The sequence below is a fragment of the Megalops cyprinoides genome, chromosome 22, assembly GCF_013368585.1.
Source record: "Megalops cyprinoides isolate fMegCyp1 chromosome 22, fMegCyp1.pri, whole genome shotgun sequence".
In the NCBI taxonomy this organism is placed as follows: Eukaryota; Metazoa; Chordata; class Actinopteri; order Elopiformes; family Megalopidae; genus Megalops; species Megalops cyprinoides.
In genome coordinates, this window is record NC_050604.1 from 9529916 (window position 1) to 9601772 (window position 71857).

At 44.0% G+C, this 71857-nt stretch overlaps 2 protein-coding genes across 7 annotated transcripts; one reads left to right on the forward strand and one right to left on the reverse strand.

The window, feature by feature from the left end:
* The first annotated feature begins 13750 nt into the window (after positions 1 to 13750).
* Positions 13751 to 51327, forward strand: LOC118769575 (peroxisome proliferator-activated receptor gamma coactivator 1-alpha-like). Its single transcript, XM_036516730.1, has 13 exons — positions 13751 to 13924; positions 17734 to 17913; positions 31491 to 31685; positions 32463 to 32585; positions 33676 to 33970; positions 35683 to 35728; positions 35884 to 35957; positions 39753 to 40716; positions 43202 to 43306; positions 44681 to 44801; positions 46608 to 46729; positions 47165 to 47316; positions 50469 to 51327. The coding sequence occupies exons 1-13, from the start codon at positions 13877 to 13879 to the stop codon at positions 50570 to 50572; spliced, it is 2529 nt and encodes an 842-aa protein (XP_036372623.1). The 5' UTR covers positions 13751 to 13876; the 3' UTR covers positions 50573 to 51327.
* A 4714-nt stretch (positions 51328 to 56041) lies between these two features.
* Positions 56042 to 69092, reverse strand: LOC118769574 (NACHT, LRR and PYD domains-containing protein 3-like). Of its 6 annotated transcripts, XM_036516725.1 has the most exons (14): positions 68771 to 69092; positions 67451 to 67560; positions 66073 to 66340; positions 65812 to 65982; positions 65148 to 65202; positions 64397 to 64961; positions 63679 to 63922; positions 61392 to 63366; positions 60198 to 60374; positions 58952 to 59125; positions 58595 to 58768; positions 57857 to 58030; positions 57491 to 57537; positions 56042 to 57180 (listed from the first exon to the last, which is right to left on the reverse strand). In XM_036516725.1, exons 2-14 carry the CDS (start codon positions 67475 to 67477, stop codon positions 56654 to 56656), a joined length of 4578 nt encoding a protein of 1525 aa, XP_036372618.1. In that variant the 5' UTR covers positions 67478 to 67560; positions 68771 to 69092; the 3' UTR covers positions 56042 to 56653. The 6 variants fall into 6 exon arrangements, with proteins under 6 accessions (XP_036372618.1, XP_036372617.1, XP_036372616.1 ...); XM_036516724.1 differs by having other exon boundaries at positions 63682 to 63922; positions 65812 to 66340; XM_036516723.1 differs by having other exon boundaries at positions 65812 to 66340.
* Positions 69093 to 71857: the final 2765 nt, after the last annotated feature.

Genomic DNA, 71857 nt, shown 5'->3' on the forward strand with positions numbered 1-71857 from the left:
GAAATACACAGACAATTACACACAGGATCTCACACGCAAGCAAATGCATACACACACACACACACACATACACACACACACACATTTAAGCAGGCACATACCTGTAGAAACATATGGACACACACACACATTCACACAGGCACACACTCACAGCTGCTTCAGGAGGTGCTGTACCTGTTGCATGTTAACCAAACCTGGACTCCCCCACAGACACACATCCACACACAAGATGAAGAAACTGAATAATCTGTATATACACTGCCACAGGGTGTACATCTATTCTGTATTTGCATATAGAATACACAGAGGATCATAATAACAGATTTTTCTCATGAGACTCATAGTCGCCCCCCACCCCCCACCCCCCCACATTTGCAGAACAAACAATATGGTTATGATTGCACAAGCTTTAGTCAAAGTTTGGCAGCAATCAGTTTCAAGCTACTGAAAAGTATCACGCTTGTCATGTGGCTGTCCCTAGTTCAGGTAGCATATATAAAGCTAGAGCTCTTGTAGGATTTGAAGAAAACGATATATGCGGCGTGGATGCGGCTAATTTTCCACATAGTTTGCAATTGATGGACAAATTAGTTCTGGAGACAACTGGAGTGACGGCGGTGAAAGATGAGCAGGGAGATGAGAAGGGGAGCTCCGGTATTCCTCGTGCTTTCATCTTATTTCTCTCCAGGCCATGGTAGCATTTATTTCACTTTTATGTTTTCATACCTCTTTTGAACGTGCTAGATGTTCACACGTGCTTGCTGTCAGTCAGTAAGCCAATGTGAAAGCCTAAAACAGATGTCTAGTCCTCTCTTGCATTTCAGAAACATTGAATCATTCAAAATTAAGGTACCAATATCTTAATTCATTCAATGATTAAAAAAAGCTAAAGCAATGATGTCTAATTTATAGTGCTATAGAAATGCAGACAATCATTTCATCGTACACGTTTATGTGTGCACAGCTGCATATTGGTATAAAGCAGCGTTTCGCCAAACCTCTGCTGCATGTTTTAGATCTCTCCCTGCTCCAACACAGATGATTCAAATGATCAACTCGTTATGAACTCCTGAAGCTGCTTACTAACAAACTGATCATTTAAATCAGCTGTGTTGGAGCAGGGAGAGAAAACATGCAGGACAAGGGGTCCTCCCGGAGAGGGATAGTCTGAATAGACTGAAGATATTGCTGGGGGGTTGAATTGACAATGGAATTCAAAGGAGAACATGATGGTTGATTGAATCTAGTAAGATGTACAACGCAAAGCCCCAGCGATGCTTCGCAGAATACAGGCACGTTTGGATTACGTAAGGATACGCCGGGCATCGGATGCTTTACAATAATAAAACTACGTTGCGGTCTGTGAAAACCTGACAGATTTCGGAGACTGCTTTGGCTACTGGCTAAAAACGAATTGAAGTCAAGAACTTTGACTTAACTGACAGTTAGAAACCCCGTCGGTGTGTTCTCTTTAAAGTTCTTCGTTAAAAAAACCTGAACTACACATAGGGTTTTCATTGTTTCTGAGACTGCGCTCTCGTCGACTAAATAAACAGACTGTAAAAAAGCTGCGCAAATTCCTATAGCACTATCCCCACTGTGCACTGGTGCCCGACGAGGATCCTACAGTTAAACAAACGCTGTACTCAGTGGTCACATATTTGCTCTCTGAGGGTTGCACTTTAATATTTATCTGCTTGCAGTATAAATGGGGGGCGGCAGTGTAGCATAGTGGTTAAGGAGCAGGGCTCGTAACTGAAAGGTTGCCGGTTCAATCCCCGCTGGGACACTGCTGCTGTACCCTTGGGCAAGGTACTTAATCCACAGTTGCCTCAGTAAATATCCGGCTGTATAAATGGATAACATTGTAAAGAACTATAACCTATGTAAGTCGCTTTGGATAAAAGCGTCTGCCAAATGAATAAATGTAAATGTAAACAGCTAAAAGTGTACAGTGTAGCTAGCAGTTCTGTTTTTGCGTCGTCGTTGAAGAGCTTGTGCACAGCTATTTTATTGCTTGTCTATGACAGGTGTAGTGACTATACATCAGTGATGAAAGTGTAAACATCCAAACAACGTGAGAGCAGCGGTGATAAAAAAAAAGCATGCTGGTGTATAAAGACACCATTAACAGGGCATGTAGCTGTCAAAAATATGAAGTTATGTGAGTAAAATTTTCACCAATTGGAGAGTTTTTTTCCCCCCTCATCTGCTATAAATTAATACTGTAGTGCAATATTAATGTAACTACAGTTTTGCAGATTGACCTTTGGGGCATATACAATGCTGGCGTTAGGGTTAGGGGTAGAGTTCGGGTTTGGGTTAAGGCAAAGTATTCACCTTTATAACTGTGTGTATGAGTTTAATAGTTACATTGCAGTTGCATTGGTTTCTACAGTAGCTATTTCCTCTAAAATGTCATATAAAAGAGTCATTTTGAGAAAAAGTGTTGTAGCAATGAACCCACATGGGCAAGTTATGTATATATACTTTCAGAACCAATATCTGTATGAAGCAGGTGTGATATTTAGACATAACCATTTCTCCATAAACAGTAAAACCTGCCACTGTTTAAGAGGACACCTGCATTGCATTTATCCTAATACAGAGCCCTCAGTTGTAGCCATGGAAGACCACATTCCAACTATTTTAGATTCAGGAACATTTCAGTTCAGAATTTCCCTTTAATGCCCCTTCCTTTAGCTCATCACCTGAGCACGCTCATATTTATAAACTATTTAAAATTTGATAATGATCTTCCCAGTCAGTAGGCAGTAATGGAAATGAACTTAATTCACATATTACTAATTAACTGCCGCACCCTTACCAGGAGAAATAAAAATGCCATTAAGTAACACCCCCCCCCCCCCCACCCCACCCCCCCAAACAACCTAACTGTCAGCACTGGGTTTTTGTCTGCTGTGTGCCATGCTATAACAATTAAGTTTCGGCGAATGTATTGTGAGCAAGTCTATGACCAGTGTGACCCTAAAAAAAGGAACGGGATCTTGAAAACCTGTTCCATTACGAACATATTCAATGCAATTTTACCACATTCTTTGTGTGACGAACACTCCCACCTTTTCAGTGTAATGGAACCTGTACTCTCTAGTTCAGCGGCTTTTCTTCCTCTGGTTCTTTGTATTTTCCTCTCTTCTGCTTGGCCTCCCCACAGCAGGGCCCGACCTGCCCTGGCACCCCAGGATCTGACCGTCGTACCATCTCGTCCAACCCCCTCTCGTCTTGCTCCTTGTCTCTGCTCCGTCTCCTTTTCCCTCTCAGTGAACAAAGCCACTCTGGGGTCAGGCTCTTCTTTCGCACGGACCATTGTAATTTCGCTCCCTGTGGAACCCCAGCAGGACAGAGCTTTACCAATCGGGTAAAAGCCGACGGGTTGCTCAGGGCCCCTGTGTCCTGCATGCTAGATGACTTGCAATCATGGCGACAGATATTTTTGATTACCCTATGCAAAGAATGCTACGTATACACTGATGGACGAGGTGGGAGCTGCTGGCTCAGTGCACGCTCTTGTTTTCAGCATTATGACTGAAAAATCTACATAGCAACGTCTCTGTTCGAAGGCAAGCCAGATGTCATCTGCTCAAACGCTTTTCCGTTAAACAGACACGCTTAAACACAGAGCTCAGACGCAGACACTGACATTAATCTTCCATAAACAAGTTTGTTTTTACTGAAGATGTGGCTGCCAGATACCTGTTGTATGCAAAGAACGCACCATGAAAGGAAATTTGTGGGAGCGCACCACGATAAGCCCGGCGCTCAGACAAAATCACTTCAAGAAAAGCTGAGTCTGTAGAATGGTGCAACAGCGTGAAATAGATATTCCAGAAGATATGAAATCTTCTAAAAATAACTGAAATTCAAAGGGAAAAGTCCCATAAGTTATGCTATACAAATCACAAGAGAACAAGAAAACTTTAGCTAATTTGCCAACAGCACCGTTCAAATTCGTTCACTGAAGGAATAGTTCTTCATAGGTTTGCACAACAAAATAAGCTTTATTTGACTTTAGAAGAGTATAGAATATTGTATTACCTCCAGAGAGCAGTAGTAAGTACAAATAACACATGCCAATGCCTTTAATCGAACTCTGACATATTAATAGGTAAGCCTACAAATGGCCAGAGGAGATCATTTTCATTCCTTTGGATTCTTATATAGATTTCTGGAGTGGTGCTGTACTACTGTAGTGCTGTTTTACTCCATGAATAAATAGAAATAGAACAGTAAAAAGTCAAGAGTTTAGTAAGTATTGTGGATGACTAGCTTCATATCCCCTCTCCATCTTTACGGGCAGATTGATGTCAATAGCCATGGTCCTAGCCAATCAGCAGCAGTAGTGATGGAGGAAGGAGACTTCATGTTCCCCACAATGGGGGTACCAAGGTACCAATGATGTGTGAAACTATGTGCAGTCAGTCATTGATCTCATATGAGCCAATCAAAGCTGATCAAAACTTGCTATAATACAACAGTTAGTTAAAATCATTGAGTTGTTGGGAGTACCTCGTAGAGCCACCTATTTTGGGGTTCATGAAGCCAAAATGAATACTATATAGTGTCATGCAAGGGCCCTGAGTGGCCACGTGCATAGATATCTTGTGATCCATCATCATTGTTACATATTGCTGTGGAGAGGTTGCTTTACAGGCAGCCCTTAGTTCCTCATACCGTAACCCATTAAGTGGATGAGAGTGCACGTATTCGGCTCAGATTAGTTCCTTCAGCTACGCTCAGAGGGACTTCAGCAGTGCAGTGGGGGTGGATGGGCCCCTGATGGCTATTCTGCTGCGAGAGAAACAGGTGAGAGGTGAGGTCATAGTCAACATGACACCTGGCTTAGTGGCTAAGGAGCTTGGCTCATAACCAGAAGGTTGCAGATTTCAGTCCCAGGACATTGTGCAATACCTCGAGCAAGGTGTTTAACCTGAACTGCTGCAGCAAACATCCACCTGCATCAATGAATTATATAGAAAAACGCCAGGCACAGAAATCACCTTGGATAAAGGCATCTGCTAAGTAAATAATGATAGCGAGAGTAGGAGAGCTGTGACTGAGGAGAGATTTCCCCACATCCTGAGCCAAACCACGGGTTAGAGTCTTGAAACGGCGCACGACAGGCATTCCATATCTAATGCAGAACCCAGAGGAAGCTGCCAAATGATCATGCAAATTACAATGTGTTGTAAAGCCACAGGGTACGGACAGACACGGTGTAGGTGTACAGTGAGAATAAATGCGGGCACCACACATCCTATTTTGAATTTTGATCTTTTTTTTTTTTTTGGCCTTCGTGCAGACTCAGTAAAGACTCAATTATTTGGTTGCTATAGTACGTTACAGGATGAAATGTCACAGTGGCAGATCCCCCAACTGACAGCTCCATCAAATTAAAGACCACTGTAGGCAGGAGTTAGATTGCTTTGCTGCAGATGTCTCTTGAAACGTAATATTCACTATGGACTGCAAACCCACAGAGAGATACATGTATCTCCTGTAAGTGAATACGTAATGTGAGCGAGCTGAGCTCATGCTGGAAGTTGAAGGGAGCATAAAATCAGAAACCAAAACCGAAAACCTGAGCCTGTAACCTGCATGGTCTGCTTGAGAACTGTGTACACCTACGTTATTCTTAAATTATACGTTCTGCGTATGTATCACTGATGGCCATGTGGATCTGTCTTCCTGTTCGAATTCATGTAATGGATTTCAGCCCGGGCATTGGGATGGTAATGCACTTGGCGTCCTTTAGACAGGGCCAGCTAGGTGTAGCAGTGCTTGACTTGGCTCAGCAAGGCCATGTCAGTGAGAACGGGCTGCGGGGGGCTGAGTCAGGGCCGTGGAGGGCTGACCTGGGAACTGCTGTTGGCACGGGACCCGATTACCTGACAGTGAGAGATGGGGGCTGTGAGGTGGTCTCTGATCGCCTGTTGAGAGCTGACAGAAGTGGGGGGTTCCCCCTCCCTCTCTCTCTTTTTTCTTCCTCTCCATCTCTCTCATAGACATCTCTCTGTCTCTGTTTCTCCTTTTCTCTGTCACTCTCTTTGTCTCTCCCCATCTCTGTCTCTCATACTCCCTCTCTTTCCCTCTTTCTGTCTTTCACCCCAAACCAGCCTGTGTTTCCCTGGCAGTAGGACCCCTTTGTGAATAATGAGAGCGGACTGCAATGTCTCTTCCCAGTTGTTTCGGCTCTTTTTCTGGCCGGCCCCAGCAGTTTACTCTTGTTTTAGGGTAATGACAAGAAATGCTTCCCACAAGGGGCTGGAAATAAAAAATGTGATGATTCAATGAGATTTTTATGATGGCGTAAGGCTTTCCATTGTAGTAGCAAGCTGTGCAGACCAAAGAGGAAACTGGAATAGGCTCTTTTTCCATTTTACAATGTTACTGTTTCCTAGAACTGTTTGATATTACAGCGCTACAATTTTTCATTGGAGCAAAACCCGTGATTCACCGAGAATGTTGCACCTGTACGAAGGTCTACATTGCTTGTTTCTTTTGGTTTGGAGCAAATCACGCTTGGCACAGTGGCTGACCTAATTCCTCTCCAGGCAGAGACTGCTGAGGCTAGGTACGTGGCATGCTCGGTTAGAGTTACTGTCGCTTTCATTAAAAGCCTCTGAATTAAATCCTTTCTGCTACACTTTATTTATTTTGCCTCCCAGGCTTTTCGGTTGCCGCCGTTTGCAGTTTGGCATTTCCCTGCACTCAGTTGTTCAGCAGTGATTTCCTGCTTCTTTCTCTCCATAAATAACACCACCACAATTGCTATGGGACAGTTGCAATTCCAAACAGCCTGATCAGTCATGTTTTATGTTGGACTGCTAAGAAAGCGTATCGGAGTTTACAAATGACGGACCCGGTGCGCAATAGGACAAAGGCCCCCATTCAGTCCAGCTTATGTGAACTTTGTTCTTAACTTTGAGGAATTGATCTTAACACGTGCCACATTTATTTGATTCTTGTGCAATATTATGAGTTCATCCGTCACAAATTAACAAATAAATGTGTCTAAATGACAAATAAAACAGTTGCTTCATTTGTTTCTAAGAAATAAGGAAAGAGGATGATACTGGGAGAATGAACAATGTCCAAGTACTGTATATTTTCAAGTCTTACCATTCTCTGAAATCATCTCCTTTATCGCTGTTAAGAAGCCACATTCTCTGGTAGTCATTATGTAACTGACAATGTACAAATCAGATTGCAGGCTGATCAGACATACAGTGAGAGACTGAAGTTCAGTAATAGAATGCCTCAGCCCAGATCTGGGACTCAAAAAGTTTGGTTCCAATTAAGCTCAATGGGTCAATTTCAATGGCAATAACATGAATAACATGACTGTGAGATTAGGAACATCCGTTCCAGTGGTCTAGGGATCTACACCTGAGGTGTGACACAGCTGCAGCAGTGTAGCATAGAGGTAAGGAGCATGGCTTATAACTGAAAGATTGCTGGTTCAATTCCCCATAAGGGCACGGCTGTTGTACCCTTGGCAAGGTACTTAACCCACAATTGCCTCAGTAAGTATAGAGCTATATAAATGGATAAAATTGTTAAGCTGCTGTGGATAAGAGTTTCTGCCAAATGGCAATAATATAATGTATTCAGCTATTTAAGGTGACAACATGGTAGCTCCTTTATTCAACTGGATGGCTCTCCTTAGGACATCTGGGCCAATGTGATTGCTCTAACTCTCCAGATACTGCACACCCTCCAGTACCAGATTACCCACCATTCAGAGGAAGTGCTCAGAATTTCATTCTCCCTGTCTGGGCCAAACCACAAGCACACTGCGAGAGAAGTTCAGTCACTTTGCTTTTCACCTCAAAGTGCTCCTCTCCGTATCACATGTGAAATGGAGTCTGCCTTGATGTGCTTTAATCTGATGGCAACACACACACACACACACACACACAAACAGCTTTCAGGGCACAGCCGAGATGGGACACTCAACTTGTTTTGCAGCACAACTATGATATCCTTATCTGCTAGGAGCCTGGCATATACTGCAGAGCTGTCTCTCCTTCTTTCTCTCCCTCTATCTCTCCCTTTCTCCCAGAGCCACAGGGCTGAGTGTGGGACAGATGTTCTTTTCATTTTCAAGCGTCAGTCCTCACACACCCTTAACCCCAAATATGCCATTGGCAGGGACTGTGCGTACAGGGTTTCTTCACAAGGAAAATCTTTATCGTCCGGAACCTGGAATGGCACCAATAGAAAAAAAAAACACCAGCATAAATCACTTTGCACATGTGAGAAGGATGTGAAAGTGTGTCATATTGAGGTGTCATAACAATAAGACATTATTAACACTAACATTATTAAAAAGGCAAAATTGCTTTGCTATACCTCTAATTAACATTAATTGATTCATTTACAGTGTGTGTTATGAAATAGACCCTACTCACCTCTTGTACATGAATACTCATTGACTGTCAGTTAACATTTGCACAAGGATCAGTCGACCAGTTTCACAGTGCCTGGCTTGACATAATTTGTATTTATGATGCTAATAATGTCTTAAATAATTTATTCATGAATGGCTGGTATGGACTTTAAAGCACATGATTCCAAAAATGTAACCAAATAGCTATTACTTGGCACAACTAAAAACATCATGTAGATGTAGATTTGTAAGGTAGACAAACATCAACTTAATGCTGGGGATAACAATTGTTGCACTGTATACTTGATGACTGGCAAACAAAAACAAATCCACATGTATTATTGTTAAGTGTATGTATTAGCCATCTAGTGTGATTTTGACTTTGTACTCTGTCCTGTTAAAGCGCTCATTATGGTGTGATAGGTGACAGGGTACAATCCAATAACTCCACATGCAATTTCGAAAGGCCCCCTCTGTTTGTATTCTTAAATTACTCCCTGAACACAGATTGCTCCTGCAAGTCGTTGGCGGACTTCTAATTACCATGCTGAGGCATAAGTTGCGTCTTGGTGCGGTCTCTGTTCAAAATGCATCCGTTATCTCATTTTTATGGAAATGGCTCTCAGTCCAGTTTGATGGTGACGCAGCTGAATCAGAAGCCTGTGGAATCTGAGCGCGAATCTCCAAATGTCCATCTCGCTTAGTGTGTGAGAGGGTGGCATTGCTGAATTTCCAGCGTGCCACAGAATGAGCTCTTCCTTTCAAACCTGTCCTGTCTGCCCTATAATTAATTTAGTTTAAAATAAATTTGAAATAGTTTTTTCAAGCTCCATTCATAAGTTTCAAGTTTCATCCATAAGTTTCAAATTCATTTTGAGATCCATCCATGATTCCTTTACTTACTCCCATTTAAAGACAGCCATATGAACATGCAGGATGACAGAGGGGCAGACGGACAGGGGACGATCATGTGACATCGGCGTCAACTACTGATGGGGGAGACGCAGTAATAAATGACACAAATTCGTTTAAATGAAGGAATCTAAGTGACTGGCTGAGCATGGCCCGGGTGCTTGTACCAACATTTTCAGGCAGATAAATTCTAGCCATTCCCAGATTAGCCTGCGGGGAGAGAGAGCGTTGTGAGTGGTCCTGTTTGTCTCCGAAATGTCACGGTATCCTCTGACTCAGCAGCTTGTTCGCATGCTGCAAGACCCACCGACGTTTTAATAGGGCGAGCGCGGAGAGGCTGATAGGACAGCGGCTCTCCTTCCTAATTCTTTCATCCAGATCCTTTGTGCGTCATTTGATGTGAGGATAACTTCAAAGGGTAAAGCCAGGCCAGCCGTGCAGGCGAGCTCCGGAGCAGATGTGATCGGATCGTGATGTGCGTCTCTCGAGGTTCGGTGTAAATCTGCCTTCAGAAGGCAACAGCTCATATAAAGGTTAAAGCCTCCACGGGCTGATTGTGCATCCGTCAGCACACACGATCTCCAGAGCAGACGGATAAAACAGCTATATACAGCAAGAAAAAAAAAATGTTAGCTGCTGTTAGCTCCAAATTTAGTCTCTGTTATCCGTTGGATAGGGCATTATGATGAAACCTGTAGTATGAGTCATACGTTTGTGCCATAGATGATGCCTCAGGATAGCTAATTCCAGCATAGCAGTCCCACTCCCAGAGCAGCCCACCTCACCAATCCTGGCTCTGCAGCTGTATTAGGTGTCTTCCTGCTTTGTGAAAATAACACTCGAGGCAATCATGTACCACCTAGGGGTGCTTTTCCTCCCGGATTGCCAGAGGGGTCTGTCCAAAATAGGGATTTATTCCAGCACAAGGCAATTTACCAAATCATTTTTCGCATTATTAATTCTTTCAATTCAACATTATGTTTGACTGGTGTGTCCCTTTACCTAACAATGTAATGGCATGATCTGAAACTAGTTTAGCTGCCATAGCTGACGCATAGCGTGTGATAAAAAATTACAATAGATATCTGAACAGCCTGATGGCAGACTCCCAACACATGGAAGCCAATGGTCGGTGGCACAGTTTAAATGACATTTTTGCTGTTTTAGTGACAGTTGATGTAAAGAAACATCTTTCGCAAAAAATGACATTCTGGGTGGTCTAGGATTCTGTCTGAGTGATGCAAAAGGAACACTAACAGGGCACACAGAAAGCAGACAGCACAAGGTGTCCAGAAAATAGCAGAGATGAATACCACAGGATACATCGTTTTCACAAAAGTAAAAAAAAAAAAAAAGCTCACCCTCAGACCAAAGAGGCTCAAAGTGGGGAAAAAAAAAGCTGATTTCAAATGAGTGGCCATTTTCAAACAAGAGGACACCAGAGGAATGGCGACAACTGAATATTTACATTGGTGATTTTCCACACGCTTGCCATTCCTGCATCTGACGCCTCCCCTGAAAAAGATCTGTAAGAGCAGCAGGAGTTTGGCTGGAATCCAGATCTACAAAGAAAGGAAACACTGCTGTCACAACTCTGTCTCTCAGTTCGTCCCTGTCCTGGGTGCAGTTTTGCTGTTAAGGCCAACCACGGCAGCAATGTTCCACAGGGGGTCTAACTTTAATGAAAAAATGCCTGTAGCTATGAATTTAAGTGTTATGATTTAAAGATTTAAAGCCACTTGTTAACGCTGTGTAGCTAGCCAACAGAGCATACTTCTCAAAGATGAGTGAACACGCAAAATCATGATGAGAGAAATACTAATGTTACTCTCAACATCCACATGTGGCTCTGATGGGTGCCATTCAGGGTTCACAGTTTTGCTGATAGTTTCGCTCACTTCCAGCTCTGCGAATGTCAGATTAAACCATAGTTGTAGCCCACAGAGTGGGCCTCTTATCTCGCCAATATATTTTGTTTTCAATCTGTTTTAGCTGTCTGGTGTCGTGGTCGATTCCTAAGCAGTGAAATCATCGCCATGCTGAAATGAAACTCTTGATATGCTAACCAGAATTTGTTCTATGTGATTATTGGTGTGTTTGAGTGAGCAGAGATTTTGTCTATTATGGTTAGGTTGAATAGATATAGTGCAGTGCTGTTAGATTGGATAGAGGCCAGGGTCAGACAGGGTTGTCTTTGTAGATATATGAGCATCCGTATGCAATCATAAGGAGACAAATACAATGACTGACAAATAAATGTGCTTGTGCTCTGTGCTCCCCGTATAAGAGGACACCTTTTATTGTTTACTCTATAAATCCCATTCTGTTTGGCAATTAACTCTTTTACAAGTTTAGATGCAATTAAATGCTTAATGGGACATGTGCGGTTTTCTAATTTAAGGAGACCATTGCAGAAAACATGCCCAGATGAGCTTAATTGGCAACACTAAAATAGAACACTATTCCAGTTCTCGAAATCTTCGAACCGACCCAATACAAATTTTACAGACGTGATATACAGACAATTGCGCATGCTCTGACCCGTTGTGACGTTATGCACTGTACCACAGAATGCACATAACCGAAGTAAGTAGTCAGTTGGATAAGATGCACACTATGCTGTAAAATGTAATTTGCATTTAACCAATGTGCAGATATAGGGAATTCGATGTAATAAGCCTCCTTTATTCATTTTCAATCTAAATATCACGTTATCCTTTGTATCATTCATGGTGGACAATCCAGAGAGGGAGCATAAGACAAATATTCATATAACTTGAAATTGATGGTTGTAGTTCAGACACCATGCTCACCATGCATATTGTAAGATATGAGATGTCTTTCACCTCATGGACGGATCGTTTTGCGCGACATTAGACTGGAATGCATTATTTTCCCACAGTTTCCAGAGGAACTGTTACAGTTGGAGCATCATCATCCCCATATTCCCCAATAAAGCCAGTATTTCGTACAGAGTAGATGCTGACTGCCTGTTGATGATACGGTAACTGACCCTGAATATGTTTTCCGTGTCCACACGGACCTTTTGTTCCTGTTTGCTGTTAGCGTGTTTAGTACACATAATGTGTTGACACTAAACACCGTCACCTGCTGCGAGATATTGCCCTCATGTAGGGTGGAAAAATGGAGCGAACCCGATGAAAATAAATAGCGAAATTACGTGCACGGTTTGCTTATACACGATTAGGTTTTAAAAACAGCAACATGCCAGATCTCGTTACTGAAATGCGGTGAATTTCAAAGCCAAACGATATTACGTATAGTATACAATACTGAAACAAAAAAGACATTCCCCAAACTTAAATAACGCTAATTAAATATCACGAGTAACGTCTTTAGGCAAAACAAAATGGGCATCTGGAAATTCCACAGAATGGCCCCGAGGATTCACAGCTTGGCAGAACAGTCCGATCTTGGGTGGCGTGGTATGTAATTGTCCGTGAAGCGTATTGGGCTGGGTAAACATTAGCCTATAACCACTAAGGTCAGGACCAGCCGCGGATGCATAATGGTCTCAAGGTAAATTCTGTATGGTCTACTGTAGTATTCAAACCGCACACTTGCCTCTACACCTTGTGCACGCCCGACGCAGCGGTTCTCGCATGCCTTCTGTAAACTTCCGAATAATATACCATGTAAGCAAAGAAAGTTCCGAGACATGGGGAAGGTAATGGAAAGTGATCCCAGTTCTACGCAATGTATCAATACACGACTATATTGTGAACTATGTTTCAACCGTCACATACATTTAACGTAATTTAAATGTTTACATTGTAGCCACATATAGTCTTTCTTAACTGAGTCGCTGCGTTGACTTGGTGTAACAACATTATTTAACGTTACTTTGGATGTTTTTCGTTTTCGATTCAACGAAATTAAATCTGATTACAATATTTCCTAATTTACAGTATTTCGATAATCACCAGCTTTTCAAAGAGTTGTCGCTGTTGCATTTGAGATGTAGGCTACACGTACGTGTTGTATTTCCTCTATATTTGTATTAGGCTTAGTCACATTTAGGTTAACTACACACGTCTCCGCGCAAAAGTATAGAAATATGCTTTAAATGGTGTTGGTATATTGGTTCTGCCTACGGTACTGTTTGCTATGCTCTGATTGCAGTGCGTATATTTGGTTGGACGTTTTAACGACCAAGTTCCAAGTCAGAGCTGTCTTAATCTTCGTACGCCACGATCGGTACATTGCCTTTCAAGCCGCAGCGGTCTCTCCCGTGTACGGAAGGCTTGAGCAGTTTAATAGTGGAAAAGATTTACTACGCGTATGCCAGATCCCGCCTGCTGGACAGTACGTCATTGGCTTTACTCAAGTAGTGTTGAGGGAGGGGGTGGCTGGAAGCAGTCACTCCCCTGCCTACTTTTAATAGCTTTGTCATGTGATGGCAAGCAGTTGTAAGACAGGTGCCTTCGGTTCATTCTCAGTTAGGGGGCAGTTCCCTGAGTGAGAACAAGTGGAGAACTAGTGGATTTCTTTTTTTGCGTGATTTTTTTTTTCATACCGTCATTCAGTGTCTGGATGGCGTGGGACAGGTGTACCCAGGACTCTTTGTGGAGAGAATTCGAGGTGAGCTGCATAAACTCATTTTCAGTTGTTGTTGGGTTCCGAACGATTTTGGGAAGATGGACCATATAGATCATCACAGGACGGGTAGAACATACAGTTCCCATTGCTGATGCGCTGTCTGTGTTCAAAACTGGCTGCACGGAAGAGACGGAGCAAAAACAAGGTTTAGGAAGTAAATGAACTAGGGGGATTTAACTGCTTTTTGAGATGCTAATCTCGGTAGTTCATGTATTCTGTTCTTAATCTGGGGAATCACGGGAATACATTTGGTTGTCTCCGTATGACGGCTCACAGCTGGAAACTACTGAATGCGCACTTGCGTTTGGAAATCTTTTCAGTCACGAGAAAGCGGCATTCGCTGCAAGGCTGATGTGACAAGTATCCACCCGCGAAGTCTTTCCAGTGTGAGTGGCGGAAAGCCAGAATTATTAATAAGTCAGGTACAGTCCAACTTTTATCTCGACTGCCACCGACGCAGCTTTGTCCTGATTTGATTCATTCGTTGTCCCGATTTAATGTCAGAATTAAACGGACGGTACACAGGGGAGCGCGAGGCAGCAATCTGGGATACTGAAGCTCTGAATCCCAACGATACTCCGCTGCTCGTGAGAGTATCTGTGTTTACAGAGCAGTGTTGAAATAAGATGGCAATATAGCTAGACTAGTAAGTAACTGAGTTGTGGCAACATTAACTACGGAGTGAAAATAAAGCCTTTATCCTTTAACCTCTAGCCTTATCAGAGCTGGTTGCTCATTCATTTTAATCTTAGAAAGTGTACCTCACCATAACTCACCCGACGTGTATTATGGCATTACAAGAAAACCGTAGACAGATGCATTGGTAAACTGTGTGATACCATTGTAATGCTACCAGAAATTAAGCACGAGTGCATGGATTTTTATAATAATAAAACCAAAAGTAGTTTAATTCAGTATTATACCTAATATTCATAAAAACAGTTTCATTGCATCCTCTGAGACCGAGTGTTGGACATTTCGCTCTGCGATAAATGCATGTACATTACCGCAGCCGTGGTCAGCGCTTTCAAACATGTATATGGGCAGAACGTGCAGGTAGATGTAGCATGCAACTATGCATTATCGAAGAATTACTGCGTTGTTGGCCAAGCCTTCAGAAAACAATTACAGAGACTCAAACCAAATACCACTGCTGTCATAGTGGCATTAAATAACCATTAAACTAACGGTCGTAATTAGTAATTCCATATCTCGCTGTAGCATATCACACAGTTTATCTTGTGAGACTTGTTGGTTGATTTTGACGGAGGTTGATGACTGTAATGGATGTTGTTATCTTCAGTGGAGCTCTCACAATGTTCCTGAAATAATGCCCTTCTTCAGCAGCGTATTAAAGCCGTAGAGCAAACCCCGTGCATTGGTCAAAACAAACCCTGATGCTCCAGAATCGCGCTCCTGCGGTGTGTTCATGTGTTGCTTAGAAAGTCATTGGTCAACACCTCCACGCTGATTTCAAATCATGCAGTCTAGTTAAAACTGAAGCCCTCTACAATAAATGATTTTTAAAATGTACTACATCGTCCTAATGACCAAGCCGTTGCATCATGGGTTACGTGTTCTGTGGTATAATTAATGTCGGTATCAGTGGCACTATGCCCAGTCCCACCTGCCTATTCTGTGTGTGTGGCACCCACAGAAGTCGACGTTAAGACTGAAAGCTGATGTGCCTATATTTGAATTGATTTCAATAAAATCTTTTTTTTTTTTTTTTTATCAAGGTGGATGTTCTTGAGTCTCGAGTCTTGGCACCATGGGTGATGGTGAAAGTTGACTATGATGGAGGGAGATCTCTGTTATGAATTGTGTGTGTTACGTAGTAACAGGTATAATCAATTGAATTCAGTCAGGCCACAGCGTAGGTGTGGTTCCCTTGGCAGAGTGGGCTTGCCTTAGGGCTAGCCTGAGGTGAACTCTCATTGGCTGGCGGTGCACCAGGGTGCAAAAGCGCCCCTCTCAAAACAAGGCGGAGAATTTCAGTATTGTCAGAGGCGATGGAGACACAACAAGCTTTTAAAGAGCTGAAATCTGGTGTGTAAGTGGGGCGGAGGTGGGAGGGCTAAGGCGACACCTCATTCTGACAGCTCCGGAGCTGGGTGTTCCAGGACGCCGTGTTTAGCATGATGCCAACACCCCCGTCACCACACGCCATGGGGGCGTTCCGTCATGTTCAGCGGCCGACCTGTCGTGCGTCCGGGCACACGTCTCAAGTTCTGCACGGCTGCATGTGCGTCTTGATGCACCGGCACCTAAAGTGATTTACCGCGCATGATATATTTTAAGTCGCCCACAAACAAGGTGTGTGTTTCAGCACAGATCCACGTCCTTTTGGAAGACCCCGGGGAAACCTTTGTAAACATTAGCTGATCTGTGGCAATTCACAGGACCCTTGCTTTTTTACTTACTGTGACTTTAAATAAACTCTAATAATATAATTATTTTATTGTAATTGTCGCATGAAAATTTACATGCATTGTTAGGGATGGCAAGGAACAGTGGACAAAAGCAGGCTTGTTGTAAACATAGCTGGTGAAGCAGTTAACATTTAGCAGGATCTTGGCAGCAAAACAGCATTGCATTCCAAGGAAATCGTCACAAGAGCTTGCTCACGTTGAGAATATCTGTTGGCATACACTTTATGTATTATATATACACACACACACATGCACACGCGCACACACACACACACACCCGGCCAGGCTGACAGCTCTGAAATCAGTGAAACCCTCAATCGCGGCACACTGAAGCTTGTGATTTGTATCCGGAGTGCAGCGCAGCAGCTGTCAGGCTGGCACACACAAACGCAGGCGATGAATAATGAAATGTCAACAGACAGGGATGTAGCGGCGCGGAGTGTGACACTGTGCTTAAGCGCAGGGGCTAAGAGCAGAAAAGAAACAATGCGCTCACAGGGCTGAGTGGCGACGGCGGCGGTGGCGGCGACCGCTTCTCTGGCTTCAGCCCGTCAGCTGGGAGGCCTGGACCTGCTGTTGCAGGGAACAGGACCCAGTACAGGCCCCTGCGTGGGCTCCCCCCCCCAAGCCACCCCCAAAGAGAATGGAGATGCCACAAGGACTGTGTGGAATTATAGATCTACCATAATACGCCATCGTGGCCTCACCTAAGGGTAGTGCTAGTAGTAGAGTTCTTGGTTCGATGCGCAAAGCCTTTATATAGCAACGCTGTGCAAGCTCTACACTTGGTCTGTGCATCATATGGCCAACTTAACATTTTCCCCAGGGACTGTTTTCAAATACGTACAGAGGACTTCTAGAAAATGTCAAGCTCCAAGACTATATAACCATATTTTATGAACTTATGTTCCTTTGCTTTGCAAGCCAGTTTAGATAACAGCTGGCTCAACTGGAGAATGTAAATATATGTAGCTAACACAATTGCAAGATGTAAACTACTGATAATTTCACAGATAGCAACTCCAGGTGCCCTTCAAGTGGAGTGGTAAGGTAAATTCTACGGAAAAGGAGCAGGAGCATTTTCATATGTACAAATTTTCAGTGTAGGAGATATCTTAAAGTAGAAAAAACACTGACGCAAGCAAGCCAAAATGAATGTAGTGGAGTTGTAGGCATAAGCTTGAAGAAACTCGTGAACAGTGTTTGAAAACCCAGTCATATGTCTGTCATAAGCCTCTTCCTTTCCAGGGAACAAACACGCCACCAAAAACAGCACTTTTCTCATCCCTTGGTTCATACAATGTTTCAGTTGTTTTTGTGTTGACTAACCTTTCCTTTTTTCTGGTCCCACCCCTGCAGTGTGCTGCCTTGGTTGGTGAAGACCAGCCTCTTTGTCCAGACCTCCCGGAACTCGACCTCTCTGAACTAGATGTCAGTGACCTGGATGCAGATAGTTTTCTGGGCGGGCTCAAGTGGTACAGTGACCAATCAGAAGTCATTTCCAGTCAGTATGGCAATGAGTCGTCAAACTTGTTTGAGGTAAGAGTGCTTATCAACTTGCACAGCTTCTGTGGATGATTTTCCCCCCTTGTCTCTTACTGTAGGATTTCAGTGTTATCTCTGGCAGATGAAAGCTTGAAACATTTTCTTTTCATCAGTAGTTTTGGAAGAGGAAATTCGTCGATGATAAACTCATCCAAGAAAACACCAATGGAAATTAAGCTGGCTTCAGAGTCACATTTGATTCTGTCAGTGTGGAAACAAATATTAAAAAAAAATATTAGACACCCTGATATACTACTCTGAATGGTTTCCAAGAATGGCTGATAGAGACATTTTATGGGTCTGTTTTTATCGCTTGAGTTTACAAATTTGGCTTTGCGGACTCAAAAAAGCACAGAGTGAAATTACCCTGGGTGATAACAAGGAACAATGTGGTGACCTTTGACCCATAATTCCCTTCCTTTTTGAAATGGGGCTTATCGAAGTCACTCATTCGAATCAAGTGAAGTTATCGGCACATGTGAACCGGGGGTAGGACATCGTTAAGCAAACTCATCCCCGGCCACAGGTCACGTTGCGAAATGTCTTCAAAGGTTTGGAGTAAAACTTTAAACCTGTTGTACCATTGTCTCGTTTCAAAACCAGCACACGGGAGTAGTAAACAGGCAATCAAGCAATTGGGGTTAAATTAGCGGCCGCTGCGTGGCTATTGGTTTCAATAATGGGAGGGGCATTTTGTCAGCATTAGTCTCATTGGGCTTTTGTGGATTGATAATGATTTCTAATCTGATTTGCCGTCCTCAGCTCTGCGTACTGTCAGAAAGGCGCCTGCAATTTCCATTTCCATTAATAATTGCCTCCGCACTGTCTCAGTCGCTCCTGAAATGATGGAAAAGCCCAGGGCTTGCCTGGCTGCATGGCTCCCTCCAGCACTGCTGGCTGAATGTGATACACCCTGTAGCTGATGACAGACAAAAATACCAGGGGATCTACAGTTGTGTTCTGGACAGTGAAGGGTTGGTGTGGACAAGGGGGTGGGGGTAGGGGCAAGGGTGAGGGGCGAAGAGGGTGTTCGTGGGTGTGTAGTATGCTTGCGGTGGTAAAACTGCAGTCTAGTAATTGTACACTTCAGCCTTTTTGTCTGTCTGTGCTGTCCAGGGAGTATCACACACACTTCAGGACATTTGGGTCACGTGGAGAAATAGCGATGGAAAAACTAGTTTGTAAATGCAGATTCTGTTCCTTGTAAAGCTCAGTCTTCAAACTTGGTATCAATTAGCAAATGAGTGTGCCATGCAACTGCCCAGTGTACCTGTCTGAAAGTCAGAAATGTAGTGTTTGTGTAGTGTTAGTGTAGTATTGGTAATGGAGAGTTGACAATGCTTTGATGTTCAATACAAACAGATGCCAATTTTTTACACCTCCAGGATTGTCCTGTAGAGGCTGCTGTAGCACCCAGTCCATTGCTGTAGTTGATTAATGAGTGACTAGCTCTGGGGTAGAAGAAGTTGGCATATCTTTTTCCTTTCCTCTTTGAAACCACCGGCAGTATTTTCTCAACTCTGCCTTGTGACTCCGGTTAATGTGCGTCCGGGGAAGTGGAGTTTTGGATGACATTACAGCCTGCCCTCTGTTCCAGTTTAGTTAATTTTCCCAACACTCTGAGAGGGGCCCTGAGCAGCCCCTGGGAGGTGGGCGGGCAGTAGGAAAGGGGATCAGCCAAACAGCAAAAGGCACCAAATCCCCTGCAATGATTGCAGGTGCCCCACAGGACATGTTCAGCCCAATTAATCAGACTCATCTATTGGCTGAAGGGTCTAGAAGTTGATTGTGGGGGGTGGAGTTATAACTCAGTGGACTGGCAGGCCTTTGCAGCTGTCATTGCTGTTTCTGGCAGGGAGTGGGGGTCACTGCAGTTACAGCTTGGCTTAGGGGGTGATCCTAGAACCACTGAACCCCCCCTATATACACGTTCATACAATCTGTGGTCTGGGTTTATATTACTATTTTGTGGAAATAAAATGCTACTTCAATCATTTCAGTGAGAACAAGGGCAGGCTGTATTTCCTGGTTTTAATTGAGCACACCTGTTGTTTCTTTAAATGAGGTATGCAGGGGACCAGGTACCATCATTTAGACAGAGTCCGAAGGTTTCTGAACAGAATTCGGGAGGCTTGGGGAAGGTATGGGTTTGAAAGGGAGAATCTTCATGGAGAGTCTGCCGACACACGCTGTTTTATCATTAACCGAGAAGTGATAAAAGGTTTAAGGCGTAAGCGTTTACCAGAGTGGCGTGAGGAAGGACCTAAAGCAATGCCTTGCAACACTGAGGTATATTCTGGACTTTGCTTGCCTGGCGTAGCTCAGTGCCTTGCTTCAACAGTCTTCAGGCTGTAATGGTGTGCTGCTTCAGACTTACCAGGCTTCATCTTTGGGCCTGGACAGTGATCATAGAATGTTTTTTTCCTAACAACAAATGGCATCATATATTTCAATGAATATAAACGTATTTAGGGGCCCTGTTTTTGGAAGACAGCAGCTACATAATCTGGCCCTTGTGGTTCCATAGACATATGGATAGCTGATAGTGTCGTGCTTTGTGGGGCAGTTTTAATCAATTCATTCATTTATCAATTTATTTTTAACCCAGCCATTTATATGTAGACCGGCATCCACTGACCTGCTATTTGAATCCGCAGCTGCCTCAGGTTGGGTCAAAAGACGTGACATCCCCGACTCATTCCCTCAGCCAATTTTGGTGCCAGCAGTATGGTTGGAGACGGGCTCATGTCAGGCGGCCGCAGGCAGTGGGGGAAAGACAGGTGAACAAAGCCCACATTAGGGCATTACAGGTGGCCTATTTCTGTCTTATAGTCAGCTATTTGCAAGGGAGGAGTGAGGCATGGGGGAAGACTTTCTGCCAGACAGAGTGCTTTTGGATAGTTTCCTCATACCCAGGGCACTGTCCAGCTGTTCCGGGAGGTTGTGCTATGTTAGAGTATATTTAGATGGCCGGGAGATCCCGGCACTGTGGCTCGGTGGTCTCGGAGTTGTTCGAACTATTCAGGGAATGGTACACAGTGTAAATCCTTGTTATCGCTCTGCTGTGTCCACTCTGTCTTTTTAAAGCAACTATGGGAGTAGGGTCATTGTGAGCTGTAAATTTACCTGTATTCAAAGTCTATTTAGGGAACGTGTTTCATAAAGTTCGGTCAGGCCGCCCTGCTTCGCAGCAGACCTGGACCCCTGACAAAAGGCCTGGGCCGCTGACCGACGCCTCTGGCCTGACCGCAGCTTTGTGGAATGGAAACTAATTGCCAAAACGACCTTTTTCCAGGACAACAATCTCCAGCGCAATAAGGAAGGGATTGCTCTGGTCCGGAAATGTATGCGAAGACCTCCAGCGGATGGAGCATGCTTTGTTTTCTTAAGTGAGAGTCATGTGATGACATTGAATTGATTGCATGCCAGCCCTTCAGAAAAACTCCATCAGTGAATTGAAGGCAGGGAGTGTCTCACATATGGTAGGACAAACAGCAGGATTTACAGTGTGCACGAATGCATGGTGATTATTATTTTCAATGTGAATTTTATGGTGTGATTCCATACAGCAGCCGCTAATATGTCCTTCAGGTGGGGTAGGATTGTCGGGGGCCTCCGCTCGCCTTGTAAATGAGATTCTAGCAGCCAGAATAGAACAGTAGGAGACTTGCGCATTGATTAGCATTAGGCTTTTTAATTTGAGCATGTCATGATCAAATATGTTTGCATTAGACCTGAACTGCTGCCAGCGCTGAGCACTGGTGGTGTTTATTTTGCAGATTTATGCTGACATTTCAAAGCACTCCACCAACAGTTCCACCCGTTGTGGTGGAGTGGGGGGAAATTATCATGTCGCGCTGTGTGCTGGGGTGTTTTTTTTTTTTCCCAAGTGATCGCTTTTGGAACTTTGCTCTTCATTTCTGTGCAATTCTTTTAAACCCATGCAATGTATTTACATACATCCAATGCAAGAATTTGAAAAGAACCCCCGAACAAAGAGCAAAGCTATCTGAGTGTTCAGCATTAAACATTAAACGAATCCGCAGCTGTTGGAGTGTGATCACCGAGCGGGTCTAAGTTCTCTCTTTTTAGCGTGAGGCCTTGTTTGATTAGTTTGAAACACATGGCCGCTCTCCGCCACGTTCCTCCTGTTCATGAAGTTGGAAATCCAGAGGGTGTGAGGAAATGTATTCGCTCGCAGACGCATTGAGAAAATCGGACGCAGGGCGAAACAAACAGCTCTCGCAGCTGGAAAGCGGTCCCTCTGGGCCCCAAGTCTGATCGCCGTGCAGACTTTATCTGATGTATAATCGCTGGCTCATTCAGAACCAGCAGATTCAGAGGCTCAGGACTTTGTAATTGCACAGCCTGAGTTTTGACCAGCCCCTCCCCCCCCCCCCCCCCCCCCCAATCCCCTCCCATTCACCGTGTTTTTGACTCGGTCCTTATCAGTAGTCTGGACAATTCCAGCCAGGCGATTACGCCTTGTAATCGTAATAACTTTAGCTTTCATGTTTTTAAATTTGCAAATACAGTGCAGAACAGTGTCAACCGTTGTGCCACCATTTGAACCTGTAGTTGAAACCACAGAAAGGGTCAAGCATGTGACACCGCTGACGGCCTCCCGACCGCTCGTGACCTGCTCCATTTTGTCGACCACGGCAGCGCTTCCTGGCTTCCGCTGGGGCGGGGGGAGAGGGGAGGATATCTGAGGCGAGAGATGAAGGAGAGAGATGAATGAAGACGGAGCAAATCAAAGCCCATGCAGGCACATCGCAGGTGGTTCATTTATCCTGCGCCTCTTTCGCGGAAGTGCAGACCAAAGCGAGGGGGATGTGCCGGGAGGGGGAGGGGGGACGGAGCTTCCGGTAATTTCCCCCGAGCGCAGACATAAGCTCATCATCCAGCTGTGCTTTGCAGGGGGGCGGAGGGGGAGCTTAGGATGCTCTGGGGGTGCTTTATAAAAATATCAGCCCGCAATGTTTACATGTGGCAAATAGCTCACTGTTACACAGTCGCTGCTTCCTCCTGGCCTATTTTTAGACTGGCGTTGGGGGGGGTTAATCTGCTTAAGACCCCTGCAGGGACACGTCCCTTTAACCAGGCCTGAAAAGCTTAGCCAGTAAGCTCTGTGCGCTCAGATCGTTTCCACTTCCTGTTAGAACCCAAAACCGGCTGGAACACAGCTTTGTGTTCCCATGGGTGGGACATGAGCAGGCCGGTTCCTGGAAGGTCCAGTCTCTGCCTGCCTGTCCGGCTTCATTCTAGTGCAGGGCTGCAGGGAAGAGGTGGGACGCGGTGTCAATCATGTGCACTCTACCACTCCCTGCTTCATTTAAAGCCACTGACTGAGAATGTACATCTTGCACGCTCACAGCACAACAAAAAACAGCACACTGTCCCCCAACAATTTTGAGTTAGCCCCCAGAGCCTTCCTGCAACAGCAATGTGCAACTGCTCTTTTACCCCGTTCAGTTTCTGGTGATTTCTCTCCGTTTTTTTCCCCTGTCTTTCGTAAAAGCAGATTGTTTAACATTTTCCATTTCTCTCTCATAAGCTAAATCAGTGATGGAGCGATGCTATATTTGCTACATGGTAAAGCACAATTTTCATGCATACTTTTCCCCTCATTTGAATAGAGATGGTAATCTCTCCATTATTTAATGGCGTAGCATTAGTGTGGTACATTTCTCTCGTTCCACTCGTAGTCCACACTCTAACCCACAGCTACCCCTGTAGGTGAATCACAGCAGAGTAACAAAGTAATAGCTGAGCATGAAATGCATGTGTATTTGGAGGAGAATGAAGCTTTTGAGACTGAGTGTATCATAAAGTAAGAAGGAATCTTAGTCACAAAGTTATAATTACATATTCAAAATGTTGCATAGCAACACCACTGATGTTTTGAGGAAAGCGGGACCATCTGCATACACAGTATGACCCCATAATCTTCAAATATATCTTCTTATATCTTCAAAGCAGTTTCAGCTGCTTGATTCATAATGCTTCGTAATGATTCGTAAGGCCTGACAGGGTGGCTGTACAGCACGATCCCGGCTCTGACGGTTCTGTTACTCCGTTCATTTGCAGGCCGAGGACACAAATGCCATTCCTGCCGGCCCTGCAAAGAACATTGCGCGGTTTATTTTTCGCCCCGGCGTTCCCTGCATTCAGCGGGTACTTTGTCTGGGAGCGTGAGAGATGCACCCCCCGGTCTCCTCGCCAAAGTCAAAGCAGGGGTGAGTCCGGCGGGCCGGCGTCCCGCGCCGCGTCCGAGCGGCACGGTAACAGCTAATGAGTTTGTTCAGTAATCAGCGCGCGGCTGACGGTGCGGCGGTCTAAGTGCTGCGGCCATGGGTAGTGCTGATAACATCGTTTGCTCTCGAGTGCTCCCCGCACGTTGTGCGCGAACGGCGTACAGTGCAAATTGAAAAGCGTGACCTTTTTTGATACGGAGCTGCATTGATTGCAGCTCCAAAGGTTCAGTGCCCCCTGGCTACTGTACAGTGTCAGTACCGGGTCCATGACCGGCAGACTGGTTCCTATCCAGCAGCGGCTTTCTTGTTCTGGTGTCAAACAAGGTTTTTTTTGGCTCTTTCATCCTACTGTTACCCCCGATAATATTCTGCCTGAATTTTATGAGTTTGGTATCAGGCACATTTAGTAGACTCTGCCCTGCCCTCTGAAAGACTCCTCTCCTCAGTCAGAGACCCAGGGTGCCTACATGTGACTGTATACTTTGAGGAAGAAAACAAAGGTCTTTATACTACTTTTTAGTATTTTAAATTTAACTTAAATTTTCTATTGTAACAAATTCATGCATTGAACTATTTGCAAGTGCAGGCCTCTGTAAGATACATGAAGCTTATTAAATTTTATTAATATTTAAAATTATTAAGTAAAACAGCTAACAGCTGTTTGCTAACAGCTATTTGCATAGCATTTAATTCCCATGTACTGCATGCTATATTATTCCCACACTGTTGAATGTTGAGGGTTTACCTCAAAATGAATGTTACACTCCCTTGATTTTTCTCTCCTCCTCTTCTTGCTTCCTCCAGTTCTTCAGGCATGAAATAATAATATTGTTGAGGCAGGATTCAGAGAAAAGGACATTTCCTGATTGCTCTATAAAGAGCCCCCAGCCAGCTGTCACTTGGCTAAAAGTCTGAACTGAAGCAAAAGTTAAACGGAACTCAGTTCCTGGTGTTTCTGTCGTACTCATTATTTGGGTGCTTTGGAGGGTGGCATCTCCTGCAGCCACATGCACGTAGAGTTCTGGAGGTGGCCCCCTGGCTCTGTCTGGCCTTCTGCACCCCGCTGTGCCCCCGGCCTGCTGGAAGAACACTGGAAGCGCCATTCTGCCAAATTGCTTTTTAATCAGTTTCCTTCATCTGTGTGTGAACAAGCTGGCAACTTAATTTTTATCGGAGTCTGCCAATTACTCTGGTTGCCCTGTTTATCACTGAACTTAAGTTGGGGCGGCTGGGTTGTCTGGTGGTTAAGCGTCCGCGTTTATAAACCGAAGGTTGCAGAGCTGCTTTTCTCTTAAGCAAGGTGCTGTACTTAACCTAACTCTCCAGCTGTATAATGGATGTTACTGTATGTATTATAAACCAGCAGCCCTGTAGGTTATGCACAACTGGAATTCATTGGGAAGTTCTGGCTGCTCAAAAAATAAGAAAGGTTCAGGCCACACAGAGATGAGGTGAGCAATGCTGGTGAATAATCAGTGATTTCTATCTGTTTTTCATTAAATGGTTATTAACAGAATAAGAGGAGGCTGAAAACAGATAGAGAAACGGACAAGTAATCCTTAGGTCAGCTACATGCACTCAGGGCGGTACACAGCAAAGCGTTTCAACCAGTCAAGCCTTCTTCAAGGCGGAGATTATTCACCATGGTTACTCGCCTCTGCTCTGCTCTCTTCAGCTGTGTGAGTTACCCTGGATGAGGATATCAACCAAGCAAATACCATATTAATAACAATAATAGGAGTAATGTAGTTAACTCCTGAAAATTGCATAAGCTCTGGATCGTTGTGCAATGAGTATGGAGCATGCAAAGGACAGTATGTGATGTTAGAGGGACCAGCTGCGTAGTATGCAATAAAATAGAATGTGCAGTTATCTGATGTGCAGTCGTAGGGGGTTGACTGTGATAATAATATTTCCTTTGGCTTTACAACAGCTCAATTCTTCATGAATGTGGGCTTCCCACTGATCTGCGGCGCAGTCGTGGCACTAGAGGTGGTAGCTCTGCCTGTTGGCACCTTGCTGGGATCGGAAAGCCTTAAATCTCAGATTTAGAGCTTGAACAGTGGTCTGGCACGCTTACAAGCGTCCGCCTTGGCAAATTTCAATGACCGAGGCTAATTGTTGGCTGGTGTGTTAAATGAGACATCTTGTCTTGGCGGCTGACATGGCATGGACAGTCATGACATCACTGCAGATTCTTACTGGCTAAGGCTGATTGTAAAATGAACCCTGTTCAACTACTCTCTGAGTCTTAGCTATGGTGACCTGCTTGGCTCTGGTCAGCAGAGACCAAGGAAAAGGTTTTTTCCTTGATTTTTCACAGACTGCTGGTGATAACAGTTGAATTTATGGTCCTTGATTGGGTATATCACCTCAGAAGTAATGTCTTGAATCGCTCTCTCAAAGCAGTCTAACAAATTCTCAACAGATTTTTGCAGTCTATCCGGTGCAAATACAGTATGGTCATTTATAAGAAGGAAAAGTGACAGCGGTAGCGTGTTGAATCCCACGGGACCTTCACATTTTTTCGCTTACAGAGATCCGTACAGCTGTGGGTTTGTGCGTTGCCATGTCGGCTGCCGTTACCATTGGGTGTGTCTCGGAAACCGTGCCGTCGTCCCTGACGAGCGTCTCCATCCGCTCGCTAATCTGCGCCGAAGTTCCACTTCCACTCTCTGCCCGGGGAAGGCGCCCGTGACAAGTCCTGCTGTGGCATTAGTCAGACTGTGTGAAATTGCCCGAAAGCGGCGGATCACCAAAGGCACTGGCATTTAAGGGGACTGTCGCGGACCGGCCCGGGCACTCCCCTGTCACTCCTTATCTTTGCCCGGCAAGCTGGGCTGAGGAAATGAGACGAGCCACGGCTCTCTAAAACTCACTGCCGCGTCTTGGGGGAAGGCCGCCGCTCATGGCCCCCCTTACCAAGGAAGGAAGGGCTCAGGCCGGGGTGTTGGGGGGGACATTTATTTTTGGGAGGGGTGGGGGAGGGGGGGCCGGTCCCTCATTGTAGACGCCAGCAATTCCCCCTTTAGAGTGTCCGCCTGCCAAGATTCCCAGTCATGGTGAAGTGGTGTTAATAATTTATGGCATTCACAAGTCTTGTTTCTAGATGGTAATGAGTCTCCTATTGTTTGAAAGATGAGTCTGTAGTTGGTGCACTTGAGTCTGCGAATTTAATGGTGTTGAATTCCAGGCTGTCGTGTATTCCCTTACTGACTGTGCTGGTGCTTGTATTACTCTCTAGAGAATAACATAATTATTACTCATTTACTTTAAAGTTCTCCTTGGGCTGTTCTCCTAAGAGTTAGCAGTAGGTAACCTTGACGTTATCATTTAAGGCGTATGTCTAATTGGAGATTGGAAACGTTCCATAAGTGTGAACCGCAGAGATCGTGTTCAGTTGGACACGCCCTTGTAAAGATGATTTATGAGCGCTTGATGCATGTAACCAAACTCCCTTCCCATGTTGTATTTTCTCACAGAGCTAGCTTAGGTGCGCTATATGGCTGGAACAGAATGTTCCGGCCCCTCGCTGTATGTTCGGCTAAATGAGCAGCCGCTTTGTATTCCATGTGATCTGTCTTTTCTGGTTTAGTTGTGACGGCCTGCTGTCATATGTTATGCCTCTGTGGCCATGAGATGTGTCAGCGAGACTGGCATTTTGTCACAAACTACTTTGATTTATTTCCTGTGAAACGTGGCTCAGGGGCGGTAATGAGAAGGAGTATCATGCGTTTATTTGTTTTATAACAAGTTGTCATGTTGGAGTTCATATGTGGCAGCGAATGATACTAGTTCAATTTGGGTGGTTTTTCAGAAGGCCTTCCACTCGTTTGACCCCTTCCTTTAATTGGCAAGATGCAAGTGCTGCTTTGGTCAAGTGCTGCTTTGGTTTTCCAGTTGAGCGGTGCTCTTCAATAGGTTGTCCTTTTGCATTGTCTTTGCTTTAGCATTTGTGTTACAAAAGAGAGACAGAGGTTAAATGTGTTTTTCCAAAGAAAACCAGATTTAACTTCATTCAATGTACTGCACATTCGAATGATAGAAATTTAACCTAGTTTAGGAAGGAAAAATGACCTTATTTGTGATTGACTGTCCAGGTTTTTTTATTACAGTACTTTGTCACCTTTTTTCTCTTTGCTTTTAAGTTGTTTGCTTGAGATTTGGTCCTTGGTACTTGCCTTGCAGTTTCTAATCCGCGAGAAGCAGTTGGTCGGATTTTTGTCTTGAAGTTCAAAAGTGTACAATCAAAACAGTCCTGTTATCTAAGTCATGAACAGTATCAGTGGAACACAATGGCACCATAGAACTCCATAAAAGAGTTCTTAGAGATCTTTAGAGGTGTCGAAAACAACCTGTACGATAACTAAATGGTTCACCTGATAGCAAATAACTACCCTGTGCTTTCTTTTCCGAAATGTGTCAGTGTGTTTTGTGGTTAATTGAGCAAATTGACATAGCACTTTTTATAAAAACGTGAACAGCAGACTTTATAAACTTTACAGCTGTATTGGGTCAGTACGTCCTGATTTTAGACTTACTCCCCTGATTGTTAAACTTCCTTTAATTTTTGACGGTCAGTGTGTGTGTGTGTGTGTGTGTGTGTGTCTGTGTGTGTCTGTGTGTGTGTGTGTGTGTGTGTGTGTGTGTGTGTGTGTGTGTGTGTGTCTGTGTAGAGGGTGGGGGCAGGGTTGCATTGAACACAGGTACTGTACAGTATATGTGGCGTGTATTGAATTTGAAATTCCTCAGATAAAGCACACTTAGATGTCATAATCAGAATTTGGATGTGTCCCCGTTGTGTACACAATTTATTAGCTCTGTTCAGAACTGGATGGAATTCAAGCTTGCACCACAGCTTCCTGTACCTTGGCAACCGCCACGGCTGTGGCTTTGGGAAGGTGTGGCATAGGGTGTTTGGGGAAGGTCCAAATTCCTCTCAGTGAGTGACTGCGTGGTTCTCCAGTATTTGTCCAATGTGAGAGGTTTGAGAACACTCCCTGAGTGGTTTTAAACCCTCTGTGGTATGGTGTGTGTGACAGCAAACCACAGAAGCCTGTTGAACCCCAGGTACCATGTTGGTGTAACAGAGAGCAATTGGCAAGGGGGGCACAAAACATATCTTAAAAAAACGTAATAAATATTATGTAGACACTGGGATATAAGTAGACAACTGGAGGTGCCCTGAGGTCAGTCTGGGGGTGCAGTGCACCCCTAAGCACCCCCATAGCGCCAGCCCTGGTGACTAGGTTCGCAAGCCAGACCAGACACCATTGAGGTGTTGCCTCATTAGCCAAAGCTAACACTCACATACAGCTAAAAAACCAGGTCTTGCTCCCATGCAGTTGTGCACGATGCTGACCCCTCTCAGATTTCCCAGGCATCCTCAGAACGTGGGTGACAGGGCTGACTGTTGGGCCAATCACGTGCCAGCGCGGCTCCGTGGGCCGCTGTTGCGAGCCGGAGCCTCCAACTTCTTGGTTCCCTTCCCAGTGTGAAGGGCGCGGAGTGCATGCAGGAGACGCCAGCAGCTGCGGTCTGACCTTTCGGCTCAAACGGGCCCGTGGCCTTCGGAGTTTGCTATCAAAACTGCTCTTCGTTTATGGTAAAAAGGAGGGATGTGGGCTGGTAACCTTAGCAGAAAAGAAGGAGAGAAAAGAAAACATACTCCAAAGTCAGGTGTGAATGTTGTTTAGGTCTAAACCAAACAGACCTAAAAGAGCGCTTTGATACGCTAATATGGCCTGTTTTTATCATTATTTTGTTATTTATTCACTTTCCACACAATTTTATCAAGGGCCATTTATTTTACCTGTCTTATATTTTACATTTCCTTATTCTTGTATACCGGTGTTTATTTACTGAAACAATATTGCTTAAGTGGCTTTACCAAAGGTGCAACAGCAACGCTATATCCTATCCTTGAACCTTCACCCTTCTGGTTGCAAATCTAAATCTCACTTTATCGGCATGGCCTGATATTCAGTCACCCCCTGCTGATACTGGCCTCCTTGTATCCCCTTTAAAAGCATGCTGGTTCAGAAAAAAACTTTTCCTTCTTTTCCTGTCTCGTTGGATCACAGCTGTGTAGCACTTAATAGCTGGTATTTCTCTGGACTAAGCATATCTTGCTTACTGTAAATTGTCAGTAAGTTTGAATGTAGCCAAGTTTGAATGTGTTAGGGGCTTACCCCCTTAATGCTGGTCACAAACCGCAGCGCATATTGCAATATCCGTGGTGGTATCAGTCAAATAAATAAATAAGTGTCTCTTTGTTCTATTTCAAATGTTGATGTCATTATTACAGCTTTGTTATGAAGTCATTTAGCATTACACTTCATCCGGGATGAGTGGCAGTGCGTGAGAAAGATGAAAGCAGGGCTTTATTTCCATAATGGCGTGTAATCGGGGGGGGGGGACTGATAAATCGAACGGACACAAAAGGATTCATCCAGCGCCCGGGAGACCCCCCAAGCCGAGCGTGTTCATTATCTGACGGGGCCGCTCACTCGTAACACGGCCTGCGTCGCATGCGATCCACGGGGTGTCCGCTCGACAGGCCTCGCTCTGATTGGCCGTAATAGGAGCCCCTACCCGGGCGGCTCTGCACGTGTCACCCCTCTTCATGAATGATGTCCGGTGGCTCTTGCCGTTCCCTTGCTCTGCTGCACATCCTTTTAAGGGGAGGCTGTCTTCCTGATTGTGTTTGCAGCGCCTTGCTGCACACGAGGACACACCAGCCAGCAGCTACTAATAGGCTGTAAATGAAAGCCTTTAAAGGCTTTTACATTAAGCAGTGTCCGATACTCAATCACATTCCACTTGATTCTGTGATTTTCCATTGGGAAGCTGATGTGTTGAAATTCTGTACTTTTCCACTGACAATCTGTAATTTTCCATTGAGATTATGTAATTTTCCACCATAAATGTGGAGGTTTCTCTCAGACACATCCTTGCTAGGCTAACCATTCACAGGGCACCGGTGTTTTCAGGGGAGTGGCAGTGTGAAGAGCCTAACGTCAGGTTCGTTATTTTTTTCGTCCCTTTCATGCCTCCTTCTCCTGCAAAGCGCGTGTTGTGTGTCAGCTACACAAACACCTTCCTTTTGGGAAATGTTACTTTGGAAACAGTACGCCGTGTGCTCGGTGGACGAGCGACAGACCGAACTCACGCAGAGAGAGAAAATTAAAGCGCGGCGCTGCAGATGTTTGCTCGGACACCGGAGTCATGCTTTATTAAAGTACCGCACACTCACAGCTACGAAAAAAGGAGAGAAAAATCTAAGTCGTTCTGTTTCTCCCCTGCCCTCCACAGAAGATAGATGAGGAGAATGAGGCCAACCTGCTGGCTGTGCTCACGGAGACCCTGGACAGCATCCCGGTGGACGAGGACGGCTTGCCTTCGTTCGAGGCCCTGGCAGATGGGGACGTGACCAATGCCAGCGGGCAGAGCTGTCCCTCCACGCCCGACGTTCCCCCACAGCCCCTGGAGGCGGAGGAGCCTTCTCTAGTAAGTCTGTAAACACCTGCTGAGATCCTCACCTCCTCCATCCAAACAACATATACTCTGTGGCCTGGATTCAACAACAATGCACTGTAGCCTTCAATTTACTTTACTGTCTTTTCCCTCTCATGTACACTTTTATGACAGGTCACTGACATAAACTAGAAACCATATAAAGACTGAAAAAAACAAACCCTTTCTAAAAAAAAATTCAAGAAATCCTTTAATTCTGAAATTTGGCTGAGTTCAAAGGAATTACATATTGTTAAATATATGTTAAATTCTAAAAGAAAGGTATACAATGAAAGACCCTTGGTGCTCATTCAAGCCCAAAACTGCAGAGGATTGGTGAAATTGCACGCCTGAATGTATACAGTGCGCTTGTCCATTCAATCCTCTATTGACAAAACCACTCAGCCCTGCTGTTTTTTTACGGTTGGGATGACCTGACCTTAAATATATCACTTTGTTTGTTGTGTCATTATTCATTTTACTCTATACTGGCCCGTCACAACTGACTTGTTAAACCCATGCGTGTCACATGTGTTTTATTAGTGTGTACATGGACGCAGCTGTTGTGATGACACAGGTTGCTTCTCTCTGAGGGGGGAGCAGAGCCTGCCTGCATCATACATTTATTTGGCTACTCGTAAGGTTGAACATGATTACCATGTACGCTGTGAAGATGGAGGCAAGCGACTGTCAGTCACTCACGGATAGAGAACGTTTAAGAACGCACACGCCTCCCTCACGCGCTTTGCTTTGTCTCCTGTTTACCTGCAGCTGAAGAAGCTCCTGCTGGCACCCGCCAACTCGCAGCTCAGCTATAATCAATACACAGGTGGCAAGGCGCAGAACCATGCAGCCGGCAGCCACCGGATCAGACCAGCATCTGCTGTCGCCAAGGTAGCCGCCCGCCGCGATGTTTACATGAAAGGCCCTGCGCGTTTGTTTAGCGTTTGTTTAGCGTTTGTTGTCGTCCCGGGCGTGATTGTTAACTACCGATTCCCCCCCGTTTCCTCCCTGGTGCCATATCGTTGTAACAAGAACCTACTGATTACCGCCAGGCTTCCGTGTTGCACATCAAGGCAGCAGCAAGCCAACGCTCTGTTCACTGTAACGTTTCGCTCATTTGAGGAGAGAGCTTCCAGCTGTGTAGTGAAAGTGATACCAATTGCTTAAAGCAAAAAAATTTTTTACTTAATCAGTTTCACCCAACAAGAAAGTACGCATGTTTCGTATGAGAGGCAGGTAATTATTAACTATGTCAATGAAAATCAAAATGGCTCTTTAGAAGTGGGAAAAAACCATGACCATTTTTGTTCAAGTTTACAGCACAGATTCATAATCTGGACTTTTTAAAAACTGTGCTAAGTACAATGATTGTTGAGTTGAAAGTTTAGTCATGTTCAGTTGGCACACTGTCACATTATTGCAGTGCAGCTGCAGACTCTGTGAGCTTGAAAAGGCTCCAACCTTTGATGATCCGATGATGTCATTTTCTTTCACAAACTGGAAAGTCTGTAGCCATACAAAAGCCATGATTATGAAATGTGATAGTGTAATACATTAAAATTATCACTTCCACCACTGCAGATATGATTTTGACTAATTCATTTCTGGGGAATCAAGAGTTCTTTCTGATGCTTTCTACTCTTTGATCCAACTCCATGCATAAAGCAAGTGTGGCTTTAAATGTTTCAATGCAGTGGAGATTTTAATTGAGGTTCTCACTCATTATTTTTACATCTTTAATTTTACATGTTAGTTTGTGAAGCTCAATATTCGCTAAATGTATTAAAGTAAAACACCTTCATCAAGTGTACAGTAGCAGTGCTCATTCTTCAGAAACAAGCTGACAACCTTTGCGCTTAAAGCCTCACCTTAACCATTACACCACAGCACAGCCCAAATTAATCTGAGTTAGCTTTGTTATGGCTGCCTGTTATAGCCTGACAACCATTAACACTGGTATTTTCGGTGCCCCTGTTTCCAGGCGGAGAATCCCTGGAGCAGCAAACAGCAGAACAGGGCGACCAGACGCCCCTGCGTGGAGCTGCTCAAGTACCTCACGTCCAGTGATGAGACCCTCCAGACCAAAGCACAGAGGAGCAGCAAAGACAAAAGCGGCGAGGCTTCCTCCTCCTCCTCATCCTCGCCGTCCTCCTCTTCCACCTCCTCGTACTCCTCCTCCTCCTCGTCCGCCTTCTCATCATCACCCTCGTCCTCCTCCTCGTCCTCATCCTCCTCCAAGAAGAAGCTGTCCTCGGCGCAGCAGCACCACCAGCGAGGTGAGGTCCGGCGTGCAGACGGGTGTGGTTTGGCCGGAGTGGGGGCTGGGAAACGGACAGGTTGCCCCCACAGGGCCGGAGTTGAGGGCCGCTCTGAGCCCATGTTACCAGCCTGCAGGGACAGCCACAGCTGCACCAAATTAGAACACAGGTCCAGTGAAAAAGCAAGTCCACCAGGTTGGCCGCCGGCCCCGGCAGCTGCTAGGTTCATTACATATATGCATTCATACTCTCTCCCCCCTAGAGATATGAATCCAACGGGCAGCTGTGGGCGTTGCCTTGAGGCGGACCGTGTGTTGGTTAGAAAGCACTCGGGCAATGCTGTGGACAGCAGGGAGATGCACAGACACGTCACAGTGACCATTAGAAAAAGACAGGAGCCAGGCTACCCCTCTCATTGGCCCCAGCAGATGCCAACCTCTTACCAGAGTCAACACAGCCGAAACCATTTCACATCCCTCTCAAATGGTGAGCCTCCAAGCCAGGGTGGAGTTGAGATGGACCGACTTGTGTCGCCCGCCAGTGGCTGGGGCAGCATGCAGTCCGAAGGGCCCGATCTCAAGCTCACGCTGCCCGAAGTGCTCGGTGCAGACTGCTGGGATAGTGAGCCAGGCCAGGAGTCAGAGCTGGGATGCTCAGAAGGCTCCGTGGACCAAGTGGGCTGTGGCGAGTGGGGTTTTTGCGATGATGTCATGGGCAGCCCCGCGCCATTCTCACTGGGCTCCTTGAGCCCCCTTTTCCCAGCCTCTGTTATCTCATTAGGTGACCTCCCCCCCTCCGTCACACAAGAGCAGCACCCACACAGGCAGGCACTCTCCAAGCACCCCGACGACCAGGTCCTCCCACTGTTAGGTAATCATCACAGAATCTCTGCCCTCTCTCCCCTGCCCCACCGCCCCCCCCCCAACCCCTCCTCTCTTGCTTTAACCACGTCTTCATTTGACTCCATACTAACCCCCTTTGCTAATCTGACTTTAACGATCACTTTGAAAACAGTCAGCCAACTGTACCTCGTATTCATGTAGACAGCAGCTTTCCTAAAAAGCCTGCGAAGAAGCAAGACACAGCCCTTGCACACAGATCAGTCCCTGAAGAATACATTTAAGGGGCCGAGGGGGCTTTTACGTCAGGTTACATTAATTAATACTCAGTCTGCCACTTTCGGACTAGATTAAGCTGAATGTTTGTATGTGTGAGAAGCCTCAGAGTGGTGGTGGAGCGACATAGCTGTTTAATTGAGATGCATTCCTTAGCTAAGCTTGTCAATGATCAGAGCCTCTGGCAAAAGCACAAGCTTGCTTGATTCTTCTTTCTTGCTCTTCTTGTTCTTCTTCTGTGTTTGGTTTTCTGCATGTGGAATAATGTCTCGCCTGGTGTTGCGGACTTTATTGCTTGTGTTTTTTTCTGTTCTTTTTCTTTCCTTCTTTTGGTATTTTCTGTTTGAGTTGGTTAGTCTAGAAAAAAACCATGAAACGGAACACATGTGTCATCATTTCATTCCAAAAAAAGAACAAAAAAGGGGTCTAGGTGTAGAATCCACTGTCTTTAAAGGACTATGGAAAACATTTAACCCCCTGGGTTGGGTTTGCGACAAAAAAAATGCTGTTTATGATCACAACTGAGACTGAAATGTAGATGTGAATTTGGAATCTTGCAAGTTCAGTGTGATCTAGTTAAATAAATAATTTCCCATCCTCCTTTGTGTTCTACAGCCAAACCAACCACCTTGCCACTTCCTTTGACCCCAGAGTCTCCAAAGTAAGTGAGAGATTTTTATAGAGAAACAAAACATAACCCCAAAAAAGCAACAAAGAGGCATTTTATCCCTTTCATTTCCATTTAAATAATCATTAAAATCATTATAACCATCGCTCTACTCCACCGTAGGTAAATGTGTACCTTTTGTGTTTCAGTGACCACAAGGAATCACCGTTTGAGAACAAAACCATTGAGCGCGCATTGAGTGTGGAGCTGTCTGGGACTCCAGGTAAGAGGATATGCTCAAAAATAACTGGGCAATAATGTAGCATAGCAGCTAGGGAGCTGACCTTGCAACCAGAAGGTTGCTCACTTGACTGCTGAGCACTGCTGTTTTACTTCTGAGGGAGACACTCAATCTGGATTGCCTTAGTAAGTGTACAACCTACTATATGTCACACAGAATAAGGGCTTATTTAGTAGGCAAATAAATAATGCAATGATGTTAATATAGTGTTGCCATCTGATTGTCTTCCCATGATTGTCTTCCCATAGAAAAGGTAATCGGCAGAAAAATGTTTTGCATTGAACAATGGAGTTTGACAAATCAGCTCACTATATTGATTAAGATAGCTAGGGCTCTTTGACTTTGGCATGCAACCTAAAGTCTTGTTTATTTTGCAAAAGGCCCAAGGTTTGAGGTGAAGGAAAACTCGGTGGAGATCCATATGCCTCCAAACTGATTAGATCCTTAGAATGCCGGAGACCTCCTGAGGAGTTCGTCAGAGGGGTTTTGTGCAGTCTTGTCTAGATCCTAATTTTCTCTGACTGCAATGCTTGCATGCCCAGTACATTGCAGACGAAGTGATGAAGCATTATTTTTGAATTAATTGGGTTTGTTCTGCCCAGTTTTACTGATATCATCTGCACCTCCGTAAACAATATGGCTATTTGAATAGAACACAAAGGTAGTTTCCAATGTCTAGCCTAATATTTATGTTAATTGTGCCATCTTCTAAATGAGGTCAGTGCAGAAGGCGGTATAATTAGTTGTGGAAGTAGTGCTGTTATTATTTTTTAATTAATTACAAGTGTCAGTGGAAGCTATAGGTGAAGGTAATTAAACCTAAATGACAAAAATGGCAGCTGACGCTAAAACTGTGGGCTTCAGCAGTTCTCTTCTCTGCATTAATTATACTGGATTTATTTCAGGTCAAGACTTTTTACTCTTAATGGCTGGCAGGAAGTGAACAATTTGCTTTTAAGTGACTACCAGGAATGAGCCTGTGAAGTGTGCATCCATATTTTTCTCAAACCAATGTCCCACCTGCCAAATAGCTGAAGGCAGTTTACGTGAGTGCTGGTTAGTTCGGTGGGTTTAATCAGTGTTTTTGAAAACCAGTTTGGATGCAGGAATGGAAGGCCAGGAAGCTTGTGACTGCTGTTCCAGGTTTCACTTGACCTGACATGAGTTTAGATTGAACTTTGTGCACGTCATGTTTGTGCTTGCGGTGACGTAGGTGTGTGTGTGTGTGTGTGTGTATTTGTGTGTGTGTGTGTGTGTGTGTGTGTGTGTGTGCACATGGTTGTACATATGTGTTCATATCCGTATGTGTTTTTGCTTGGTGTCCATACGTGCCAGTGTGTGTGTGAGTGTGTGTGTGGGTACAGCTGGAGGTCTAGAAAGCAGCAGGGACACTCAGGTCAGCATTAGGGGCAGGTTCAACTTTAATCAGAACCTGTTAATATGTCCTCAGCTTTACTGCTGGGGGTTGGCCCCTTGCCTGAGACAAAATCCAAAGCACAAATACGCAGCATTCCACTGGCAGCAGAAACCCTTGCATTGAATCCCTGATTTATCCATTGTTCATAAGGCTATATCCTGATGCTCTGTCTTATCTAGGGTTATAGTATAGCATCCTATGAAGAAGGCATTTCCAAAGGAAGAAACATGGAGAAGAAGTCTATAAAAATTTTCTAAAGAATTGGAGGGTAAGGGGGTCATCCGCTTGCTGTGAGTTAATATGTCCTGAAGGGACAGGTTTAGGTTATCCAGCTGAAATCTGCTTCATCTGAGATTAAATTGCTTTAATTGTTAACTAGATGTTAGGGTGGAAGGGGGCGGGGTGGGGTCAGGCACTTGCTGTAATAAATAAGTGCCTTCCGTATGTTCATGGAAATTTCCACTATGGCTCTTCTGTCAGTATATGGAATGTTCAGTCATTTTAATTGCCCAAGTGAATTGATCGTTAATATCTTAGTTTTATCTGTTCGATGTAGTTTCCGCTTTGAAATGAAGCCATATTTAAAAAAAAAAAAAAAAAGTGTTGGTGAGATACAGTGTAGATGGTGTGCTTCTTATTTTCCTTGAAAGACTGAAATGAAGAAAATCCTTGTTGATTACTCATGACAGAAGTCTCTCTTGAGTGAATGTTTTTCTTTTGTCATCAAGGAGAGATCACGTCCCTTCCGGCTCATTCTTAGAGTAGAATAGAACAGCTTATCCACAGTTGTGGAAATTTCTCTTTGGATTCTCCTCATACATATTAATGCTTTAAAATATAAAAACTAAAGACATTGAGCTAGACAGACGCAGATAAGCATGAAGTGTTGCACACAGGACTATTGCACACGTAATGCAAATATACACATTAGTATTGTATATAGACTACTTCATCAATACCTGTCCTGGTCTCACACCTTGTGCTAGGCTGTTCACATGGCCTTGGTGGAAGAGCTGATGCATTTTTTTTGTCCCCAGGTGCATGGGGGGGGGGGGGGGGGGGTCATGTAGCCATAACTGGTGCATAGTTGTAAAGTTGTACCAGCCGCAGCAGTTATTAGCATTAGAACCCCTCCCAAAACTGCATGGGCATTGGTTCCAAAGTGCTGTGGAAACAAGGCTGATGCTTTACCCATGTGCTACTATGCTGACAGGTTCACTGTACACTGTGATTATGGTTTTGTCATGAAACTGAGGAGAACTGTGTAGAGCTGTTTTGCCACTGAGATGAACAGAACTGAGAAAGTGATTTGTGATTAGCATTAAATTTAGAAAAGGGAAAATGTATATTATGACTGTTTTTTTGTTTAGTTTTGGATAGCTTTGGCTCAGGCTCTTAAGTTTATTTCGGTTGTTTCATCACCATAAAGGCTTGTTTGAGTCCTGTTTGCACCGGTTGCATTTCCAGGGGAAAAAACCGAAGTTCCTTGGCAGAACTTTCTGCCCCTTCTTGTCAGAACGTGTTTCACTCATGCAGTCCTAAAGAGAGCTGGCTGTGAAGGCCAGTGAAACCAGAGCTGTCCATCTGACTCTGTCTCATCCAGACGAGGCTGAGTGTGGACGTGTCCACACACACAGAAACCATGCGTTGCTATTCGCCAAGAGGCCTTTGCACTGAAAAACAGCGGAATGCACAGTACTCAAACACCGAGGTCTCTGAGCGCGTTGATGAGTGGAGTGTATTAAAGCATTAACGGTGCCGTTAAAGGCTCCCCCCGGGGCCCCCGCGCGCACCGGCCATCTGTCTCGGCATAAATCCGTCAGGATTGGCGAGGTTCACCACCGAGGTGAAGCAGCGGGGTTCTCCTTCAGTCACGCGGTTTTCATTACGACTTTAATGGCATTATCACAGATTGGCTGTGGCATAGAAATCCATTCCCACACTCTGATAAAATATTTTTAAAAAATCCTTGAGTGGAAAGGATTGGAAAATCATATCCATTGGATTAATGTCAAACAAATGTTTATTTTGAGTCCAGGCTGTTGGCCACGTTCCAGGGCATGTTAGACCCTTTGAAAGATGTAGAATTATCTGCGATCACAGCAGAGCTACCTGTACAGTCCTCTACTGCTAATTCAGATTTATGGTAGCGTGGGGATTTGCCAAAGTGGAGCAGCACAGCCATGCAGTACTAATTAATCAGTCAAGATTGCAATAAAAGATAGATTACAATCTGAGTGAGGAAAAAGTGAATATTGTAATCAACCTTGCATGCCTTGTGTGTCAGGTCCCATGCTTGCTGCGGAGGGGGGGGGGGTGTGAATTAATGTAGTAAGTCTTCTTGTTTTATCGATCTGCAGGTCTGACACCACCTACCACACCTCCTCACAAAGCCAGTCAAGAGAGTCCTTTCAAAGCTTCGATCAAAACAAAGGCTTCCTCGTGCAGCTCCGGGGCCCTTGCCAGCAAGAGGGCGGGGTGCGGCGACCCCGCCCCCTGCCTCCTGCCCGCCAACCCCGCAAAGAAGGGCCCCCAGCAGACTGAGCTGTATGCCCAGCTGAGCAAGATGTCAGCCCTACCCCTGGGGGGCCAGGAGGAGCGTAGGGGCAAGCGGCCCGCCCCACGCCTGTTTGGCGACCACGACTACTGCCAGTCCTCAAGCACAAAACGAGACGTCTCCACGGCGGCCGCCCCGGGCCGCTCCGAGCTCAGGCGTGCGGAATGCAGGGATCCCGCCGTGGCACCTTCTTCCTCTTCCTCCTCCTCCTCTTCCTTGGGCCGCCCGTTTTCGAGGGCAGAGCCGGAGCTGAAAGGCAGCAAAGAGGGCGGGCCCCAGAATCACTCCTCCCACTCCAGGAAGATGCTCCGTGACCAGGAAATCAGGGCGGAGCTTAACAAGCACTTTGGCCTCCCCAAGGAAGCCATCTACAAGGAGGAGAAGGTGGAGCCCACCCCACCACTGCAGGACAGCCACTCGGATGACGAGTATTACTGCAAGCTGCCTGGCTACTTGAACCCGGGTCTGCCCCTGGAGGGGGTCCTGGAGGACAGTGAGGAGGAGAGTGACAGATTCCTGTTCCCCTGGGAGGGGTCCCACCCAGACCTGCTGTTCGAGGGCTCCCCGTCCTGCTCCCTGTCCAGCTGCTCACCCTCGCGGGGCTCCGTCTCCCCCCCGAAATCCCGCCTCTCCCCCCAGCACTTCCGCTGGCCCCGGTCGGGCTCCCGGTCGCGCTCCAAACCCGGGTCTCACCGCCAAGGCCGGCGCTCCTACTCGCGGTCGCCTCGGTCGCGGTCCAGGTCTCCCTACAGCCGCTCATCCTCACGGTAAGACCGCAGTGCCGCAGCAGGTGTCTTCACTCGCGTCACTGTGCGCCGAAACAAAGGCAGGCTGAAGGGAGATTAGCATAGCATAGCGCATGAGCAGCATGAATCAAACGTCCCTCTTAGCTGCCAGGTTTCTCTTTAAGTCTGGACATTTGCATGTGCAGAATGGAGTGCAGTAAATATAACTACACTTCAACAACAATATAACTCGCTATTGGGTGTAGAATTACTGCAAGTGGAAAAATCATAGACATAAACCACAATTACTGTTTGCAGATAGTGAGATGGATTTCTGCCCTCACACTATGGCTTGGCTGTATTGGCTATTGGCTCAACCCTCCTCCTCTTCTGCAATATGATGATAAATAATATGAAACTTCCATCTAGAACCTTCGCCTTGCCTCAGAAGTGAGGAATGTTTGAATAGCTCCAATTAGCTGCAAAAATATAAATCAGAAACCTAAGATTCAAGGTGTACTCATCACAAATTACCTTGTGCCCCCCTCCTGCACCGTCATATGCTAATATTTACACTGCGCTTGTTTCAAAGGAGTGTTAAATCAATTGTAAATCTAATGCAGGTAGGCTGGAAAAAAGGAAGCCTGTTTCCTACAGTGTTTATTAACTGGTTGTCTGCTCATGTCCTCTGGAGTTGGTTGAACAGCAATGCGATGCAAAGGAATGATTACATTTGAACTTTTTGCTCGGTGAAAGGCACCGTGTGTGCTCAGCCCTCCCACGGGGCATTTATGACTTTGTAATACACAGCCCCCGAACAGCGATCTGACACGAGAGCGTCTTGTGAAATCGAATACCTGGAGTAATCCTGTTGTTCTTGCGCCTCCGATCCCCCCTGCTTATCGCGGGGAGACCTCCGCTAACAGCCGAAAGTCAAAGGGTTCATTTCTGGGTCGTTTCGGTGGTGTTTAATTAATACCTCTGACTTAATTAGAAGTTAGAGCGACGCAGATCAAGGAGTTTGAATCCGTCTGCGTTTTAATTAATTCCTTAATTTATTTATTTCAGTTTAGGCAGATTGGTCGGAGGCACCCTCCAAGCGCCGCTCTCCTTTTAAAAGCAACCCCGCCGAAGTTCTGAAATCTGCCTTCTAAAACATCTCCAGCTCACGCTGACAGTAGGAGCGCTCCCTTGAAGAGCTCAGCTGAGCTCGAGTGCCCTGCTGAGAAGATGAGCCTCAGATTAGCGCAACACAGACTGCCTTCACTCCTGCTGGATCATTCAGTCACCTCTTGAACGGAGGCAGTTAGCGTGAATGCTAAGTTTAGTTTCCTTAGACCTGAATTAGCACGTTGTTATTTTTATGCCGGTGTGATGGTTGTGCATTATTTTTCCACACTGAAATCATCGCGTGTTGACTTATTGACAGCGTTGGCTTTGTTCCCAGGTTTTCGTTCCATGTGCTTACAAACGCAATGCCGTGTGCAATTGCCTACTGCAATAACTGCCCCGTGGAAATCAATATTTATTCATATGAACAATAATAATCAGCAACTGATGACTTACGCATTCGGCGGATGAGAGACCGTACACTTGGCTACACAATTTTAGGTAATATCTCGAGGAGTGGAATTAGAATTGAATTGGAATTGATTGAGCAGAATTTCCATTTGATGGAAAGACGTATTGGGGGGTGGGGGGGTGGAAGTGGAACTAACCCGAGTGATCCTGGGTGGATTTAACACTGGTGCTGAAGAGCAGTCCTGCCCCCTTCAAGTGATTTTTCCACAGCGCCCTTACAGATGTTTGTTGGCTTGCTTCCTTCCCTGAGTCCTTTTTTAATACCCTCCATGAAAAGGCCAGCTGCAGATGATTCTGGACTGGAAGCACCTGATGTATCAGTAAAGATGGAGCGCTGCAGTTTTTTCCTCTAGAGCTCTGAATGCCATCAGTGAGAGAAGAGGCAGGGCAATATAAGTTTCATTCATTGGATAAAAAAACTAGCCTAGAAATTGAGCGTGGCGGTGTTTGAAGAAATGTCTTCGTGGAGGTGTGGCACTAGCGCATTCTTTACGCCACAAAGATTTTGGGAGTCTTCAGCCAAAAGACAGAAACATGAGACTGTTATAGGGACCCTGTTCACAAAGGTCCTCAGTGACCCTTGTGTATTGTTATAAAGCATTATGCAGCCTTCGCAGCAACTGCATAGCACTCTATTGTCCTTAACATAACCGTTCACAAATGCACATGCTACCTGCAGTGGATAATGGGTGGCAGCTGTCATAATACATGATGTCTGCTGTCAGGTTGGATTCTTTTTTTATTCAGACACTGTACAATGGGCTTCAAGTGAAATGTTAGCAGAGCCTCTTTAAGCATCTGACAGTTAAATTCTTCACTTGTTCACATGAAACATGAACTAAAGGCACCTGTCTGAATGCTCCAACCCTGTGATGGTATGATGAGTATTATGATTGGCTCTGAGGTGTGTGTGTGAGTAACGCTTGCTGTGATTCGTCTTACTCAGGAGTCGTCACTACGGGGATTCTGGCAGTTGCAGGGCCAGGACTCACAGGAGCCCCCACACGCTTTCCCGATCCCAGTCTCCATCCCCCTCCACCCGGAGACCAAGGTAAATGCCCCCAACTGCCTATTGCGTGGCTCTCACCTGCAGCAGGTTCTCACCTCATTATGAGCACAGTCTTGCTCTGTGGTGTCAGGAGTGGTGCCACGCCAGCTAAGCACTAACTTCGAGCAGGAGTGTCTTTATGCGCGTAGCTTGGACCGGCCCCCGTCAGAGAAGAGAATGTCCAGTCACACATGGCATGGAACCAGCGAAAAAGACCGACAACGGTGAACGCCGAGTGGCAAAGGCGGCCACAAGCCACCCTCGTGAATGAGTCACCGGGCCTGACGGAGCCCAGACGCGACGAATTGGCAAAATGAGGGAAATTATGTAAAGCCGCAGTAAGCTGTAAACTCTAAACCCTGGCAGCTCGATGCCGGCGACACTGAAATGCATCCCTCTTCCTTTTTGGATCGTGTGTCTGTGTGTACGCGCGATTCATCAGTTGTGACACTCGAACGCCTGAACACCAAAGTAAATGTTCCCTCTATGTCCACGTTTTCTCACTCTGCACTGACTGAATTTCTATTCTTGGACTGCTTTACACCAGGGACAGCAGGGATAACATATGTATGTATACACACATATTGTATCTACATAAACACACTATATGTATGCAAGCAGAGTGGTGGCCTCCTCTCCTATATATAAAAAAAAAAAAAAACACAGGGGTGTTTCACATGACCATCAGCACCTGTCTTAACAGCCAAGGCAAAAATTATACTTTCACAGAGAGCCCCTAGGTAATCCCTGACTTTCCTCCTGGATTCAGCACTAAGCGGAAACTAATGGTGCGTGTGTTAGTGCTGACGGTGACGGCTGTCCAAATGAGCGCTCTGCAGCCCCATGAGAGCCGTAACCTTTAGGATGGGGAAACATCCTGTCCGTGCCTTTCACACGGCCGGATCCTGAGGGAAATGGGGAGATGTCTAAGGTTTCGCAGAGGTCATCTGACTTTTGGCATGCTTATGTAAGCGTGTATATGGTAAGGGTATGCTGCGTGTGTGTGTGTGTGTGTGTGGGTGTGTGAGTGCAAGTGTGTGTGCACGTGTGTATGGTGTGTGTGTGTATTGTGTGTGTGAGTGTGTGTGTGAGTGTTTGTGTGTGTGTGCGCATGTGTGTGGAGTTTGTGTGTGTGTGCGTGTGTGTGTGTTTGTGTGAGTGTGTGTGTGTGTGTGTGAGTGTATGGTATATGGTGTATGGTGTGTGTGCGTGTACGTGTGCGTGTACGTGTGCGTGTGCGTGTGTGTGTGTGTGTGTGTGTGAGTGTATGGTATATGGTGTATGGTGTGTGTGTGTATGGTGTGGTGTTTGAGTGTGTATGCATGCGCAGGGCGCTGGAGACACATTGTGTAACATGGCTCCCTCCCACCCCCACAGGTATGACAGCTACGAGGAATACCAGCACGAGCGGCTGAAGAGGGAGGAGTACCGCAGAGACTATGAGAAGAGGGAGTTCGAGAGGGCCGAGCAGAGAGAGAGGCAGAGGCAAAAAGCAATAGTGAGTACAGGCGTTACTGTAACCAGGGACTTCTCCTTCAGAGCGATCAGGCATTTACTTATCCCACGGCTGTCTCTCTCTCTCTCTCTCTCTCTCTCTCTCTCTCTCTCTCTCTCTCCGGCACATTGTCTCCTTTGACTGACAGCCAAAAGCCCAAATCTGCAAGTGCCCTTTTCAGAGAGTGAGCACATGCAAAGTTTGCCATTGAATTATTCAAACGACACATTTCCCTTTATCTTAAGGCTGTATGTTTTAATGCTGAGGTATCCAGAAACCAGTGGCATCCGGTGGTGTTAGTGCCCTTGTGGAGAAAAAAACGTTGAGGAAATGCAACAGCAGCATCAGAGGAGCTTATTGAAAGGATACCTTTTTAGAAGGAAACATTAAATAAGAGGAAAGTGTTTGATAACCATCTTCTGGTTTCTTGGCATATTTAACACAGGGGCCTTCAGCGAAAAATGCTGAGGTGAAGTGAGTCTATTAATTTATTATTTATCAGACATCTGAATCACAACCGTTAAATTGGAAAACACTTTCAATTTGAGTTGATGGCAAGAAACCAACAGAATAATTTGCTATCATCATATCACACTTTAAAAAAGGATTAGGTGGTGTGCTTGTTTTCCTTCAGTCTGGGTTGCTGAATCCTTTGAGAAGAGGTGCATCTTGTCCCCACAGGTCCCTGTTTTAAATGCTACCTGAGTAGACACACACCAGCCATGGCAAACAGATGAATGGATTAGCAGAAAATGTTAGTGGTCAAATATCCCACTGTGGCTAATCGGCGGACCATGTTACTCTGCTCAGAATGTACAACCGCAGCCCGCGCAGAGAAAGCAATATTTTTCCATTGACATTTCCTCATGACCTTATTGTCTGATGTGGCTGCAGGAACACTGTGTTTTTTCTTCCCGTCAGCTTGTTCTGTTGTTGTTCTGTGCCAAAAGCCTTCGTGTTCTCTGAGCATTTCCCGTTTATTTATTTCATTTCCTTTTTTCCCCCGCTGTTTGTGGCGACCTTGCGACCTCCCACAAAAAACAGGGGCCCGGCCCCCCAACATGCCACCCCCCCAGAGACTGTCCACCCAAAAATCAAACAGCCCCCTGGCCTCATCCAAATGAAGCGGGAGGAAGGGTGGAGAAGCGAGTGTGTGGTGGAGTGTATGTGTGTGTGGGGGGGTGAGGGGTTTACCTTTCGTTTTTTTGCTAGACCCTTGGGGGGGGAATGGGAGTGAGCCAATCCCTTTGAAATGTTTCTTTTTTTTTTTTCCGGAGTGGGCTTTCTTCAGAGCGTCTTAGATGAGTCACGGCCGCGTGGTACTCTTGACTGTTTAAAGCGTGCCCAGCAGTGGTCTCTCCCTGAACCACACAGCGCGGGGCCAGCGTTAGGTGAACTTGGGGGGGGGGGGGCTTGGGGGGATTTTTTTTTCCCCTGCCATTTCAAAGGAAGATCCAGGCCACCTCTGTGTATGGGCTTATCTAAAGCGGCTTTCATCTGCGGCGAGAGTAGGAGTTTAATACATCCAAACAAATAGCAGGCTAAGAAAGACACCCCGAGAATTATTATCCTGCAGTGTGTCATAGTGGCAAGTGTGCCAGAAGGTAGTAGGTTCAAACCCCAGGGTGGGGCAATGCTGTTTGACCCCTGATTGAGGCACTTATTCTACACTGCTCTGGAAAACATCCAGCTACATAGATAAATCGTATGTAAAATACATCTTGCGTATGCATGTCCACTAAGCAGGTGTATAACGCGTGTTTGAGGACATCTTTGCCTAACTCCCACTGTGTCTTCTTCAACCACCAGGAGGAGAGGCGGGTGGTGTACATCGGGAGACTGCGAGCCGACATCACCCGGACAGAACTCAAGCGGCGCTTCGAGGTCTTTGGCGAGATCGAGGAGTGCACCGTGAACCTGAGAGACGACGGGTGAGGAGGGGAATGACAGAGACGAATACACCTCTCTCCACCAGAGAGTCTTCCCACTCCATGCATTCACAATGACTAGTAATAAAGGTCTGCGGGAAAGCTGTCGCTCAGGGCTGTTTTGTTCAGAGGAGGGATGGGGAGTTGGAGGCCGGTGCTTTAGGAATCTGACTGCATCTCTCATTGTTAAGGAGCAGAACTTACAACACCATACAGCTCGTTTAAAAGAGTCACATTACCCAAGCAGTCTATGCAGGTGCTGATAATATTTAGTCTGCGTAATCTTATTGTGCAACAGCGATAAAAAAAAGTGTCATGTCACAACAGATCACATTTTTGCCATTTACAGCCTTGCACTGCTTTATTTTTACACGAGAGGCCTTCTGGGGATGTTTCCAGCACCAATGGTCTGATGTGTCTTTTTCTGCCGGTCGCCAGGGACAATTTCGGCTTCATCACGTACCGCTACACCTGTGATGCCGTCGCGGCTCTGGAAAATGGACATACCTTGCGCAGGTCCAAAGAGCCCAAATTCGAGCTGTGCTTCGGCGGACGCAAACAGTTCTGCAAATCAACCTACACAGACTTGGGTAAGGAGCCTTTTTAAATTTTATCATTTTACCGATTCCTACTTCACCATAGCCATATTTCAAGAGCTGGCCACAGGGAAAATAAGCATAAGGTAATGGAGGTGTGGTAGGGACAGTCTGTTCCAGATAATGATGTTAAAAATGACTGCAAAGTTCTCAAGTTGGAGAGTAGGTGGACTTGCAGTGGAAGAGCCATCTTCATAGCCTCAGAAGAACAGGCAGGGCTCAGGGGATCACTGTGGTGTTGCACAGCCTCCGAAAGTACACCATGGTCCCCCATTTGGAGGTGTCATCGAGAAGCGAAGCGAGCCATCCGTCTGTATTTTCACACATAATAAATATTACAGTCGAGTGAAATTGTCTTTCGTCTTCAGAGAAAGCACGTCCGCGCCACGCCTTACCATCAATACCCTTTCACCCACATGTATATTTCATGTGATGGTTTGAGATGAAAAATATAAGGCTGGAGGCCAAGGTCAAATCCCATCACCCCCCCCCCCCCCTTCTCCAGAGAGGGGGAGAAATCCAGCTGTTGCCATGCTGAGTAGAAACATGACCTTGCCGTAACCCCTACCAGCAGCCTATGACCGGGGGCGGGTGTTGAGTAGCACAGCTGCAATGTGATTGGTCACCATAAGAACTTTTCTTTCCTTCTTTCTGCCCTCCAGAAATGCCACTATATAACAGACAGTCCGTATAGACTGTATATGAAAAAGGATGGCTTTGAAATGAAGTGCATGGATAAATATAGTTCCCTGTGAAGCCTGCACAGATCCACTGTAGAAGCAGGGGCTTCACTTGCGGATCAGAATGGCAAAACCAAACCACTAACCCTTGGGCACAGGGTCTAGTAGTCTTACCCTCACGCCACATTTCTCTTATCCATAGCCCAATTGTTTTTCAGTTTAATGTCACATATATGAATGGTCTTTGTACTTTATTGAATGACAGTACTCAAATAACCCATTACCATATGAAAGAGCATATGATGCCAGTGAGAACAGTGGAATCTGGGCATTGGGTGGCAGGACTGCTGCTATACCCTTAAGCAAGACGCTCTGCCTCAATTGCTCCACTGTAAAAAAAAAAAAAACTTCTGCTCTGTAAGATACATATTACATTTGTAATTGAAATGCATTTTAGGGGCATATCCATTAACCTTAAGGCTTTCAAATATTATTAGCCTCTTCTGTCGGCTTGAAAATAGCTGCTCAGTTTTGATGCTCAATTTATAAGCACATGGCAGGCTCCCTAAGAGTGGAATCTCCTGAACCCTCCCGGAAGATTTAGAATGAAGAGGAAATTGTTACTTTTATGTGAACTGACGTGCCACGCAGTCTTGGGTTTCTCCTCGTTTTCTCCCCGCTTTGTGATGTCATAAATAAAGTAATGATACTTGTGCGCAAAAATGTATTCAGATTTATCAGCTACTGCTGTAAAAACCTTCATGTCGCTGTGACAGAGATATGAGATGGCTCCTTCAAAAATCGGTGGGAATGGAAAATACTAATACTAATAATAGCGTTATAGTGCACATGTGTGCAAATATACAAAGTTAATACGAATTATAGGACATAGGCAAAAATTGAATTTAAGCATTATTTCTTCATTAGTTTTTGTGATTATTACATCACCATTTTAAATTATTATTACATGATTATTTTATAGCATTATTAATATTAGTAGTGATGGTATTTGCAGGATGTCTGCCTATAAAGAAGGAAGGAACATGAAGTGCATGTTTAACCAAAGTTCCCAGACTCATAATGCTGCTAATATAGAGCATATAATAAGAGCACAGGTGAGCTGCAGGTTATCCTCTCTGTAGTCTGTGCAAAGCCAGATAAGAGGTAAAGAGAGTGGCGTACACAGTTTTGTCTGCTCTTTTGCTCCTCTCCTTCTTCCCCCCTTACTTTATGCGAGTTGCCAGCGCAGTGTCCGTTAGCGGCTGGCAGCGTGGCGGCGCGTTGGTCATTCCTCGAGGCGCGCCGCATGACACTGTCCGCCCCTTGGCCGTGGAATTGGATCGCGGCCGGCTTCTCTCCCGCCCGCTGCGGTCAGCCCTGCGGCCCGCGCACTCCCGAGCGTGCCGCTACCTGCGCGGGGGCCCGTTTACGGAGCCGCCTGCTGGAGCAGATAAGGCAGCTCCTCCTTTTTTATTATTATCGCACATCAAAACGCACGCCTCGGGTCGGCGGCTTCGGCCGGCGTCGGGAAGGTTTATTTTCCGAGCGCTGCACGTGAGTCTGCGTCGTCTGAAGTCCCGGACCGGCGAGAGCACTCGCGGCGCAGTTGTGGCACCGTAAATCCTTCTCCAGTTTCAACCTAGTTCTGCACTTTATGGCCGTTGTGTCACTTGTCCCAGATCCGCAGTGGCATTACATTACATTATATTACAGCTGCTTAGCAGACGCTCTTATCAAAGCAATTTGGGTTGAGTACCTTGCCCAAGGGTACAAAGACAGTGCCCTACTGGGGAATTAAACCAGCAACCTTAGGGTTACAGGCCCTGTTCCTTCCCACTGTACTATACTGCTGCATTGATCTACGGTACTGATCTTTGCTTTTCTACAAGTTCAGAAGCTAAAGCCCTATCGGTTATTGCTCTAGGGCTGTCACGGCATTAAACTGGTGGCTGGACACTTAATTCTAACTATAGCCTCTTATCCTGGCATCTTGCCACAGAGTGTCTCACGACAGTGTAGTCTAATGTGTCGCAGCTGAGGTGAAGGCCCAAACTCATTCCAGCCTTAGCACGTGAGCGCTGTTTTCTTATTAACAAAATATTTTTGTCAAACCCATAACACCGGGTAAGATATATAAATTATATCTAGCTATGGCTTCCATTCATGAAGTTCTCATTGAGGTTACATTGAATCTGAAGTTCAAACTAACATTCAGCCATGTCAGGCTATTGCACTCAGGAGTCTTAGAAATAAAAAATTTAAAAATTTAGGAAAGGAAAGTCCTCTTTAAATAGTTGCCAGCAAAATGATCATAAACTGATGGCATGTGCACACTTAATCAGAGCAGAAAGGGCAGAGTCCCCCCACGTTGGGGTAAACGCTGCCGGTGACGCGGCAGGAAGCTGAACGTGAACACTTTCTCTAACGCTAGCGCTAACAGCCGGCTGTGTTTGTATGTGATTCCAGACTCCCACTCTGACGACTTCGACCCGGCCTCCACCAAGAGCAAGTACGACTCCATGGATTTCGACAGCCTGCTGAGGGAAGCCCAGAGGAGCCTGCGGAGGTAACGAACGCACCTCCAGCCGTCTGCCAAGGGGAGGCGCCATACCTCACTCCGCCGCGTACGTGTCCGTCCGCTGGGAGACCGCCGGAAAGCTCCAACGCCCTGCGCACCAGAAAAAAAAAACGAAACAACAAATAAAAACAGGAGGAATGAGAACAAAGACAAAAGTTTACAGGAACCAAGCTGCCCGGAGGGTGGAGAGGTGCCGCCACGGACGGGAACGGCCGGCGAGAGTGGCTCGACACCATAGAGGGAACGCACTGTAACGGATGCTCCTCCTCGTCCCGCAACATCGTCGTGCAGCTTGTTCACTTCTCTTTTTCGATCGTCTTTTTCTGTGGAGTTTTTAATCTGATACTTGGATGTGGTGTTACATTATTAAGATTTGGGCTGGGTTGGGTGGGCGGGGTAAATATATCTGAGCTAATACAGTAAGATTGTTGCCTACATTTGCTGAAAATGTAGCTGCGTATTAAAAAAAAAACATTTAAGGAGTTCCGATTGAAGATTATTTTTATTTTGTGTACATATCTGACAAAGTTCCTTATTTGTTACAGCTATGCACTGTACAATGCCGCCTTTTGAAATGATGCCGATTTTCATAACAAAGAATGTTGATCTGTGGTTATTACAATGAAGTGAAATGTATTGTACACCCACACCGACATGACATTTCAATGATGTGATATGAGTGTATTGAAATGCATATGTGTGTTGTGTATTGAATTGGGTGATTTTTTTTGTTTTTTTTTTTGGGGGGGGGGGGGGGTGGTTAAACAAACAAACAAAAAAATGTTGTTACATGTCTACTGCAGTTTTTTTGGTAACTGTTTATGAGATTTATCACTCCATAGTTTCCATATACAACCAAATGTGAAATAAATTTTGTTAATGTTTGTTTTCATGATTGTAAATGTACAGGTAAATATAGACCTTAAAAGGCCCATCAGAAACATAGTTGAGTTAATTCTAAAACAATCAATAGCCATCCTTTTTTTCCAGATTACCGTTTCTAAGTCGAGTAAAAATGCATCTTGGTAGTTTTTGATAATTCACCACCAACAAACTCCTGTGGGACATCACGGTTTACCTTTCTGTACGTTTTTCTTCAAGGGTTCTGTTTTATCTATTCTTGATTTTTAATTCAGATATTTATATTATCTCCATCATGTGGAGTACCTTACAAATTAACTATTTATTTGCATATTTAATTTTCGTATTAACCTGAATTGGGGGATATATACAAATAATAAATGTTTATAATATTTTTTATGCCTTTCAAAAACAAATTATAAGAAAATCTCATCAACAATGAACCCTCATGAAAATGCTGCTTGTAGATCACGTATCTATTTCAAGAGCCTGTTGTATACAGCTTTAATGTTTCTTTTTGACCCCCATGTCGTTTCTCCTTTTTATAATTAGTCATATAGCAATAACAATGATTTTACAGGTTTTTTGCTTATTTATATTCTCTGCTTCTCAAATGTGCTTGATTATATGAATGCCAAACAAATGTTTACAGAGGGGTTTTTTTTTTCCTGGATTTTTAAAAATCTAACTTGTTGTAAACAAAAGAATATAATATTGCCACTATTAATAATGCTGATTTTAAAATGAAAATAATATTAGTGAAAGAAAAAAAAGCAATAAATTATTTTTTAAAACATTTGTATTTTATCTTTTAATGTTGTGTGGTTTTGGACCAGACTCATTACCCCACAGCTCACAATTTAGGAAGTCCATTAGTCCATTCCTCTGTGTGTGTGTGTGTGTGTGTGCGCATGCGTGCATGTGTGTGGGTGTGTGGGTGTGCTTGTATGTGTATAGAAGTGGAGTTTGCCACATGTTCACATTTGTACAGGTGTAATTATTCACCAGTACCTAGCCTTGGAAAGTCAGTTTAACTGCGAAGAAAAAAAAAACACATATCATGCATGTATTGTGCATAAGAGTGACGTGGTGGGTGTCTATATAGAGTTTTGAAATCTGGACTCAATTTACATTGATTAAATATTCAATATTCTTCGCAGTTCAGTCAGATATCACTGTAGCTTTATTATGACTCAAAAGGTAACCTTTTGCTTTTTGGTTTAATTAAAGTCCTGCTAATACAGAGTACCAGGTACTATGAATATCAGAGTGTGCAGAAATCTTTTCTATTAAAGCCTGCCGATCACAGATCGTCTTTCATGGAATAGTAGACAGAAAATCAAGATTTATATATTTTCTCCTAATCAGAGCTTGGGTAATGATGTCATGTCCTATTCAGTAGATGTGACTCTAATCATTGTAATGTAAAATGTGCTTTGTAAATTGCCTAGAATCACAGTATAATATAGCACCTGCTGATTTTTTTTTTAAATAATGTGAAGTACAGAGTTCTATGGCACTGCTTTTAACTCGGGGGAGATCATGTTTCTTTTGTTTGGATGATAAAGGGTAGTGGTGGGTGGGCGGGGTTTTGTCTGTTTGTGTCCTATCCATGTTGCCTTCTGCCAACTCCTTACCAATGCCTTTGTGGTTCTACCTATTGTATGAATTTATTGTGAATTTTAATTTTTTTCTTAACGTGCAATTCTCATCAGCCTCACCGAGCCAATAAAGGGAAACGTGTTTCAAAGAAAGATGATCCGTACTGTGTCGCTCTGGTCTTTGTACAGGTTAAATTTGGGCTACAAAATTGCAGTTCTGGAGGGACACATTCTAGAAGTTTCTCCATCTCTTCTCCAACCACTGGCCCCCTCAGCACTGGGGAAGGAGGTGAGAGTGATTCAGACCTCAGCTGGTTAATTGCATGACTAGAAAGGAAGCCGGCAGACATTGCGGCTCTTCGCCAGAGCTGAAGTCCTTGACAGTGAGCCAAGTGTTATGAAGGATATTTTCCTCATGATAGTTGCTTTACACACTTATGCTCCCAGTGAATAAGACAAACAAGCACATGATTTAATTCTGGTGGAGCAAATTTACCTCAGACTTGTTAAATATTGTGTGGTCCCTCATCACTGGCTGTTCTGGTTTTATACAGTATGTGAACAAGCTTTGCTGGGTAAATATTTTCCCTCTGCAGAAGGAAAAGTGTCTGCAGATGTGTCTGTTTGTGTTTTTTCCTAACAAGCTAGCCCTTGTCTCTTTATCTCTTTATGCTAGCCTTTTTCTCTGGTCAGCCAGGTTGTCCAGAGTAAGGCAGGTTCATCAGGTCATCTGCTGCACATTTCAGCAGATGGCATGTGCACGGCCTGTGTTTTCACATGTCGGATATTGATATTGAGTTGTTACAGTAATAATTGAGTGTTACAGTAATAACCAATCACTTGATGCAGTAAAGTTAGAAGGGTCCCAGGGTTACTCTCAGAAAGAACAGCCAACCGATGACTTTCTCCAGTAATTAAGCATGTACATCAAATTGGAGACCAAGATTAACTTCAGACATCTGGGGAAGTAAGATTATGAAAATTAAACCCAAGGAAAGTGGTTGGTTGGACATGCCGAGCAGGATGATCTCATGGCACTGATTGATATTGATGTTGAAGTGGTTGGTACATTACATGTCCTGTTGAATATATTCCCTGGACTTACTTTCTTCAGTGATCAAGTGCAGTTTAAGTGGAGTTGAGGTGTTCCAAAAAAAAAAAAAAAAAAACGGAAATGGTACTGTATTGATAAAATGAAAGTTAATGTAACTCACTACTGCTGTGTACTTTTCTGCAGCAGATTTCTATATATAATTACTTATGATAATCATTGCCCCAGTTCACAGTTTCATTGTAAGATGGGAACTGTCGCCAGGATAAAAGAAATATGGAGGGGGAAAACGCATTAAAATTTCATGCTGCTGAGACATCTGATTGTGTTTCTTATTAAGGTGCTATTTAGCCTGAGAGAAAGAACTGCTGCTTTCATTTTGGCAGTGTGGCGTCTTGGCAGGAGCTCTCCTGAAATGTGCCCTGTCTAAAGGAAGATACTGTTGATATCCAAGGCCATTTCTTACTGGACGGACTTAATGGACCTCAGGCTGTTCTCTGAAAAATGGGTTTGTGAAAAAATGTTGCTTTACCTTCAACTGCCATCTAATGCGTAGAGCTTAATTGGAGCTTGAAATTAATAATTACTGCTTGGTAAAATGAATATTTCAGGAAAGACAATTAGTATTTGAATATGAAATTTTCAAATACTGGACACACCTTGCACAGACTAAACCAGTGGACCTTAAAAAGCAGATGTAAATATAAATGCTTTGTGTGTCCAATCAAACACTTTCACTGTGTGTTATTGTCATAAAGAACCACCTCAAGTGCCTTTTAAGTATGTTGCTCTTTGCATCTCTTGCCATTTATCTGACACATCAAATGAAAGGATGAGTAATGTACATTGTTACCATATTCAATCATTTCTCTACTCGCCTTCACTGTCTTTATCATTTAACATTGATTATGAAAACACATATCCATGTTTCTACACAATAATTCCTATTATCCATGCTTAGCCAACAAGTAGAAGTACAAAAGTATACTGGTAATAACAAACAGCATGCTACACTGAGGCATGTAAAAAATGTAGGAACATTATGTAATGGAAAAATTGTTGAAAATATTTTGACCCTGATCAATATTCCACTCATTCCACTCAGCAACATATGACTGCTTAAATGTTGCTTCTATGTAGGATAAGATGATCTTGGTAGCTGCTTCCAATTGAAGAAATAATATCTACAGTCATGATCAGATTAAACTGTACAAGACACATTCAGCAAAATTTCTGAGACAGAACATATGCAACAGAAGATATGTGGATTGTCTCCTTCTTGGACTTTCAAAATGCTCAGTTGAAAATGTCCCACTCCTGAAAGAAGTGTGTGTGTGTGAGTGTGTGTGTGTGTGTGTGTGTGTGTGTGTGTGTGTGTGTGTGTGTGTGTTTCACAGGCAGTGCAAGTTATGTCATTTTCAAAACTGCATCCGTCCAATTAAAAGTTTGTGATATTTGAGGCAGAGAGGTAGCTGCGGTAGAACAGGATTAGCAGACCGCTGTGGATTGGAAATGACGTGAGCGCAGAGGTCCCTTCTTTATCACATCCTTTTTACGAATAGTCCATAGATTCTCGCACCATCAAAGTCATGACACTCCTCTTGGCCTCCAGTTGGTAAGAAATTGATAGCCATTGTGGTTGCTTTGTCTTCAAGCAAAGTGAGCTCACAGCACATAGCTGACAAACCCCTGCATATTGTGCCAAGATTACTGGAAGCAGTTATACTCTGTCTCCAAAGGCAGGCATCATAATAGTAGTATGTCAGTTACAATATCAAAGAGAAAACTCATTTTTCATCACCTCACATTTAGAAGGAAAAACATAATTGTAAACTTGCAATATTTCCAAATGATTAATAAAAGGTTTTCATCAGAGAAAAAACATGCTGATATGATATGTTGATCCTCACAATTCAGCAAGTATGAAAACTGAGAAAATGGAGTGGTTTCACAATAGACAAATAATTTAAGAAATCAATAAATTAATTAGTTTGGCTCAAAGCTATGGCTTGAAAGAGGACAGAAAATAAAAGAATGCAACCCAAAACATGACATCCATGGGTGGCGTTGTCAGAAAACTGAGAGGTGCTTAATGTCTTGGGAGGAGATGCAAAAAAAAAAAAAAACCCTGTCAGTGATAGCTTTCCTTTTGAATGCAGAGAAGCTCGCAGGACCCAAACTGAACAAGACATCAGCAGAAGGAGGGGACACTACAGCGATCGTGGGGATGCCACAGACACTGTTAGGACTGTTTTAAGGGCCGAGAGCTTTGAGCATCACCTGGAAAATTAGCAGAGGCGGAAAAGACATGATATTTACTTAGATGACAGCGTCCGATCAAGACAGGGAGTGCACATGCGCATGTGTGTATTTAGAGTTTAATATGAGCAGATGAGCGGTTTAGCTCTAGGCAGAAGTTGCCTGTAAGTGCTGATTTAGTTTTGAGTTTTGCTGTTTATCTTATGACGGTTATGGTTAGAATTGTGCCTGGAGAATTTGGCCATAGATCAGCACTCACAGGCAACTTCTGCCTTGACGAACAACTTAAGGTCACAGGAGACTATCCCAGAATGCATAGGGACACACAGGAACCAGAACGGACCAAAAACCCTGGATAGAGGGACTCAGTGAATGTGGTGTGTAGTGTCTGCAGGTGGTTCACAGTTTCAGAGGAGATGCCATAGAAGGAAAGAATTCCCGCTGGCCAATCCAGATACACGCCCACTCTTTGGAATCCAACTGGGGGTGAACGAACGGAGGTTATTTTCTCATTGTGATAAAGAGTTAAGTCTTTACCAGAGCACTCTAGACACCAAGACTTGTCATTCGTTCCAAAGCGAGTGTCCATATCTTCCCTGCTAGTTCCTTTATATGCTACTCCTATACCAACTGACCCACTCCACTCTGCCTCCCAGTAAGAGCGACCAGACAGCGACTCCCTGCACAGCACTTGTCCCTCGGCCTCAAACCTCTCAGGGTGGTCGGGATATGGCTGTTCCTCTGTCCCCCCAGTCGCCTTTCTGTTCCCTTCAGACAAAGAGATCTGTCTGTTTGCAGTGTTTGGATCCAGTTCAAGGTGGCAGGCATCTGGAGAAAGAGGTTGTGAACCATGACTTAAGTAATACATTGTGAGAAAAACACTCAGGTTGCATAAGAAAACATGTACGTTAAACAGAGTGATAATACTTTAAAAGGATATTGATTTATGTTCAGGCAAGACATGGTACTGTAGACATGGTACAGTAGATTGGATAGCCACTGTCTTGCGTCAGCATAGTGTAACATAATGAAATACAAATTGGTACCTCTGGGTATATGTTTTAGAGTAGGATAATATAGATTTGGGTATGCATGACCATTTATAACAAAACAGTTTGGTGAAAAGCCAATGCCTTACATTTTTGCAATCCATGTTTGATCCTGAACTCTCCACCATGGTCAACTCTGTAGGTAACACAAGAGCAGACACCACTCAGCACATGCATACACACAAGTATGGACACACACACGCAAGCACACACACACACACACACACACACACACACACACACACACACACACCCACTCACAGGGCAAGTGAGAATGCTCATTTATGAAATTATATGAAGCCTGTAATATTTTTCTTTCCTTTATTCATAGGCAAGAATTATTGAATGGCATGACAAATATACATATAATATACAAATCAATTATCATATTATTATTATATTATTATTATTATGTTATTATCATATATTATCAGGGTAAGTAGGAGAGTGCTTACAGAAGTTTCTCAAGGTTACGATTGGGATCCGCCAATCCAGCGGAGAGCAGCCTCACAGCAGATTCCCCAAGGTGATTGTAGGTAAGATCCAGCTCTCTCAGCTGTGAGGAGTTTGAAGACAGGGCTAAAGCTAGAGAAATACAGCCTCCCTCTGTGACTTGACAGCCTGACAGCCTGCGAAGAAGAGGAATGGATTCTTAACACTCCCTGCTTTGGACAAACCACAAGGTAAGACATCAAGCACTAGATTGTCAGTTTGACTCCCAGAGGAGACTTCCTCCAGTATAGAGTCCCCAGGAAATGTAACAACTCTGTTACTTATGTCCTTATCTAAGTGAGTTCTAAGTTAAAAAGCAGAGGTCCCAGCACAAATCCCTGAGGAACTCTTATATATATATATATATATATATATTATATGTAGTGTACAATAACAATCCAATTTTTACTACTCTGGGATTTATGCTGCAAATAATTTTCAGCTGATCCTGCTGCTGGACTCCACTGTTGTCCACTGAGCATGGTACATCATTGTTCAGTGAACTTCAGCTCCATAAATGGTCACACAATCTTTATGCAGGATTGCCCAATCCTAGTCCTGGATAGCCACCCTCCGTCTGATTTTTCAGCTTTCTTTAAATGACCACCAATCCCAGAACCAGAAGTACTAGGAATGGGTGTACTGATTTATTGAAGGTATTCATCAGCTGATTCAACTGCTGTTGAACCTCAATTACTCACCCCAATCTCTGTAGTTTACAGCTGGGATCCTCCAGTCCAGTAGACAATACTCTCACTCCTGAATCTATTAGATCATTGTCTCTGAGCTCCAGCTCTCTCAGTTCTGTGTGGTGTAAGCGTAGCACTGAAGCCAAATCTTTACAGCAATGTTCTGAGAGATTACACCTTCCCAGCCTAAAAAAAATGATGAAGAAGAAGATATCAGCCAACTGTACATCACTTGCCCCAACACAGCATATTGCCACTCCTCTCATTCAGATCATCTTCTCTATGGTATAGAGGGAAAAAACACAAGAATTGGAACATGCAGAAGGAAGCCTGAAAGGGGAAAAGATGAACAAAGATGAACAAACTCACAGCAGTTTCTCCAATTTACAGGTGAGACTCTTCAGTCCAGCTAACAACAGTCTAAGTCCCGAGTCCCCAACATGGTTATGGCTCAGATCCAGCTCTGTCAGGTGTGAGGATTTTGAGCGCAGAGCAGAAGCCAGGGCATCACAGCTTCCTTCAGTGATCTGACAGCCTGCCAAGCTGCAAAAGGAAGAGTTAAGAGCTCGGAACAGCTTGCACTTTTACTCTAATGTCTAACGCAGCGCAGCTCAAAGGCACCTAAGCAATGGACTATGAGGTACAGCCACTTCCCTAGCAAAAACACAGATTTTTTTCCCCAAATGGACTCTGAAAACAATGAGTGAATTGTTTTTTTATTCTTACAGCCACGACTATGCCTTTTACAGGATGGGCAAAATCACATTTGTAAACTAATATATACTATTTGAACTGAGAGACAGTAGAAGCTAACAGCAATATGATGTCTGCAGTAGGGAGTGTCCAGTCCCCTAATTCCTAAGATGGCACCCTTATGATTTAGGATTGACAATTTATATTAATAGGAGGAATACCATATTCACTCCATTAATTGATGCCACATGTGAGGATAGCCATATCCACTATATCAATTCATCCTAAAAACCAACATAATACTATTGTACACTAATGTGATGTCCACAGAATGGTTACAGTTGGATTGTTTGTGTGTTCAGCCGTATGAACTTGTAACCTTTTAATGCAGCATCTTTGGATATGTAGTGTACAGTTACGTATATCATAGTTATTACAGGATACTGCAATGCTGTGTCTTGTTTACTTTACAGTAAGTATGTTTTAAATACATGAAAAGTACGATTTAAAATCTCCTTTTGAAAAATCTTGGACAGCTTTCAACAGCTAGGCAACATGTGTAACATTCCATGTGATGTTTTAAAACATGTGCACACACCATAGTGGCAGTGGCAGTGTAGCATAGTGGTTAAGGAGCAGGACTTGTAACCGAAAGGTTGCCGGTTCGATCCCCGCTAGGACACTGCTGGGCAAGGTACTTAACCCACAATTGCCTCAGTAAAATATCCAGCTGTATAAATGGATAACATTGTAAAGAACTGTAACCTATGTAAGTCGCTTTGGATAAAAGCGTCTGCTAAATGAATAAATGTAAATTAGTGTAAAGCTTCTCTGTCCCCTTCCGCTCCACATTTGACCAGGTAGATGCCAGTGATTCAACAATATTAAATTAAAAAAAGGGATACAGTTAATCGGTACTCACGCCAGTCTCTTAAGTTTGCAGTGTGGGCTTGTCAGTCCAGAACATAACAGCCTAACTCCTGAATCCTCCACGTAGTTATTGTAGCTGAGGTCAAGCTCTTGCAGATGGGATGTATTTGTCGTGAGAGCTGAGGCAATAATTTTGCATGACTCTTGGATGAGGTTACAACTGTCCAGTCTAGAATGAATAAAGAAGTTGGCTTGGTTTACAATAAGAATACATTGTAGTTAACATATAATTAGACATCCAAGTCACATCCAGATTGGCTGCCACTATGCTTGTGAACAGGCACGCACTTGCTATAATGCAAGAACAGTACATTCTCTATATGTATAGCGAGTATTGGGATGGACACAGTTATTTATATGACTAGCATATGCTTTATCTTTAGCCAGCACATTTTAATATGTTTAATGCCTTCTTACTGTGAACCAAAATCAATTGCATTTGCTGATAAAATCCTTCAGTGCCATTTAAGTTGGTTCTCTGGAAAATGTGTGCTTTTAAGATGACCTTTCAGCTGACACATTTTTAGCCATTTGCTCAGTTTTTGACAAAAAGTCGAAACATGCTTCAGATAATTAGTGGTTTAAAGCTAAAATGGTAGCCTTTCCTATGGGTTTTACTGCTCTAAAACACAGTTTTAGATAAACAGAGTTTATCATGAGGCTAAAAAAACAACATGTGTAGGAGTGCCACTTCAATATTATAATATAATGTCTTAATGAAATTGCAAACTGAAAATGAACTTAAGTGAAGAGAATTGTTCATGAAATGAATTTGGAAGTTAAAAATTTGACCATTGATTTGCAGTCATATTGTAAATGAAAAAAAACATCCACCCAACTACTGTGTTTTCCATTCTTTTGAAGCTTGTAAGTCATAACAGTTCCATCAGCCTCATGATGATGTTCCTAGATATATTGTAGAATGCTAATACAAAAGCATCCATTTTAGGAATGGTCAATAATGCAGTCTGGACCCACTATAAGATGCTGAGGGAGACACACTTGCTAGGCAAATGTATGGACCCTCTCATAAAATGTATCATGAGCAATCTCGTTTTCTTCCTTGTCAAAACTCTTTGGTGAGTTTTAGTTCCTGTGTGTACAAACCTTCCCAGTTCTTTGGAGGAAATCTTGTACATTTGATTCTTGATACAGGGATGATTACTAATCAATGAGAAATACTTACATGGCCCTCCTGCAGGACTTAACGACTGGTACAAGCCTTTCATGACCTAAATCCTGTGTATTGTATATCTTCAGGTCAAACTCATCCAGCACATCATCTGACATCAGCAACACATATGCCAGAGCTGAACATTGGTGGGGTTCTAGCACTTTGTCCTTTAGCATCCCTGAGCTCAAGGCAGTCTTCATTTCCTCCACTAGAGAGTTGTCGTTCAGCTCAATCAGACAGTGGAAGAGATTGATGGTCCTCTCAGGAGATGACTCCTCTCTGATCTTATCCTTAATATAGGCGGCTGTTACCTCAGCGCTCTGCGTGCTATTGCTTATTGGCTTCAGTAGGTCTTTTAAGAGAGCCTGATTGGAGTCCAATGAGATTCCGAGAAGGAAGCGAAGGAAAAGGTCCAGGTGTCCATTCTCACTCTGCAGGGCCTTGTCTACCGCGCCTGTGTGTAGATCAGACAGAGGTGTGCTGAAAGGAACCTCTGCTTCATCGTCATCCCCTATATAATACACACAGTCTTCAGAATAGCCTTCCTCCTCTCCTGACAAATACTCTTCATCTTCATTCATGTAGTCTGAGTCTAGCGCTTCTTGGTCAGTCTCCATTTCGGTTGGGTTCAGTTCCTCTCCCCCACTCTCCATATCCTCTGAGTCTTGCTGTTCGTTCCATACGCACTCAGGGTCAAGTGCATTTTTATTCTCTTGTGTGCAGAGGTAAAACACATACAAAGCAGCGAGAAACTCCTGAATGCTGAGATGCACAAAGCAGTACACCTTCTCCTGATACAACCCAAACTCCTCTTTAAAGATTTCCGTGCACACTCCGGAGTGCACCGAAGCCTCGCTGACATCAATGCCACACTCTTTCAAGTCGTCTCCGTAAAATATGAGGTTGCCTTTCTCCAGCTGTTGGAAAGCCAGCTCCCCTAGTTTCAGAATGATTTCCTTATCTGACTCTGACAGCTTTTTCGCATTCTTCTCGCTGGTCCCTTGGTACTTCTGATTCTTTATGTTTATCTGAATGAGCAGGAAATGGGTGTACATTTGAGTCAGCGTTTTGGGAATGTCTCCGCTGTCTGCCTCAACCAGGAGTTTCTCAAGCACAGTGGCAGAGATCCAGCAAAAGACCGGTATGTGGCACATGATGTGGAGGCTCTTCGACGTCTTGATGTGCTCGATGATTTTGTGGGCCAGGGTCTGATCTCTGAATCTCTTCAGGAAGAACTCCTCCTTCTGCGGGTCGTTGAAGCCTCGCACCTCTGTTAATTGCTGGATGCAGTCGGAGGGGATCTGACCGGCGGCTGCCGGCCGGGAGGTGATCCAGAGGAGAGCAGTGGGGAGCAGGTTGCCCTTGATGAGGTTCGTCAGCAGCACCTCCACGGAGGTCGACTCCGTTACGTCGCACCAGACGTCGCAGTTTCGGAAATCCATAGGGATGCGACACTCATCGAAACCATCGAAGATGAACAGGACTTTGAATTTAGTGCTCTCAATGTTCTCGATCTCCTTCATTTCAGGGAAGTATTGGTGAAGAAGCTGCATCAGGCTGTATTTCCGACCCCTCAGCACATTCAGGTCTCTGAAGGGGAGGGGAAATATGAAATTGAGATCCTGATTGGCTTTTCCCTCTGCCCAGTCGAGGACAAACTTCTGCACAGAGACCGTTTTTCCGATGCCAGCAATCCCCTTTGTCAGCACAGCCCGGATATCCTTCCTCTGACCAGGTAAGGGTTTAAAAATATCATTGCATTTAATGGGAGTCTCTTGTCCAGCTTGCCTCTTTGATGTTGACTCAATCTGCCTCACCTCATGTTCATTATTGACCCCCCCGCTTCCGCCCTCTGTGATGTAAAGTTCCGTAAAGATATCGTTGAGGAAGATGGTGCTCCCTTGCTTAGCAATCACCTCAAATATGCATTCAAACCTCTTCTTCATCTTCATTTTCATTGTCTCCTGGATATTCTGCTCCTTCCCACCTTATTAGAAATGTAAAGGATAAAAGTGGGTGCAGTTAACAAGTGTAGGGAATCTTCCTCACATGGTATACCAGATAACCTAGAGTTGTTAGGTAGTGTACATAGACTAGTCTGAATGAAGGCCTTCAATGTGCCAGGTCATACATGCAAAAGCTCATAAATTATGTGTTACATAGCACTTACATCAGACATCTTAACTATAATGTTCCTAGCTATTATTATTTTAACATAAGTTGTATTAATATCAATAACTTTATGAAAAAATAGCATTGCTGTTGTTGTATTTTGTAGCATTTTAAGTGCTAATCTTACTTTTTGCATGACTGTCCTGATTAAATTTCCCCAGGACGTGCAGTGTGATCTTCAGGGCCCCCTCTCTGCCACAGCACTCCAGCATCTTGTGAACAATGCCCACAATGTCGTAGTCCTCCATTGAACCCCCAAGGTATTCTGGGAAATCTTTTCTCAGAGTCCGCTTGAACTGCTGAAACTCTTCTTCTGCCAGCTTCTCCAGGGTGTGAACGAGCAGAGACAAAGTGTCCGATGTTGTAGGGACCTAGAATACATGCAGAGATTAGCCAAATCTGCAAAGGTAAGGACACTGCCAGTGCCGAAGCACTGGATTAAAAAACAGAATATTGCTGAAGGTGAGAAGAGTCACACTTAAGTGTCCTTAAGCAGCCCCATTCGTTTACAGAGTGTCAGAAATCAACGCCTGTACATGTGAAAGAATGACCCCATCTATAATGGATTAACTGTCCTTATACGCATGCCATAGATCTGAGTGATGAAATGAATAGTATCTGGAGTCTCCTCAAAGCAACCAAATTGCACTGAGATTCCAGGTTAACTGATTCGACGGTATTTTCCCATTAGCACCTCTGATATTTAGTTTCAAGCTGATGACTTGACTAACTGGTAATCCAACATAATGTCAGAGGCAACTGGATATGAGATCTCCTAGATGACATACTGTGCATAGACTAAACCCCTAATTTAGGGGAAAAGAATGACTGGAATGGCCCATTACCCGTGCCCAAGCTTGTTTTGTCTCAGCACACACAATATCGTGGCCCTGGTGCTCTTGCTCTGTGCAGAGTCTGCAGACCGGCATTTGGTCAGTGTTACAGAACCCCTCTGCAGGTCCATGGTGGAGCAGGCAGAGCCTTGGCAGCTGGTTCCCAGTTGTCTCCAGCAGTGTGTGGCCCTGTGCTGTTATTTGTGTGTAGGGTAGCTGGGTGCCGGCTGCTTGGTAATTCAGGCTGGATTGGGATAGTCTCTGGTACCCCCCGGTGTAGTCTTCAAAGGCCACCTCTCTGGGCCTCGCCACGCCATAAGCAGGAAGGGCAGGGCCGCACCCTTCCTGTTGGAGATCCTGCACGAGTCCAGCTAGCTCTGTGTGCACGTACAGCGCAGGCCGCGTCCGGGACCTCTTTCTGCACCGGGGGCAGGCGTAGGCTCCCGAAGGACCTGACTGGTCCCAGTAGCTGCTGATGCACTGTCTACAGAAGAGGTGTCCACAGGGGATAGAGACCAGGTCCTTCAGAGGACCCTTACACAGCATGCAGCCATACTGGAGACTGGCTGATGGCTCTCTGCAGACAAGATGGGAAGAGGGAGGACGGTGTTGAGCTTCATGACAGAAACTTGCTTCGTTCAGATCAAGTTACAACTATTCTGGCACAGCAGTGTGGCACAATGGATGAGGCAATGGCCTTGCAACTAGAAGAATGTAGTTTCTGTTCCAAAGTGCTGTACTTCTGTGAATTAAGCACAATTACCCAGAATACCCAACATGCATTGTTCTGTTTCCTGTTTCTGGTCCCTCATGGTCACCTGAGATGGGACAGATGTAAAAATGCAATTTACTTCCTGGTTTGCAACATGAAATTAAACATAACTGTTTGATAATGACAATGTTCAATATCTTAAACACCTAAAATATACGGTTTCATGGATTTTGGAGTGTAATGGTGATGTAAAGAGAGAGGGTCACAAAAAGCTGAAATCTTGCATTTGTAGTGCCATACACAGGGGAACATTCATACCAATGGCTTTACTGAGCTCAGCCAGTGTAAATGTTCAGAACAAGCTGCTGAGTTTGATCAAGTTCATCAATTACAGAAGCCATGTCTGAGGGAATCTGATAGTTTAGCGCTGTCTCTAATGCAGCTGACACTGAAAGTAGAAAGAGAACCTTCTATGACATGGCTGAGCAGGAGTCACTCATAATTTAGGCCTCCATTTTTGTTTCTTTGGGCACACTCTAAATATAAAGGTACAGAGGTCACCAGAATCCCCAAGGCTCTGTTCCTACAAGAGTGCCAAGTTGATATAAATCTGTTCTGTCATAATTGTTGGCCCTCTTGCATAGGTATTGTTATGTCTGTGTAGGCATGCTCTAACTGTGTTGGAGTTGCTGTGAATAAGATGCTGTCAGCTCACCATCTCCAGCTATAGGTGCCATCCTGGAGGGGTAGGGCTGTCTAAGCAAAGGTAACTCCTTGGGTGGTACTGCAAAAGATAGTGGAGGCTCACTGAGGCCCTTGGTTAGAACTGTGGAGGGTGGCAGCATTTCCGAAGGCTCTGGGCACCCCATGGTCAGCATGGGACACACTAGAGATGAAAGGGGAGGGAAAGTATTACAATAAAGATGAGGTAAATACAAACTGGATTGTGTATTATAGAAAGATGAAATTGAGTTACACTTCTGCAGATCTCTCTCCAGTCTCTGAGCCAGGCCGTACTGGTTCATCTTCTTCAGGATCTTCAGTGAGATCTTCAGAGCCCCCTCGTCGCAGTAGGTGTTCACCATGACGTCCACAAGATCCATTTTATCTAGTTTGGTCACCTGGCCCCTTGGGATGGGTGGGAAGCCTTTCAGCACTTTCTGACTCAGGTGCCACTTAAACTCCTTGAACTCCTGTTCACAGAACTCCTTCAGGTAATCCAGTAGGAGGGAGGCGTGAGAGGGCTGAAAAAGGGTGAACATTGTGGTTAGTCACAGAGAGGTGTTATTTTTGTCTCGACTGTGGAAACTGTTTTTTGTTGTTATTTTTTGTTTTTATTTCTACGCCATTTTGACTTAAAATGCATCACTTAGTCAATGTGTTCTTTCAATTTCAATTGAAACCTATTTAAAGAATGCCCTCAGCATCACAAAGGTTGTTAAACAAACTCCAATTTTTGTGTATTGCACAATTGTGTGTAAAATTGGGTATCATGCATTTTGCATTTACTTGTCGTCATACTCTACTATGTTCATCTGCCTACTTAGCACAATGAAAAATATGGAATATGAAGGCACATCTGTGTTTCCTAAACAACCTTCACATTCTGTACTGTTTCCTCTGAATTTCATGTTTGGAAATTACTATCATTTAGCATACATTTTCCATTCACTTTTTTCCTGAGAGTTGAAATATTCATTGACACATTCAACAAAAATGTAGAAAATAGACTAGTTTAGACTCTCTAGACACTCTCCAAGCCATACAATTAAAAGGCTTTGCTTAAATATAATTCTTATTGGTAAGGGATTGTTGGCACCGTACAATACAGTACAATATCCATATTACAGATGAAGTTTTATTTTACAGTGTGTAGAGCTGTACAGTGCATAGAGCTGAATATTAATAAAACAAGAAATTGTGCAAATGAACATAGCTAGGGCATAACATCAGCTAGGCAACTGTGTGGCCTACATGCCTCAGTGATGAACTCCAATAATAAAGAATTCCTTCTTTAGAAAATAAACTGACGGTACTTATTGGTGGTTGATCTCATTTTAACCAAATGACAACTGGCTAGTCTCACTGTCCAATTGAAGATAAGAGTTGAAAAAAATTTGGTTACATGGTAATTTGAAGTTGTTTTGTACCGAAGGGTTTCAATGTCAGTTTTCTTGTTGCTCACTGTTGTCAATGGTGACACACACACACGCGCGCGCGCGCACACACACACACACACACACACACACACACACACACACACACACACACACACACACACACACACACACACACACACACACACACACACACACACATTCAGTCTGCTCAGAGTATGATGGTTTAAAATATACCTCTTCATCCTCTAAGAGGTCAGCCATGGAGGACCAGGACTAGCCAGAACAGCCTTCTGTTCCAGTACATCCCAGAGATCAGCAGTCCTGTTAGTACATACTGTACAACACTGACACACATACACCACTGTTATACAGATACACACTTCCTGGAGCAAACACATAAACACTCACACACACACACACACAAATACACACACACACACACACACAAACACACACACTCCACTGTCACACTGACATTCTCCCTCAAATGTACACACACACATACACTATTGTCATATAAATAGACACCTATCAGACTGACACATTCCCTACTTCAAAGGCATACACACCACACAGTCTGATCTACAATCCATGTATTGGATCACAGTCAAACACCACGCATTGAATTGATTCTGGTTCTGATTAAAATTTAAATCAGTATTAACGGAAAGGTCGACAGCATTAAAATATATACAGTATATACTGTATATATTAAAGAGTACAATCCTCAAGAAAAATGCAGGGTGGTGATGATACACTGCTCTTTCCTGTAATGAACTACAAGTTAAGCTTTTGAGGTACAGGTGGGGCGCAATGCTATAGCATTATGTTAAAAGGAAAAAATCTGACTGATAAATTGGCCACCCTTCCATAGTAATTTTGATATAAATACAGGAATACTGGGTTATACTTTTTACTTCCTGGTTTGTATTACCTTTGCATTTATCTAGTCATCTGACATTATTATCCACAGAGACTTTAGAGGCTAAGGGCTAATGTAATAAATATGTTACTGAAAATGATATAACTTGCATTTGCACTGCCTATGAAACGCACACACCCCACACACACATACAGTACTAGTCAAGAAGTTTGTGTATATTGGGTTAAGATAATGGGAAACATGCATTCAAAGACATTTTGATGTAAAGATTAATGTTTAAATGCTTGAAATTTGCTTCTTAGACAAATACAAATAGTGAAGCCGATGCCTATGTATGAATTTCTTTCGAAAAGAAATTATTTTAAAAAATCTTTTTTGGCTACTTCAAAGAAACTAAAATATAACAGATGTTTGATTTATTTAACATTTTCTTGGTCACTGCAAAATTCCATTGGCATTATTTCATCACTTTGATGGCTTTACTATTTTTATAAAATATTGAAAATAGTAAAAAATAAAGAATGAAAGGTGTGTCCACACCTTTGACTGGTACTGCATATGTATATCATATCTTTAGATGATATAGTTGTTAAGACATTAATTTACACTGCTCAGCTTGTCCCCTAAACTTCTTCTTGCCTCCCCCATTGTCTTAATAATGCAATACTTACTGAGATGTGAATTCACCAGATTTGTTTTACTCCATCATCCAGTGCTTCCATCTGCCTCATAATGGAGGCTGGTAAAATCCTTCTTCTTCCTCATACGTCTCACAAAATGGGAGTGGAGCTTGCAGAGATCTGTTATCAGGTCTAGCAGTCACGGTTGTGGTTTTTTTTTTTTTTTTTTTTTACACAGTAGATTAACTGAGTGATAAGCTAAATTCTGCAGGTCCCTTAAATAAAATATATAGGTCTTTAAAACAGACATCAAAATAACAGTTTAGATGCAAATCCACAGCTTCTCACAAGTTTGTTCGGTCTAAGATTTCTGTACCTGTACTGCCATGTTTACACAGAGGAAGCTCACCATCTGGACTTTGTTCACAGAACTTGCTGGACAACTTCTGCATGGACGTTGAATTCACGTGACTTCTAGACAGAAGCCTTCTCCCACAGAACTATGGGAAACGGAGTCTCAAAAAATGGTAATTTCAAGCAAATTTTCCTTGGTTGCCATTGTCCTCTTCACACATATCTGTTTAAAGAAAGAGAAAGAGAAAGAAAGAGAATTAATGACAATAAAAAGACCACACAATGCTCCCTGAAATTGTCACAGAGAACGTACACTGACAAGGAGATTAAATTGTGACAGAGCTGAGATGGGGTTATGCTGTAGGTTGATTTCTACAGTTCTTAATTCTGTCACTGCAGTGTTAATATATTAAACTGCCCACTTTAGCAACTTCCTCTCTTTGCATCGTTGACATACAGTAAAGGGTCCAATCAATCAAGTGTCCAAATACTGCAGTTATCATGCTCTCTGTTTCTTCCTGAATTTGGCTTCTTGGTTTCCTGCTGTTTCATGCGTGTGTCATCTTGTGGGAAAGCTTTGTGGAGCATAATGTCAATCATTTATTTATATTCTAACAGAAAATTATTGTGCAGATGCAGCTCTGTATTTTGTTACTTTATTTGAAAATGGAATATAATTGCCCGCTATTGGCTCATTTGGAGATTGATAAGTAATAGATTAAAATGCACTGGTAGTGCAAGTATAATTATTCTTTAAAAGGCTATGTATTAATCCACATAGTAATAGCATAATTGAAGTGCTATGTCATGTGCTTCCTCATCTCCATTGACAAGTCTTAAAACTTAATTAACCCTGTTTTAGCACTTTGTTTCAACTCAGTCTTTAAGGCTAATGCATTTAAAACTTCCTTCCCCTCAAAGTAATTATGCCTCTGGAGGGAGAAGAAGGTTTGTTAAATATTCTGTATATCCATCAGTTTCTTTTAATGGAACACTGATACACCGCTGGTGGAATTACATATAGAGATTATGGACAGCGAATGAGATATTAAAAGACAAATAGCTTATCATTGCAAACAGCAGTGTAGAACTTCTGCTTGAAATGTATCTCAAAGAAACCCCCTGTCTCAGGAGTGCAAGCTGTTACTATGACATGATCAAACTGGGAAACAACTTTTTTGGGGAAGTACATTAGTTGTTTACTGCAATTTTAGTGCCCCTTTAGCAATATATGTGGTAATATTGTTTGTATTTTACATGGGAAAGTATGGGATAAATAATGAACATTGTTTTTTTTGAAAGTCAGAGCAAAACACTAAACACTCTGACTGGAATACTGTATAGAAATGTAATATTTTTCCCTCATGTTGAGAACTGATTCTGGAACCCTGTTACTACCCCTGAATATGTCCCTCCCTGCTGCATGTGACATCATGCAAACCTTCCCCCTCAAAAAGGTCACTGAACAAGTGCTAGAAGGTGGACTCTAATTCCTAAATGACCTCTCTGGCTTTTAAAGTGATCAGTTCAGTTCAGATCCTTCCATTGGCCACAAAGGACCGTGTATACCATTTTATTACTTTACTGCACACAGAGACGGGCCCCGTTTCGTGGCGAAATCGAGTGAGCTGTGATAAAGCCAAAAGCTTTTAAAAGGTCGCCATATAAAAAGTGCCCTTTGATCAGAGCTCAAATATTGCATGAATATTTTAGTAGCTAATTAGAGTGAAAAGACACCTTCTCCGAAACTTTTTTTTTTTTCTGACCAGAAAATCTTGGAGTGAGATTGATGGCTACCTCAAGGCAGTTTAACAAGTGCATGCAGAATTAGAAGGCCTATGAAATGCAGCTTTGATGTTCCCTGGTAGCTTATTAAGCCACTTTTTTATCTAATGATAAGTAACCAAAAATCATAAAATTAGAACAGCTTTTACAACCGGACTGCAGCCAGCTCAGGCTTTTAACTATTTGGTGAATAAAGTTGTCTTTTTCTTGGCAGATGCCAGGGTTCAGTAAGACGTCATGAGCTACAGCTCTGGTTGTGAGAAATTCACAGGATATATGAGCAGTGATCAGAGAGTCAGCCATCTTTGTTCCAGATCATTATAGCCTTGTTTTGGCTCTATAGTCACTAACAGGGTGGCGGTATTACACCATCACCATAGCGCAGCAGGAGAAAACCTTCTGTCAATATTTCAAAATGACTACTTAGATGGTTGATAAATGATTGGAAATCCCTAGTGTGCATTCAATTCAGTTCAATCCAGTTTATTTATATAGCACTTTTTACAACATGAGTTGTCACAAAGCAGCTTTATATCAGTATTTCAGGCCTGATACCCCCTCAGAGCAATGCGTAAAACACAATAAATGTAAATCTTAAATCTTAAAAGTTATACAGCAGAATATGTATAGCATTTAGTCCTTGAGGGTCCAGATCTTGGTACATGGAGGGGCCCACAGGAATGAGCTGGGGGTCCCGAAGTGGTGCTTGAGTTACAGCTCCAGGCAGGAGCCCAGAGCCGGGTGAGGAAAACAATTTGGGAACGAAGGGCTCTTTGTGGAAGGTATGGGTGAAGAAGGTCCTTAAGATAGGGAGGGGCAAACCCATTTAAAGCCTTAAAGGTGAGTAGAATTTTAAAATCAATCCGGCATTTAATGGGTAGCCAATGGAGAGAAGCTAGAACTGGGGTAATGTGCTCACAGCGTTTAGTTCTAGTTAAGAAACAAGCAGCTGCATTCTTTAAAAAGCATTAGACTGTAAAGGCTTCTTTCCATTTACAA

Coding starts and splice junctions, on each gene's coding strand:
- LOC118769575 (XM_036516730.1), top strand. CDS start 13,877: ATGGCGTGGGACAGGTGTACCCAGGACTCTTTGTGGAGAGAATTCGAG. Junction 32,586..33,675: donor CAGCATCTGCTGTCGCCAAG/GTAGCCGCCCGC, acceptor CCCTGTTTCCAG/GCGGAGAATCCCTGGAGCAG. Junction 43,307..44,680: donor CCCTCCACCCGGAGACCAAG/GTAAATGCCCCC, acceptor CCACCCCCACAG/GTATGACAGCTACGAGGAAT.
- LOC118769574 (XM_036516723.1), bottom strand. CDS start 67,477: ATGGCTGACCTCTTAGAGGATGAAGAG. Junction 57,538..57,856: donor CGTAACCTTGAGAAACTTCT/GTAAGCACTCTC, acceptor TGTTACCTACAG/AGTTGACCATGGTGGAGAGT. Junction 57,181..57,490: donor CAAACATGGATTGCAAAAAT/GTAAGGCATTGG, acceptor CTCTTTCTCCAG/ATGCCTGCCACCTTGAACTG.